This window comes from Ursus americanus, chromosome 22, assembly GCF_024610735.1.
Source record: "Ursus americanus isolate L20-20 chromosome 22, mUrsAme1.1.p, whole genome shotgun sequence".
NCBI lineage: Eukaryota > Metazoa > Chordata > Mammalia > Carnivora > Ursidae > Ursus > Ursus americanus.
Window position 1 is genome coordinate 44,982,808 of NC_142148.1, and position 72,089 is coordinate 45,054,896.

Genomic DNA, 72,089 nt, shown 5'->3' on the forward strand with positions numbered 1-72,089 from the left:
CAGACGGAGAATGGTGGGCAGAAAAGCAGGTTATTGAGTCAAAGTACAAAGCTTCCGGAGGGGCAGGGGACCCGAGAGGGTTGCCATTTTGGTGTTCAAATCTAGGGGTTTTTATAAGCTCTTTCGAGGAACTACCTTGAGCATCCTGAGAGTGGGAGCTCTGAGGATTGGCTGCTAAGGTGTGCTAGTCAAGGCTTTGATCATGCACCTATCTATTGGTTATCATTATTGTGTTGATGGTCTTTTGGACTGACATTTGGAGAATAACTGCCTCAACTTGAGATAGTGACCATTGTTTTATGGTTAATTGTTTTGTTTTAGGATGTTTTGCAAAATTACTTCTGTAGACGTTGCTCAACAGGATGCTATTGTGGTATTGTCTAAGCTGTAAAATAGAATGCTGGTGCGGTTTTGTCTTAGCTGTCCTGGCTCCCTGTTTGTTTGTTGGGGACCCTGGCCCTGACTACCTACATGTCCAATTAACTCCTAACAACTACAGTTAGGTGAGACAATAACTGAAATTTCTCAGTGAGAAAGTCTTCCAATCCAGAAACTTAAGAGAAAGAAACACAGTACTGAAAACCTGTCTAATGCAGCCCCTCTGCCTTGGTATATCCAGACTCTGGGTGCCCCCATCCCTGCCACCCTCGGGAGGCCTCCAGGTCCGGGTCCTGGGCTGAAGTTCTCACTTCCCTGCCCCCACATCGTTCTTCAGTTTGGAGAGGGATTCAGAGGGCACAGGGCCTGGGGAGACTGGGGTTTTCAGTAGGAGAATGGAATTGCATTATGGGAAGAGATGAGAAGGAGAGGGTCAGGGTCCAGAGGCAGGGCTGGGAGTCCTGGGCCCCTGCCTGAGCAGAGCAATTGGTGGAATATGAGGCTTGTAGTGCATAGTAGGGACTGTGGGAAGCAAGGCTGGTGGGTGGGATGCAAATGGGGGACTGCGCTTCAGAGGACGAGAGAGGATGACAGAGGACTGGGCTTCAGAGGGCTCCCAGGCCGGAAGTGATGACAGAACGAGGCCAACCCAACAGCAACCCCACAACTCAGGTGCTGAGAACAATTTCCTGGAACTGTCTTTGAAACCCCGATGAGATTTGAGATTCTGGTGTTCAGAGAAATGTGATAAGCAATGATCACAGCCTCATCTCCCAAGCTGGGGCATTTTGGTAAGTGAGTCTGCAGTCCTGAATTGGAGCGTAATGTGTCTTTCATTCAAAGCCAGCATTTTTAGGCAGCACAGAGCACTCCTGCCTGAGAGACACCCTACTCAGCCTCCCCCTTCCAGTTGCTGGAATGGGAAGAAAGGCATCCCTAGGTAGGAACAGATGTCCTGACATCCTGGAGCCCTTGCCTTGCCAGCTCTGTCTCCACACAAGGTGACTGGGCATGTGTGGTTTGTCAGCCATTTTAAAGGGGATGTCTGCTCAATTGGTTTCCTGTCTGCCCCCGAGCAAAAGCTTTTGGGATTTTTCTCCACCAGGCCTCTCTGTGGTCAAGTTTTCCATTGAAAAGCTGCCGGAAGTCAGATGCAACCTTCCCTCTCCTGACTTTTTCCAGTGTTATTTTCAGTGTGACTGGATCCAGGCATGTATACCTAAAACAGAGTCATATGCATGAAAATAGTATTTCTTGACAGTAATAAGGAAGATAATAAGAGCTGATTCTTTTTGACTGTGTACCACGTGCCTAAATCCTAATTTAATCCTTACAATGCCCTTATGAGGTAGATGTTATTATAAACCATTTTACAGATAAGAACACTAAGGCACAGAGACGTTAAGCGCTTTCCCCAAGGTCACACAGCTAGTAAGTGGCAGTGCAAGACTGACTGCAGACAAACTCATAAAATTGTACATATTAAATACATGCAGGTTTTTTGTTTGTTTGATGTGTGTGTGTGTGGTTTTTTTTGGGGGGGCGGCGTATCAGTCGTACCTCAATGAAACTGTAAAAAGAAAAAAAGAAAGATTGGAGCCCCTGGAGTGTGGTTCTAACATTCATGCTGTAGTCAAACATCAGTGCTGCCCCGCAACGCCACCCAGCTGTGCTCATCATTTTGATTTTGAAATCATATTGCAAAAATTAATTTCATTTGCTCACAAAGACTCCCCCACTCCACACCTTGATTAAATTAACTTCCTTTCCTGAAAACTACTTTGTTTCAAGAAGATGAGGATCATTGTCAAGACAGTACTTCACGTGTTGTTTTTCAGCAAAGACATTCCAAGACCATCACTGCCTTCTATTTCCCCAGTTACAAAATGAGCAGAAAGGCAATATTTGAAAGAATTGCCATCGCCAGAGACTTCCAATATTTATGTGTGTTTCTTGAACAAAAAGAAGGTACATCCTGGTTAGGGTTGTGGTTACATGACTGTGCATTTTGTCAAAACTCACACAACCAACTGGGTGTTTACCCCAAATATACAGACGTAGTGAAGAGAAGGGCCATATGCACCCCAATGTTCATAGCAGCAATGTCCACAATAGCTAAATCGTGGAAGGAGCTGAGATGCCCTTCAACAGATGACTGGATTAAGATGTGGTCCATATATACAATGGAATATTACTCAGCTATCAGAAAGAACGAGTTCTCAACATTTGCTGCAACATGGACGGCACTGGAGGAGATAATGCTAAGTGAAATAAGTCAAGCAGAGAAAGACAACTACCATATGATTTCTCTCATCTATGGAACATAAGAACTAGGATGATCGGTAGGGGAAGAAAGGGATAAAGAAAGGGGGGGTAATCAGAAGGGGGAATGAAACATGAGAGACTATGGACTATGAGAAACAAACTGAGGACCTCAGAGGGGAGGGGGGTGGGGGAATGGGATAGACTGGTGATGGGTAGTAAGGAGGGCACGTATTGCATGGTGCACTGGGTGTTATACACAGGTAATGAATCATTGAGCCTTACATCAGAAACCAGGGATGTACTGTATGGTGACTAACATAATATAATAAAAAATCATTAAAAAAAAAACCTCACACAACCATATACCAAGACAATGGAATTTTACCCTATGTAAGTTAGAACATTTTAAAAGTTACAATGAGAGGGTATATGTACTTATACCAGTAATTCAAAAGAAGAGGAATGTTCAGAGTCCTCTTAGAAGTGTCAGGCTACAAAATAATATGAATGTCCTCTTCAGTAGTTCATTAAAAAAAATGAAACGATGTGCAAATTCTTCTTGTATCCTAGGAGATCAATGATGACCTACTGTTCCTCACCTGCTGAAGGGGTGAGCCTCACTGAGCACATTTGATCCAGTAGCTCTGCACCTGCCAGCACTCCACACTGAACAGGGCTTTCCGTTCCCCTAGGAAAAATCAAGGAGAAATAGGACTGGAATCGTAGTAACATCATGGAGCTGTTTGGAATTCAAGTGTGAAGTGTGTTACCATGTCACATCAGATGAGTATTTTCAAGCCACCTGTACTTTGGTTTTAAAGAAAATGACATGTACAATTAACAACATGCCTCTGAGGCTTTAGAAACTGCATGGGGGGAAGAGATGCATTTATTTGTGGCCGTGATCACAAAATCTGTGGACTTGACCTTTGTCAGTGAGGGTCCTGAGTGGCCCTCAGAGCACATGTGGTATGGAATCTGTCCAAGTCACTTGCTGGCAACCCCGGCCTCAGTTTTCACTTTGAGTAGTATGAGAAATGGGATTATAAGAAGCAACTTCTGATTATGAACGGACATGCAGACATTGTCAAAGAATGTGAAGATAAGCAAATCAATTCTTTTTTTAAGCAAATCATTTCTAAAACCAATATTTAGAAATAATTCCTTTAACATTTCAGTAAGAATGTAATTAAATTAAACATATTTTAATAATTCACTATGAATATCGTTATCTGCCATCTTCCTCCTATTTTTGAATAAAAATTGTCAAGTACACAGAAAGGTTGAAAGAATTTATAGATGGTGAACACCTGTGTATCTACCACCTTTTCTATAATTAACTTTTTCCTGCATTTGTATTGTTGAATATTTATCTATCCATCACCCTACCCATCTTTCAATCTTTTTATTTTAGAGGTTCTAAATAAGTTACAGACACCAGTACACTTCACCCCTAAACATCTCAGCCTGCACATAATTAATAGAGGTCAATATTTGTTTATAGTTCTTTTAAGGGAAATTTAAATGCAGTGAAATGCACAAACCTTAGGTGAATCATTCATGGAGTTTTGACAAACACATATGCCTGTGTAATACAAACCCATATCAAGGTGTAGAGCATTACTATCAATCTCTAAAGTTCCCACATCCCCAAACCAGCACTGTTCTCATTTCTTTGTCACATATTAGTTTTCTAATATCATTTTTATTGGTTGCATATTTTTCCACTAAATGGACGTACCACAGTTTGAGCTAATGTTGTTGGACACCTGGGTTGGCACCATTCTTTCGCTGCCAGGGGCTATGCTGGACATTCTTGTAGCTAACCTAGTGGGCCCCCCCACTTATTCTGGGGGATGGTGTAAAGTCAGTGTAAGAAAATCTCCTGAGTCAAAGAGGATGCCCATTTTTAAACCTTCTGACATGCTGTCCAGTTCCTCTTCCAAAGGCTGTATCAATCTACCCTCCCACCGGCAATGTTTGTGCGCTGCCCCCCTCCTCGTTCACAGTGGCTTTATGACTTGGCCCCCATCCCAGCTGCTCAGGGAGTATTTACATTAAGTATTCACTAAGGCTGGGGATGCCTCAAGAATGGGTGGCTAATCCCTTCTCATGGATTATAAATGTTTCCAAAATGCACCTTTCAACATGGAAGGGAAATGGTGTGATGCCCTCTCAGGGACTGTATAGAATAATGCCTCCTCTGGACCCTTCTATGGCAACACAGACAAATGGACTTGTGTATGGTACCTGCTTATTGCGGGGGGGGGGGGGAAGGAAACAAGATTTATGTGTTGAGAATGAAATACTGAATTCTCAAAAGTTAAAATCACAGCAATAGAATAGAGATATCCATATTACCATCACGAAAAAGATGCTCCATTTAACGACATTTCAATCCCCTTGACTTACCTATTTTTTAAGAGTTTGAGCTTTACTCTTTAAAAAAATCCCACGTATGGGGATAGAGGTGGTAATCATTTTATAATATAAAAATGTATCAAGTCAACATGTACACCTCAACTTACACAGTTAAAATATCAAGTCTACTTCAGTAGAAGTGGGAAAAAACATTCTTTGTTCTGTCAGTAGACTAGGTCTATGATAATGATTTTAAAACCCAGTGACCTGTAAATTCCTTGCAGCCATCCTTCTGCCTCTGTGGTCACTGTGTTGCTCCCATTTTGCAGATGAAGATAGAGGCACTGGTTGTTAATGATGTGCTCAGGGAAAGCTTGGGGGTGACTGACAGGAGGGAACCTGGAATACTATAACCCCTCTCCTGGCCACCTCCCTCCCAAAGAATGTGTAGATTAAAATAAAATGAGCCTGACAGAGGTTTCACCCAGTTCCGGACCATTGCTTCTCCCTGCAGTGCTGGCTTTGAAGAGAGCCACCTCCATTGGAAAGAAATTGTCGGGGGGCGGTCAGAGGAATCTGTCCCAGTTACATGAGAAGCCAAGGTGAAGACATTTTTACATTATAATAATTTCTGCTTTCAAAACCCTCTGGACACGTTAAGTAGCCCACCCAGCAAATGCACACAAGGATGACCGTCATCTGTCCTGCAGATGAGAGAGCTGGGGAGCAGAGAGAGAGGGCTGCAGCCCATGCAGCCCAAGGGCACCGGGCCTCTCTCCTTTCTTTGAAAGTTACAGAGATGTGCATTCAGCCTGTTGAGAAGTTGCTTCTAGGGCAGCCAGCGTGAACTGCACTCACACATGCGCTTTGCTGAGGCCTGGAGCTGGGAAGGGGCTCCCCAGATGCTGATGTTTAGGAACATCCCAGGCAGCTGATGAAATGTGCTTTCTGTTTCCTCTTTCTGACGCTTCCATCTTCTTCACTCTTGGATGGACCATCCGGTTCAGACACTTGGTCTTCTGCAGCTACTCCCAAGGCAGACGCCAGGCAACACCCATCTGAAGCTGTACGTGTGCTGGGAAGGGCTGACCTGGGCCAGGATGATGTGAAAACTCAGTCTTGCTGCACAGTGCTCTCACTCCCCCAGGCAGTGACAGCCTCTTGGCCCGTTCTGCTGCCAACGGCTGCCTTGGGGTCCCACCGATTCATCATGTCTCCAAAGTGCAGTGGCTGCAGGCAACGGATCTCCTGGCACTCCACGGGGGCTGCCGCATTTGGAAGTGATTTGGGACTGAGAAAGCCTGCAGATTGAGGAAACTCAGAAGGGCTGCTCTCTTCCATTTCTGGCCACCCACTTTCTGAGCCGAGAAAGTGGGATCTGGCCAAGTTGGGGCAAAGTGAAACTGTCTGAAATCATGATGGTAGCCAACATGATGGGAGGGGGTGGGTGAGAATCCCTTCATCCTTCTCAGCTTAGTGGGCTGTCAACTCACACGCCTGGGATGGGTCTTTGCCAACTCTTCCTGCCCCTCTGTCTGCCTGGCCTGGCATCCATTTTCTGTCTGCATAGGATTGTTCATCCTGAGCCCTGGAAGGGCCCAACACATCTCCTGCTTCCACAGACATCATGATTTCTCAAGCTGGCCATCGATTCAATTTCCTTGTGGCCTTGAGACCCATCCTCTTCTCATGAGCTCATGTGTCCCTTTGCAGAATGTAAAGGCTCTTTATACAGTTGAGGTCCTTTGTGGTCCTCTTCCCCTTAAGCTACTGTCCCCCTTTCTGTTCTTATTCCCCCAATCCAAGGAGATGTTGAACTTTCCCATCATGTATTTCAACTGCATATCACCAACTGCATGTCAAATGGTGGTGCTAGAAATGACTTTCCCTAATGATCCAGAAAAAGTCCCATTTTTCATGAAGTTTTTCTCCCCAACTTGGTTTTACATATGATTATTGTTTGCTATAAAGTCCAAGTTTTCCAATCAATCATGCTTCCTTTCCGACGCCCCTCTCCCCGAGGTGGTGTCCCCCCTTCCGTGTTCATCTGCCCTCCCCCAGCCCCCACCCTCTGTGGACTGTGCCAACAGTGTAGCAGGAGGAATTTATGGAAGGAGGCCAAATTTGGCTTCAGATCATTTCTCTTCAACACACACTGGCCTCTGAAAACCAGATTCTGTTTGTCATTTGGTTTGCTCCCCCAGCATTGTGTCATTCTGATGGTAATGCTGATGGATTTCAAGCTTGCCTGGTAGAGTAACGCACAAGGTTTTCATAAGCACATTAATCTTAAAAGAAAAACTGTCAGATGCAAACAATACCCATATGACTGATGTTGTAAAGACATAAACTAACTCTTAACATCCATTCCTAAAGAATATTATCTTACAGGGGCCTTGTGTTGGCTTTAACTCCCTTCATACAACCATACCTGTATGTTGCAGGGGTTTGTGGCACCTAAAAATCTTGCTTTCCACACCAAAAGGCTGAGGATTAATGGCATGTCTGCTCATTTGCCAAGTCCAAATAATAGGCTCGGTCACGTGACTGTGTAACTAAGACCATGATTACAAGAAATATGTAATTTCATTACTTTTCACAAAATGTAATATAAGCAGTTCGTATGAAAACCAAATTGGAAAATCATTATACCACAAGCAAAGGGACTCTGGTCTCTTCGAAACACTAAAAACTCATTAGCAGATGGGACGTGCTGCCCCAACCCTCTCCCTGGTGGAAGTGTTCCTTCCTCACAAATGGATTTGTGGAAGGCATTTTCCTGTTTTGTTCCAAAGTTAGCAAAATGTGTGCTATGAATTAAATATCTGATATTGCTGTAAACGTCATTTGGAAGTGTGCCAGGCCACAATCAAGAATGAGCTAGTAGCTTGTTTTAATTTAATGGTGTTGAAGTGTTCCACTGTAATTAAGCATCTGAAAATTAAATAGAAACAGTCATTAGGCTCAGCGATACAAAGCCACCAGACCAAAGAATAGACATTTTTTCAAACAGAGAACCCTGAAGCACTATGGGGCCTAAAAGGGGGTTCTTCAACACGGGCTTGATTGATCACTGGACTTTGGGGCCACTGAAATGAATGAGCACGGGCAGTTCATCTCAGGGTTGCAGCTGTTGCCAGGGAAGCCTGAGTTTGCAAGCAGTGGCCATGTTTGGTTAATAGTTTCGGGGCAAGGTTAGGCCCAACCCAGGTACTGTGACCCCACCTTACTCCTACCTGGTCATTGTGAATCATAACCTGATTCAAGCCACTGACTCCGTAAGATGGAGGAGACCCAGCCTTTCACATGCCCTCAGCACTGAGGCTCTCCTCTCTCTGCATCACAGCTCTCAGGCCACTGGGGAGGCCAGAGTCCTTGCAACCTTGGAAGACAGTCGTGTTTCCCAACACCCAACCTAAGGAAGGACAAGTGAATCTCTTTCCAATGCCCACCTATTGTGGAAGGGAAAGATCTATGGGGTATTCAGTGAGGCAGGATGACTGCTTGTCCTTCATCACTCTCCAAAGCTTAGGACACCATTACGGACCAACTCTGAGGGACATTCGCTGAGGTCCAAGTACTCCCCAAGGCAAATTTTTTTTTTTAGCCCCACAACTGAGCCACCACAGTTGGTAGGCAAGGCAGATGTTGTTATGCTCCTTCACAGAGAAGCTGGCTGAAAATGAAGTACACCGCTATCCTTGGGACACATGCTGGTCAGTGGCTGAGCTGGCTCCATAACCAAGATCTTCTAATGCCAAGTTCAACGTGTCTTTGGAAAGGCTAAGTTGACTCCTGGTAAGAAACAATAAAACTTGCTGTGCTACCCCAAGTGATTTTTTATTTGCCACCAAGCCTATTTCACAATAAACTTTCATTTATCCACAAGTTTGAATAACAAAGAAAATAATGATTTTAGATTTTTTTTTTTAGTTAAGCTCTTTGACTATATAATGAAAACAAAGGATACTCTCCCGAGAAAATATACAGATGCAGTTTCTCAATCAGTCTTAGGGGTTTGTGAACCTGTTGGCCATGGGACCCAAGACCTCCAGTTAAAAAGTAATGGGTGTATAATTGAAATCTTCAAATTATCCCAGGTCTTCACTTTACAAATCACCTTCAAGCATGTCCTCTATCAATTAGTTCTGAAACCAGCCTTAGCCAAATTTCCCAATTGCCTACCATCACCTGGTTTCCCACCAGCCATCTCCTGGTGGAGGTGCTGGTGAGCAGTCAACAACACATCTCTGGTGGGAAGCTGGAGGGTATGCAGGAGGCATTCAGGACCTGGATAGCCCACTGGCCAGAAATCAGTCCTGGGAAATTCTGAGTGGACTGTATAATAGATCTCAGAAGAGTGTTGAAGCCTCCTGGATTGAGAACAGAGTGTCTGTTCTTCAATGTTTCCATCTGCATAGCATCGTGAATAAATGTACACCTTGGAGGCAGATGCCAGGTTCAAATCCTGGCTTAGCCACTTCCTGGTTTATGTGGCCAGGGACACATTGGCCTCTGTGTGCCTCAATGTTCTTAACTATACAATCAGAATAATCCCACATTAGTCTCTAAGGGCTGTTGTGAGACTCATATTAAGATAGTACGTACAAATGCTCAAAATAATGTCTGGCACAAAAAAGGCACATGGATAGAAGGAATGTTTCCTCTAAGCAGACTTTTAATTTAAAAGCACCTCATCTTCATTTTTTATTTTTTCATTTCTTATCAGTCTTTTTTAATGTTAATAAGCTTTTCAACTCTTGTGAAATTCAGAGTTCCAATTCTACTTTCATGACCTGAATTGTCAGTTTAATGCAATGCAGCGTATTCCTAACTGGAAATACTAAAGGGACTGTTGCAAAGCACGCTTACAGGAGCACACTTCATTCACTGGGCACAGCTGACACCCAAGACACTCAGCCTGGGTGGCTCTTTCTCAGTGGGTGCTCTTGGCTAGGGCAGTTCTGATGTGGGAGTGGTGATGACCCAGGACAACTCACATGCAGGTGAAGCAAAGCATCAAGAAGGGCTGATGACCTTGAAGGTCATGGTACACAATGGCATTGCTGTATCTGTGCTCCACACCACACCATGGTTGTTGCCTTCCTTCATTGTGGAGCAGTAGGCAGAATCTGTTTGTGGTTATCAGGAATCACGTGGTGCTCTCTGGCCTGTCCACCATGTCCCACAAAAAATTTTGTGAGCCAAGGATGAAGAAAGCACATGAAATGAGATGGCTGGTATCCCATTCCAGAGGGAAAAAATGTACTCACAGATAGAGCTGTTTTACACAAGACCATTATCAATAGAGAGAAGTCTCTCCCCGCCCCCCCCCAATATCAGGCCATCACTCTTCTTTGTCTTCCACCACATCAACACCTGACTTTGTCACCATCATACCCAGTAGGGTTTGGCTACTACTACACAAGTCAAGCTTCCTTGAAAATGCAAAATCTTGGTTTTGTTTTATGTTAGTGTACAATAGGGTTCCATATCAATAAGACCAATAAAATAACAAGGTCACAAAAGGATTATGACATAAATGCTCCAGTTGGTGGAGCATGTGACTCTTGATCTGGGGTCATGAATGCAAACCCCACATTGGGCCTAGAGCTTACTTTAAAAAAAGAAAAAGAAGGAAGGCACCTGGGTGGCTAGTTGGTTAAGCATCCGACTCTTAATTTTGGCTCAGGCCATGATCTCAGGGTTGTGAGATCGAGCCCTCCATCAGGCTCTGTGCTGAGCATGGAGCCTGCCTAAAATTCCCTCTCTCCTTCTCCCTCTGCTCCCCTAACCACCCCCCTCCAAAGGAAATAAATGCTCCAGCGATGATATCCAATATAATTGTGGTAGTTGAGCATTAAAATTTGGGGAAAACAGGATGGGTTATACAGTTCTGCATTGGAGAGAAAACAGGCCAGTTCTTTTTTTTTTTTTTTTAGATTTCATTTATTTATTTATTTATTTGAGAGACACAGAGAAAGGCAGAGGGAGGAGCAGAGGGAGAGGGACAAGTAGACTATACCCTGAGCACGTGGGGCCTGATCTCACGACCCTAAGATCATGACCTGAGTCGAAACCAAGAGTTGGACACTTAACTGACTGAGCCACCCAGGTGCCCCAAAGCAGGCCAGTTCTTTAAGAAAGACAAATGGGGAGTGGGTCTAGAAAAGATTCTGTCCTGGGATATCATGCAGAGAACATTGATGGATAAGTTCTTTAGTATCCCCCATGGTGATGTGGAGATTACATCAACACTAGAAAAGTACGCTTCATATTACATTGTGTAGACTTAAATTATAGATCAAAATTTAGATCTATAAATTATAGGTGAGCAGGGAGTAGACATTTAGAAGGAGGAGCAGAATGATTCATGGTCATTCTTTGGAGAACCATTTGAGTTCAACCATGTTTGGGAACAAAACAAAACAAGTTTTAAGAACCATTTGAAATTGACCACATGGATTTTTTTATTTTTCCTGTGCCTCAAACACTGAAGAAGGGGTTGGCGGCTCTTGTTACCACTATTTTCCAAACTCCTGTGGGGAAGGAGATTAGGTATTAAAAATAGGTTTGGCAATGTCTTCAATGAAAAACTAAGAATGTCAACTCTCATCAAACTACCTGCGTCTTGTCAGATTCATGTGATGACCTAATTTACCTAGAGGTAACCCTCATACTGAGGGTCACTTGAAAACCAAGTTATGCTCCTATGCTCCTGTGCTGGGAAAATTCAGCAAATGCCTCCTTGCAACTCAATGCTTGAGGCCCAGTGGAAAGATTGTAAAACCTGCCTCCTGACTTTGAACAGCTCCTGACGTAGTAGGCACAGGTAAGAAATATCCTAGAGTACCTGTGTACATTTGCTGGATTGTGGTAAAGGCAATCCACGAGGCCATTTTATCCGTAAATGTTTTCATATATACAACTAAGAGAGAAGGATTTTTAAAAAACAAAAACACCATTATACACCTAAACAACTAACAGTACCTTTAATATCTTTTAATATTTTTTTTGAACACATACAGCCTAGGTCCTGTGTTAAATGCTTTGTATATATGTAAAGCACTTGGAGCTGTGTCTTGGACATAACAGGATTAACTAATAAATGTTATTATTGCTGTTGTTAGTTGAACCATTTTACTCTGCTACCTCCCTAAGGCAGCACAGTGACCCCAGGAAAGGGAGGACCCCACTGCAGGGCTGTCCCCTAGGCAGAATGACTTAGTTGACTGGGACTGTGAAACAGGAACTTCTTTCTTTGGTGACATTGAGCTGGGCCATTTGTGGAAGTGAACCAGTGGTGTTAATTAGCGTAAGTGTTGCCCAGGAGGGCTGGAGGAGCACTGGATGTCTTAGACTGAAGAGCAACATGGTCAGAGAGGCATTTTAGAAGGAGACACCAGGCAATCACGTATACAGGGGGAGTGGCATGGGATGACGTTATCAGAGGCCAAGAGTGCAGATTAGGAAGCTTCGGTCATCACCAAGCCAGGAATGGTGCAGTTGTCAGCTCAAAGCGACACTTCTATGAGTGGATCCTCTTCCAGGTGGCCCTCTGAAGAAAGACAGACACACACCTCACACCACACACTCAGGTTAATGCCAATGGATCACAGATTAAATGTAAAACATGGAGCCATGAAAGTACCAGATGGAAAAAATGAAAGGCTTGTATCACGGAGGGAGGAAAGATTTTCTAATGGTGACATGAAATCCAGAACCCATAAAATTAAAGAAAAGAGGAGTAATTTAATTCCTGAAAGTCAAGAATCTCTATGTGAAAAAAAAAATCACCATAAGCAAAGTCAAAGACAAGTGAGAAACTGGGGGAAAAATCTGCATCTTATATTACAGATAAAGTGTGAATCTCCGTAATACACGAGGATTTCCAGAAACTGAGAAAAGAGCCAGCAACCTAATATAAAAATGGGCACAGACATTTCACAGAAAAAACAACTGCAAAATGCCTTCACATGTGATAAGATGTGCACATCTCGTGCACATAAAGAGAAATGCAAACTATAACCGCTACAATATACCATCCATTCCCTAACAGATTGGCTGAAAAAAAGTTGTTTTTGGGAGTGCAAAACAGAACAACCCCCATGGAGGACCATTTGGCAGTATTTATCAAGATTACAAAGCATATATCCTTTGGCACAGAAATTCCATTTCTGGAATTTATCCCACAGATGCATACCTGGGTACCCACAACACAGCAAAAGATTGGACACAATTCAAGCACTGAATAAACTCTGGTACTCAGACAGTGGAACACTATGCAGCTATTAAGAAAAGAACATGAGGTTCTTCATGTGCTGATACAGAAAGATCTCTAAGATAAGTGAAAACAGACAAGTGGCACGCTGCCTTTCATGGAAAAAAAGGGGGAAAAGACTATGTGTTCTTCTTTGGATGTATTGGCATAAAAGGACACAAAAGCAAATGATAATAAAGTGTCCCTGTACATTTCAGGGAGGGGATAGGGCAAGGATGTGGGTGAGAAAAAACTTCTCAAAGGGAAGCTTTTTATACCTTTTAGACACTTGGAATGTCTAATAATGTCTTACCTACTGACAAAAAATAAAATCAAACTTAAAATTTATTTATTTGTTTATTTATTTATTTCAAGAACACACATGGGAGCATGGGGGGAGGGGCAGAGGGAGAAAGAGAGAGAGAATCTCAAGCAGGCTCCACACACAGCACAGAGCCCCACGTGGAGCTTGATCTCAGGACCCTGAGATCATGACCTGAGCTGAAATCAAGAGTTGGCTGCTTCACTGACTGAGCCACCCAGGCATCCCTAAAATCAAATTTTGAAGAATGAGTAGTCCATGATCTCAAAGGTGTATAACTTCCTCAGGGAAGAGATTTGTGTACTGGTAAGTGTAGGTGGTCCCACCCATAGTCCTGGCCCATCAGTCTCCAGGGGGGCCCTGGACTTTTCTTCCTTCTCACCCCTCCCTGGACCTTCCAGGTTATCCCCAAAGCACCAGTTTGCTCTCCAATGGCTGCTCCCATTGTTGAGTGTTTTGGGGTGGGACTCAGGGGGAGGGGCGGTGGCAGGGGAGAACATTGTGAAAGTATACCTCAACTAAAAAGAGTTTTTAAAATGAGGTCCTGGGGGCGCCTGGGTGGCTTAGTCGTTGAGCGTCTGCCTTCGGCCCAGGGCGTGATTCCAGGGTCCTGGGATCGAGACCTGCATTGGGCTCCCTGCTCCACTGGGAGCCTGCTTCTTCCTCTCCCACTCCCCCTGCTTGTGTTCCCTCTCTTGCTGGCTGTCTCTCTCTCTGTCAAATAAATAAATAAAATCTTTAAAAATAAAATAAAATAAAATAAAATAAAATAAAATAAAATAAAATAAAATGAGGTCCTGTTTTTCCTCAAGGATAAATATATTGGAGCCCAGCAGGCTGTAGCTTGCAGAAATTCTGCCTTAGTGAATAACTAAGATTGTTTTACAATTAGCAGAGCAAAATGCCTGCCTGGGTGACTTTCCTTTCTGGCATTCCCGGCTCACGGCTCACCTGGCTTCCTCTTGATTTCTCACTCATTTGTCTTGAGAACCATCATAGCCAGTACATATTATATTAAAAGTGTTACGTATCATTATAACCATAATTGTTACTATAACCTTTATTGAGCAATTGCTATGCAGCGGGCACTTTACTAAGTGCCTTATCTTCTTCATTACCTCTTGGCATCCTCAAGAAACGGTTCTATTGTGATCCCATTTTCCAGATGGCAAAACTGTAGATTTGATGCCTTGCCCACAGGAGAAAAGTGGGGGAGCCAGGTGCCACCCTCGGTCTGCACAGTCTGGGTCCTGAAGCCAGTGCTCTTTCCCCTAGGACTCAGGCCTCAGCTCAGCAGCCTGCCCCAGTGGGGCCCCTGAATTCCGCAGCTGCCCCTTGACTGGTTTTCCAAGGCCTCTGTTGCACAACCTCCATCCCCTGTCCTGCTTTCCCTGCCACCACTTTCCGTGTGGGGTCCTGCTCCCCTCCCAAACCAAACTGTTTACTCTTCACCCCTGCTTTCCCATGACCTTCCCTTTGCTCACTTATCTTTCCTGGAAAGGCCCTTCCTGCTCCTCCTTCGCCCCCTGGGCCTCCACCTGTCAAAATCCAGTCACCCTTCAAGGTTGATCTCAGAAGCTCGTTCCCCAAACGCCCAGTGGCCCCTAGCCCTTCCTAACCTCTTCCACCTTGGAACTATGTTTTTACCTCTGACTCGCTCTGCCTGCAGTGTGGCTCAGAGGTTTCCACCACTGCACTCCTCCTGATGCCCCACAGACTCCAGGGTGACATCTATCTTGTTCTTTAAATGGGCAAAAATTTTGTATCCTCTGCTGTGAAGAATCCATGCTTGTTTTTTTTTTAAGGAAAAAAATTTGTTTTTTATGCATATTGAATTTTAATTCCAGTGTAGTTAACATACAGTGTTATATTAGTTTCAGGTGTACAATATAGTGATTTACCAATTCCATACATCACTCGGTGCTCATCATTGACAAGTGCGCTCCTTAATCCCTATCACCTATTTCCCCCATCCCCCCAACCACCTCCCCTCTAGTAATCAGCAGCTTGTTCTCTATAGTTAAGAATCTGTTTCTTGGTTTGTCTCTTTGTTTTATTTTGTTTTTTTCCCCTTCGCTCATTTGTTACTTATTTTTTCAAAGATTTTATTTATTTATTTGACAGAGAGAAAGAGAGAGCGTGTGCACATATACATGCACACGCAGGGGGAGAAGCAAGCTCCCCACTGAACAGGGAGCCCAACGCAGGGAACATGACCTGAGCCCAAAGCAGACGCTCAACCGACTGAGCCACTCAGGCATCCCTTATTTGTTACTTAAATTCCATATATGAGTGAAATCATATGGTATTTGTCTTTCTTTGACTTATTTCACTTAGCATTTTACTCTCTAGCTCCATCCATGGTGTTGAAAATGGCAAGATTTCATCCTTTTTATGGCTGAGTAATATTCCATTGTGTGTCTATCAAATCTTTTTTATCGATTTACCAATCAACGGACACTTGGGCTGCTTCCATAATTTGGCTATTGTAAATAATGCTGCTAGAAACATAGGGCCCATGCTTGTTTTGATATAAAAACAATGCTATTTTCCAAAATCATTAGGTGAGATTGACATTGCAGGAGGATGTGTTTTCCCATGGCTGGAAGCTCTCTCTATCCCATGGCCAACTACCAGCTGGAGGTGCATAACCAAGTTTAAGAAACAGGTGACCAGAACATAAAGTCTATAAGGGACAAAAACTACATCTTGATCCCAAGTGCTGAAATACCACCCATGTATTGATTGTAGAAAGAACTTCATATTTTCGCAAATGAAGTACCCATTAACAATACAACCCTTCTGAAGAGTCTGAAAGTCGTTTATTTTTCAGTAGATATAAGTTTCCCTTGTAATTGAAGCTAGTTGATTAATTTGCTCAGTGAAGCTATTTTTTAGAGTTGGTACAAGCCCACCAACACAGTTCGTATTCCCTAATTCTAATTTATGGAGACCCTAGGAGTTCTGTTGTATCTCTATTTCAGAAATTTACATACATTGGAAACAGAGCCAGACCACATTTTTAAACCGCTGCCTTTGTCCCAGAGCACCCCCCATGCCTTCATGCTCAGTGCCTTTCTCTTGCTTCTCAGATTCTAAGAGCCCTGATGTTAATCTGAGATGGCCCTGCTAGAGATTCCCCAGCTCCCTCCTAAGTAATTTCCCTTCTCTGAAAACTGCCACCTGCTTAGCACAGCTCTCTCAGTTGGGCGGGAGGATGGTGGGGCAGTTGAAGCCACCCTGGCTCCCATCTCTGTGTGATTTGGTGGCAATGATTTTCTCTCCACCCTCTCCACTCTTCGCCCTTCGTCTTTGGAGCAAACCCACACGATTGACAAAGGAGGTAATATACACCATTGGCTGTGTTCCCCATGAAGCAGACTAAGTTGGGATTTGTGGCAGGAGGTTTATTGCGGAGTGTTTTGGGGATTGACACCTCTGAGGGATGAGGCCCCACAACAGAGCTAGGGAAGAGGTTTGGTTGTGACGCTGTGGCGACAAAAGCCCTCACCACCCCGCTTGAGCTCTGGTGCTGAGAGAGCCCTTCCCTGGTGCCCTTCTTTGAAACTTCTGTACCCCCACATGAGCAGTCATTAGATGTGGGCTGCCCCCAGAAAGGGGGTGTCTGTGTGGGCATGATGGCTGTTATCAGCCCAGGGCAATGGAAAGGGGGCTCAGCTGTGACCGCTAGCATCAGCACTCTTAGCAGCAGATTTGAGTGTCTCACAGCTGCATGGCGGGGAGGGTGAGGGATCTGGGCAGCACCCAACAGTGCCCACTGCCATACATAAAGTGCCTGTCCTACAATAAACAGAGGCTGTCAGAACACTGAAGCACTCTGCCTCCATGAATAAGGTATAAACAACAAATAGACTGGTTATCTCAAGGGCATTGACCTTTTTAAGAACAGAAGATGCCACATTACCAAAATCTTGGATTTGAGGCACTTCAGGGCATGGGGAAAAGTTAAAAATGTGGGGCAACTCAAGAGAGATGTGAATTTCTGGGGGGGATGGTAATTCGTGGTAGGTAGGGGATTCAAACTTCACTCTCCTTCAGCCAGGGACATGCCGTCACAGCAGGGGTCTTCATGGGGAGGCAACCCCTTAACACCAAAGCCTTGGGTTTGGTTCATAAGACACTAGGCCTATTCCCTGAAGGAGCCCCCAGTGCTTCTTTTGGGAGAAAGAACATGTTTAAAAGGCAGACAAGCAAGGGAAAACCCTGCACTCAGGACAAAAGAGCAAGAAAGTAAACACAGAAGTAAAAGATCTTCTTATCTCTGACAAAGGAAGAGAGTGACATTACAGCTGGTAAAGCCAGAACAGGCCCGGGATCCTGTTAGCGCAGGGCCCAACATTTCCAGAAGAACTGGCTCCAATGAAAACCACAGTTCTCCAACGTTATTGGAAAACTCTGGGCCAACTATTGATTTCCTTCATCCTTACTTTCCTCAAACTGGAGAGTCTACAGCAGCCACTTGACACCTCTGTTACTTGCCTTCCTTTGGCAGCAGACCCTGTCTCCCCAGTGGGTGTCTCGACAGTGCCCTGAGCCAGTCCCGTGCCTCAGAACCACAAAAGAATGTGGCAAACAAACAGAAACTCAAGAAAATGCTTTAAGCTGTTTTCTTCTGAAGACACAATTTAATATAGCTTGATTTATAAATATTTCTATTAGCAAATCACCCACTGCATGTCTAACAGATGTCCTATAAAAGAGACAAAAATTAAAATGTATTAGTTTCTTAAAAATATGGAAAAATAACATAATGAGAACAATGGCCACTGATTAACCACCTCCTGTTGTGAAGCATTTTCCATGGTTGGAGCAGCTAATCCTTACTATGACCCTCTCTTGTAGGTGAGCCCACAGAGACTCAACGGGGTTAGGTCTCAGTAAGTGGTAAAGGCTGGATTCCAACGGGGACGTTAGCACTAATAAAAGGCCCAGACTCATCAGTACCGTGCTTTCCCGTAGCCAGGTCATTTTCTGAGTTTGAGGTGCATGCGTATTTTTGACCCAATAGATAGGCTGAAAGAGAATGTACGGACCCTCTGCGCCAACGCCACAATTAAAAACACACGATCCTGCCGTGAGTAGTAGCTCTAATCACATCTGATCATAAATTTCCCCAACCTTCCCATCAGCTTAAATATTAGAGACACAAATAAAAGCTCGAAAGGCACAGTGAGAACAGAGAGCCATCAAATTAAATCCCCATTCCCTCTGTGATGAAGGGCAGCGTGAGTACAGCCTCAAATGGCAGAAGCAGCTCAAGCCTAAGGTGCCGTTAAACCGCCATCAGACTGCACCTAAGGCTATTCATCCAAATTAAAGCTCTGCTGGTCCCCAAGCCCCAGCCAATTCCAGAGTTACCTACGCCCCCGTTTAAAGAGAGACAAAGATGAAAGTGCCAGATTCGTTCTGCCCAAATCAGTCGGCTGACATTGCAAACACGAACACATGTCCCACACATGCAAAGACCAGCTCCTCGCAAAATGACCTGGGCTGTATTTTGTGAAATGTAATTACAGAAGAGACATGAAACCAAGCAGCGTCTTGGCTCAACCAGAGGTGTTATAACAAAAAGAGAAATGGACGGCACCTCTGGCGCTGCCCCATGACAGGGGAGCAAATCTCTTGCCTGCTGGCCTGTCAAGAGGCAATATTCCAAATGCTGAGTGTTTCCCAGCCGGACGGCTATTAATTCAGTTATCCACTTTGCCAATGTCTCAATGCCTAGAAACCCTGTCAAAATTCATTTTCTCAGCATATCCGTTTGTAGGGTCTATAGTCCTATAGCTGTCCGTGCTCAGCATCTGTTACTGCCTTTTTAACATCCTGTAACCTTTAAGCTTCTGGTTGTTGCTGAGAAATGCTGGATAAATTTTAAGGGCATTTTAGTTTTTATTGTTACTATTATTATTCATTTTCACGTACCTTTAAATTATTTTAACATTATCTTAGAACACAGTATAAACAGGATAATCTTATCAAAGTAGATGAATATAAAGAATAATTTGCAAGATTGAGACTTTGTAAAATATACATTTTAAGTACTCCTCCAGAGGTGCCTGTGTAAGATTTTAAAAAATAAGCAAGACCTAAAAGCCCCACAAGAATTAGTGTATTTGTTCTCTTAGTTGTGGCCGTGGCTTAGAAACAAAAATTTATAGCTAAAAAGGCTCTTTAAAACCTGCATTTTAAAACTCAAAGACATTTAGATCCCGTAGCAACGGACTTACTCTCAGATTTTCTTGGAACTTATTTAAAAATGAAATGCAATTTATATTTTGAAATATGCATAAGCTTATAAAACAATAAAAATCAAATCAAATACAGCAGGCTAAATCTTAACGTTTATTACCAACATGAGGCTAATAAAAATGAAAAGGAGTTTTCTTTTAATTGATCTCTGAGACTTAAAAGGAAGATACATGAAGTATTTCTCCTTCTTTCTCTTACCTCCTCACTCCCTCCTTCTCCTTCTACCCTCTCCTCATTATATTGACATTTCTGTTGTTATCCCATGGCAGCAATCTTGTGGGAAAGTAACCCTGCGATCTAAAATGCAACACTGCCAGAGCCTTTGTAAAAAAGTTGTCCTACCCTGAATGCATGGCAATCGAGTAATGCTAACCATAAGAGCAATGATCATAAAAACATGAAAGGAAGATTCAGTGTTTCTTAGATGCTACCAAAAGGTTGTGGGTTTTGGCTGCTCCGATATGTTAGGTGTCTAGGGTATAGTGTTACTTAACTATGTTAAGAGTCTAGCTCAACTCCTACCTCCTTGGACAATGCAGTTATTCTGACTCCCTTAAGGCCAGTGTTTTTGATTCATTGCCACCTCTCTCAAAGTCCATCTTCTTCACCCGGCATGGTTGTCAACTGCTCCCTCCAGGGTGGCCCCCACCCCCAGCTCACTGTGCAGATGGTTACACTTAACCAGGAGGCTGTGATCACCTGTGTGGGACAGGGAGCCAGAGGGTTCTTGTTTTAAAAGACAGCAAACCTAGAACAGCAAACAGACTGAGAAGGCAGCTGTCTTCCTTTTCAGCTGCATCCAAGAGCCAGCGTGACACCGTATAAAAATGCACAGGATGGATGTTTTAGATGTGTATTTAAACATGTTTTCATGTGTCATGATCCCGGAAAACAGTGGCAAAGCAAGAAGCGTCACATTCTATAGTCCCTTCACTAAAGCAGAGATTCCAAAACTTTAATGCACGTTAGAATCACCTGGGCAGCTCTTCAAAATTCTGGTATCGAGACTGCACCCCAACAATGAACCAGAATCTCTGGGAGTGGGGCTCAGGCATCAAATGTTCTAAAGCTCCCCCCCGCCCCCCCCCCCCCCGCCTCCTGGTGATTCTAATGTGCAGCCACCTGGAGAAGCAGTGTCTTCAAGAACCCTTTTTGCATAGGCAGGACTGGCTGAAGTTGTCTTCATCTAAAGGCATAAAAACTGAACATTGATTCTAGATGGCTGTGCAGTCGGCTTATTGCAGCACCAGGGACGAGCACTCAGCTCACGACGGTGATGCGGGTCTTTTCCTGCATACAATCTGCAGACCCTGTCTAATATTTTCCATACCGGGCAATGAGATCACAAACTCCAAAACACTAAATCAAAACCGGAGGCATTACGGGTCTTCAATAAAACTCCATAGCCCATACACAAGGGGGAGGGGGGAGGAGAAAATCAAAACCATCACCAAGCTGTGGACATACTATATATATATATATATATATATATATATATATATATATATATATATATATATATATATAGCAGGCATTGGGGTATTGAAACAATTAGACTGAAAAAGTTATCAAGCAATAATTAGCTACAAGTGACCAGTAAAAAGTTACAAGTAAAAATCCAATTTGTGCCTGAAAGAAAGCTCAGCATAAAGGACACTTGATTTCTGACAAGGAAAATTGTTTAAGTGCCATCGTGCAGAGAAATTACATCAGAATACGCATACAAAAAATTAAATGAACATGGAGATCCTACTTTAAGAATATGCAGTTCCAGAGGCCTTCAAGACTTCTGAGCTTATGCTACAAAACCACAACCAGAGAACAAAGCTTTTATTCCAAAATAGCAACATTTCTAAATAGTATGGGAGATACGAAAAATAAAGTCAGTAACATCTAACTATGAATGATAATTTTTTAAGCATGCAAGAAATAGGTAAACAAAATAGGGACAGGACTCCTGCTTCAGTGTCCATCTGCCTGAGGGGAAGTTGAGAATCGCCTGACAGCAGGTTTCAGCGTTCTTTTCTCTTTTGTGCCTAGCTTATTATTACAACAATCATTCTGCAAAACCTTTTCACTACCCAGTTTCCTAGCGCTTGAATTATGCGTGCGCACACACACACACACACACATACACACACACTGAAGATTGAAGAGGACTGATCTTTTATAAGAAATCAGACAAATTCAGGTAAACTGGACTGGCTGGGCATTGTCTTTAATTCAAGAAAAAGGGCTCTCCTTTTGTCCTTCAGTTTCCACAGCCTCATTCACATCCAGGTTCTATGTCCACGGAGGATGAGAAATTTCCAAAGCATTCAAGGGCAGCTCACTTCAAGCTGGTTCCAATTAGGCTGGCCAGTATGCATGTCTTAGACGTGTCAATATTTGCAGCAGAGCATGTCTGATTTTCCGGGCATCCTCTAGGCAGCAGGAAACCCTTGCCCACTGCTGCCTATGCAAGTCATCTTGTAGGCAGACATGCCATCACCCTCTCGCTTCTCTTCAAAACTGTCACTTCTATCTTTTGTACCCATGTGGCTGCTCCTGGATCTCTCCTTTTCCAAGTACCCAGACTCTTTACAGGAGATATGCCCCATGGACATTTTAAGTTTCCCAAATATTTCCACTTTAATATTGCTGTTTAGACTTTTAGCACTGTCACATAAACATTTCTGAGAGCTCACTGCAAAGGTGGAATTTTGACCAGTGCCTGAAACCCTGTGCAGGATTTTACATTGATGGAATAAAATGAAATAGATCTAATTAAACAGTATAGGTCATTTTGTAATGGATGTTGAAGCTTATCTGACATGACCAGGGGAGTGAGGGAGATTTAAGAATCAAGGAAACCCTGGATTTGGTGCCTATGTGAACACATGCAAGAATGAACCTCCTGCAGAAGGTTCTAAGAAACCATTTCTTCCTGTAAATGGCACGGTTTTCCTATAGTTTATTTTTATCACCCAAATGTGACATTTAAAATGTTTCTACTCCAAAAGGAATGCTACGCATGTAGTAGTTAGATCCCTGCATCACAGGATAGAAAGTATCTTAGATCTTCATTTGCCACGCTCAATTTATCCGTGTTTATTTCTTGTGGAAGTTTTATGGCAGCTGTTTCAATTTTTTCCCCTACCTCTTTGAACGGAATCCGGGGACTGTTTTGTTATTCACGCGGAAAATACTCATCTATTCTTTCACTTTAGGAAAGTGACAAAAAAATTTTTCTTTGTTTCTTTCCTCTTGCATTTCCAACAGCAGCCAGTGTAGGCAGATAAGGCTCTCCACCCCCCCGCCCCCCGCCGCCGCCTTGACCTGCTTTCGATAATAAACATTTCCAGGATAGGAAAAAAAAAAAAAAAAGGCGAGGCATGGCAAAGAACTTCAAGCCCACCTTGGTCACCAGCAGGCCGAGTGGAAACAAGCGGCGGAATAATTTCTAATCTCTTCTTCTTGGGGCTCTTATTTTAATGCTACTTGGTACCATTTTCAACACCCTCCATTTGGATTTGCTGTGTGTGTATCGGAAAGTGGAACGGCAGGTGCAGTCCGCAACTCCCCCACCCCCCTTCCCTGTGAGTCCACTTGGTAGGGAGCTCGCACCAGCCCAGCCCTCGGCGGGGGACCACCCTCAAAGGAGCCAATTCATCCTTGCGTCCTCCTTCCTCTTGCCCGCTCCCCGCTCCCTCCACCAGAGAGATGTCATTTCATTGCCTTTATCTCACGTCCCGGTTCCGACGAGCAAGTTTGCTGTTCGCGCGTTCGCGGAGGGTTTGCAATTCCCTCTTCGGGGTCAGCTCTTACCATTAGTATTTTTTAAGCGTGATGCGTGGGATCTCCTTTGCAAATGGGGGGGGGGCGGAGGGAGCACAATATAACCTGGTGCATAAAGTGCATTTGTAGCCTGCGCTACTTTTTTGAAAAGGGAAAATTAAAAGATTCGGTTTGACAGAGCTTTTAAAATCACAGCAAAAACTCGGGGACTTGGCTGAACCAGGACACAGGCGGGAGCAACTGCGGGCTCGGCAGGCCCGAGGCGCGGCTGTCCGAAGGAAGACCCAGGGTTCTGACCCTGCTTACTCGCAGCGTGCGCTGGTTCTGCGTCCCTGGCGGGAGGCTGCTGCCTACAGCCGTTGGTCGTTAGGCCCAGGCTCTGCCCAGGGCCCACCTGGGATGCTGCCTGTGTTTCCCGCCCTCGGGTCCTTCCTGGCAGAAGCGAAGGCAAGCCTGGGCGCATCTGGCCCCAAGGTTGCTTCTTCAGCCCACCGGGACCCGATTTGGGCTTTCATAGGCGTTTTTTAGGATTTTCCCGAAGACTAAGAAATACATGGCTCCCGGGAACACCCTGGCCTATTGCGAGTGGCATGTTTCGTTTGCACCCAAACGGCTCCCTGAGAGAGTCCCACCAAAAATTAAAGCAACGCAGGAAATATAAAGTAGGCGTGACCGTCACTCCAGGGATGACCCTGAACGACCCTTCCTGCCGCCGCCAGCTTCCAGTCCTCCGGGGGGCAGGCACTCTCTTCCTGCCACATCTTTAACTTACGATTTGGGCACGGAGTCTGCCTCTCCTTTCTCTCTGCCTTGGGAAATCTGGGTCAGTTCCCGAGGCCAGTCAGGTACCCTCGAATCCGTCCTTCGCCCCTTAGGACGTCCAGTCCTAGCTGGACCCGTCAAATCACAGGTCCCGGCGCGCGCTCTTAGCTCGGCAGCTCCCGCGCCCCTGGGAACCGTTCTTCCCTTGGTTGTAGGCTGCGCCCGGGGCGCTCCAAACAACCAAGCCAAACCCAGCCCGGCACACACATACATACACATGGAACTGAGACTTTTTTCTTCTTCTTCTTCTTTTTTTAACCTCTGCGGGCTCAGCGCCGACCATGCTGTCGTCCCTTTGGTCGTGCAGGGGACCAAGCTGCATCCAAGGGAAGTGGAGGAGACTTTTCCTTTCCTTCCTTTTCTTCGCCAATCCCACCTTTGGACCACCTCGCCCCCAGCCCAGCCCGCCGCGGAAACCTGCAGAGTCCAGCCGGAGGCCGACAGGGGGCGACAAACTGTAAGCTTTTTCGGGGGCCGGGCTGTGAGCAGGCTGTGGCTAGCGCTGTGTGGTCCTAGCAGTAAGCAGCTGGCTGCTGGAGGGGTGGGGTGGTAGGGAGATGAGGAATGTGAAGTGAGGGCCGGCGGGCTCTGACACCATAAAGAACTCCCGGGCCCAATCCTCCAACCATTTCCCCCAGCCCCGACGGCCTTTGCCCAGGGGAATGAGCCGAAGATGCTTGCCTGGACTGCACCTCCTTGCGGCTCCTTGCCAGCCCCCAGAGCTCTGCTAGCAGAGGTGGGGTGATGGTTCCCTGATAGGGCAGTTGCGAACCAGCTCTCACTGTGGCACCTCTGACTTTATTTGCTCTTCTCTGAGCGTTGACTCCTCTCCTACAGGAGAAAAAAATGGCTTACCTGCTTCACCTGGTCTTTGGGGTGCACTGGGTTATGGATGCTGTGGTTCCCAGGTCTAGGAACCAATGTTTTTGGTTTCCAGCACTCGACTTGAAATCCAGGCAATGAAAATCTAGATCAGAGGCTAACAGGATCCAAACTACCTGGCGAGAACTAAGTGTGGGGGGGGGGGCAGTGAGCATGCCACTCCCTGCAGCCTCTGAACCCTCTGAATCCCGTGTGTGCTCAGTTCTCTGTTCCATGCCCTTGCAGAACTCCTCGCTTTGTGTGCTTGCCTTAATCCAAACCTCCCCCTTCCCCGATTCGGTAACCCGACCCTGCACAGTCGTGAACAGGCTTAGGATTCCAAGTAGTTCCACCCTACCCACCTCTCGCCAGAGTGCTGACTGTTCTCTTCCCCGTCCCTGTGGCCTGTCTGAAACTCCCAGAGCCAAAGGCGGCACTATGTTTTGTGCAGCCGGAGGGGAGAGTCCTCACCTCTTTTGAACCTGGGTTTTCCTTTTCCAGGGATAATTCTTGCCTGCGCCCCTCACTCTCTGTCCGGAGAGCCCAGGGTATATGGTGCAGACTCTCCTAATTGACACATTTCGACAGGTGGTTGATTAGGAGCTGCTGGATGCTCTTTGGTCCGGTAGTGGAGGGTAAGAGGATCGCCGCTGCTCCTTTGGCTGCGCTGGTCAGGTCCATGTGTGGCTCCGGAAGCGTCACTGCTCGGGCTCAGAACGCAGCTCTCCACCGGCTCCCAAGCTCTAGAATCTTTGGGGACGGAGGACAGGGGAATCTTCCTGTCTCCTGAGGAGAGCTGGGAATCCTGAGAACTGAATGCTCACTGACCCCAAGCTCAGAACTCCCAGGTCCCAGCTTCCTCTTGTCAGTTCGTTTCAGAACCAGGAGGTTTCTCGCTCCACAACTGCTATTTCTTGGATCTCTCTGCATGACTCCCTCTGGGACTGCCATGGTTGGCAACACAGACTGGGAAGTTCAGAACTGGGCATTGACGCAGTTAGAAATGGAGAAGAGTTGACGGGTAATGCTAAGGCCAAAGAGTTCGGGGTTGTGCAAGCCCCCCTACGAATAAGGGCGAAAGGACCATTCAGTGACTTAACGAGGACCCCTGAAGCCTCGGTTGCTGGGTGAAAGATGAGGCTAGGTCACATGGGCAGGCAAGGATGTGGGGTTCCTGGCCTAGATGAAAGGAACAATCCTTCAGGCCTAGAAGGGAAGCTATGGTGGGCAACCTCCCACAGGCCAAACTACCAGGACAAGCCTGGGGTCTGCAGACTAAAGGATCCCTGTTCCTTGGCACAGCAGTTCACAATTACTTTCCGACTTGCATCCTGTGCCACCTATCAGAAATGCGTGAGGGTGAGTGGAACTGTCCGCAGAGAGACAGAATCTAGAATGTACCCTTTTCACATCACTGAAATCACACCACTACCCTAGTGGAGTGGGTGGCAATTATATATTTTAAAGATTTCCCTGAGATCAGGTTTGGGGTGCTGTCCGGAAATGAGACACACAGGAGTCTGCTCAACCACAAATCACTCTCCCCAACAAGCACCCTGCACTACTACGCTGAACGCTCACCACAACGCACCCTTGCCCGGAGCTGGAGCACTGGCACGACTCTTCCCATGCCCTACTGGGGGAACCAGGCCGTAGAGGCAGCCATGCACTAACGACCTTGCAATGATCAACTTTTACCCTCTGCTATCTTAGTGGAAATGTTAGTGGAAGTCGTAATACTAAAACCAAAACTAGTGCTAGTACTAATAGTAGTACTAACAAATACTCATAAGTTTGGAACGCCTACCCCATCATTCTCAAAAGTGGAGGCGTAAGGGGCTTTGAGGGGAGCCAAAGAGTGGAAGGTCCCAGGTCCGACTGGGGTTAGCGTGTGTGTGTGTGTGTGTGTGTGTGTGTGTGTGTGTGTGTAGGGGGATGGGTTGCAGAGGAGGGCCGAGGGGGGAGGAGAGCTGGAGGAGGGGGTAGAGTTTCAGGCCCGGGAGGGGGGCGCCAGGGTGCAGTGACGGGAACCAATGAGCTGCCAACTCGAGCGTCTCCGGCGTGACTGCCGAGATTGACGTGGAGGACACGTCAAATTGATCTCCGCACGCTGCAGCCTCCCGGTCAGACGAATTTCTCCTAATCGGATGAAGTTCACTCTAGGTCTGGGGTCGCGGGCGTGGAGAGTGTCCTGGGAGCGCCCGGCGGCGGCGGCGCCCAGCCCGGGGGAGGGCGGCTGCGCGCTCGGCGGCGGCGCACGGCGCGTTTCCAGCCCGCGGCCCGGCCGCCGCGGCTCTCAACTCGCGCGCACCCTCCCTCTATGCCTCTTCCGCGGCGGCGGCGCCCGAGCTCTCCCGGACTCTGCCGGGCCCAGCCCCGGCCGCCTCGGCGCCAGGCAGCTGGCTGGCCCGCGCGCTATGGGTAAGGGGCGAGCGGCAAGCGGGGTGAGGGCGGGCAGACGAGACGGGTTGGGTCCCGGCGCCTCCCTTCCCTCTCGCCTGCCCTTCCTGGAAGAGCAGGTCCCGGGTCCCGGACAAGTCGCGTTCTCCGCACGCCCCAAGCCATCGGGGGTTGGGGGTGGGGGAGTTCGGCGTGTCGCAGGAGGGGATGTGCCAATTAGACGCGTCAAAAGTCCAGAAAGGGCACGCAGGGCTGAAGCGCGCGACGTCCCCCTCTTCAGTCCCTACGCGGGCGCCCAGTCCTGGAGCCCGGACCCGGTCCGTTTGTTCTTACTGCGAGATTCTGAGGACCCGCCCGCCGATCACCTTCCAAGGCGCGCCTGGTGCGGCCCCTCGCTTGCTGTGGCCACCCTTCTTGGCTAACCCGCCGGTGTTTTCTCTCCCTCCTATTTACTCTCGTCCGGCGCGTCCGCAGAGCAGACGTACGGCGAGGTGAACCAGCTGGGCGGCGTGTTCGTCAACGGCCGCCCACTGCCCAACGCCATCCGTTTGCGCATCGTGGAGCTGGCGCAGCTGGGCATCCGACCCTGTGACATCAGCCGGCAGCTTCGCGTATCCCACGGCTGTGTGAGCAAGATTCTGGCGCGCTACAACGAGACAGGCTCCATCCTGCCCGGGGCCATCGGGGGCAGCAAACCCCGCGTCACTACCCCCAACGTGGTCAAGCACATCCGGGACTATAAGCAGGGCGACCCTGGCATTTTTGCCTGGGAGATCCGCGACCGGCTGCTCGCCGACGGGGTCTGCGACAAGTACAACGTGCCCTCTGTGAGCTCCATCAGCCGAATCCTGCGCAATAAGATTGGCAGCCTGGCGCAGCCCGGGCCCTATGAGGCGAGCAAGCAGCCGCCGCCGCAGCCGGCGCTGCCCTACAACCATATCTACCAGTATCCCTACCCCAGCCCTGTGTCGCCTACGGGCGCCAAGATGGGCAGCCACCACGGGGTCCCGGGCACTGCAGGCCACGTCAGCATACCCCGTTCATGGCCCTCGGCGCACTCGGTCAGCAACATCCTGGGTATTCGGACGTTTATGGAGCAAACAGGTCAGTTTTGCGGCCCTCTGTAGCGTTCCTGGAAGGGGTTGAATTGGAGATTGGAGGTGGGGGGGGCGGGCATATGGGTAAAGGGTCACACTTGCCATCCTTCTCAGACCGAATTTGGCTCAAGGGAGGGTTCAGGGCTGGCCAGGGAGACTGAGGGTCTTGGGAGTCCTCGGACATCTTGAACTTTTTATGACAAATATGGAAAATATTTCCCAAATGGAAGAGCAATCGCCGACCACAAATTCGGAGGCCTGAAATTGCGCTTTTTCATTCTTGCAAAAAGTATGCAAAACCCTATCAGCAGATCTAAGCCAAACAAACCACAGAGTCAATCCTGAGACCCTTTCTTATGATCCAGATCTTTTGGGTTCCCTCAGCATTCCCCAGAGGATTCTGTTCCTCCCAGGCCCAAAGGCTCTTTTGAGTCAAAAGTCACAGGGGAGCTGTCTGGCGGGTCTTGTCGAGTGGTCTATATCTCCAGCAGGCCCAGCAGCCCTGCAGCTCCTAGAGCTGGGATCTCCCTTGTCAGTGCCCCAGGGCTACAGCCATCCTGGGGTGAAAAGTCACAAGGATTTGCCCTTTGCTTGCAATTTTAACCCAGCACACTGTCCTTCCTCTTTCTTGGCAGGGGTAGGGGGCAGCGAAGGGGGTTGGGAGGATGGTTTGGGGCATTGATTTGGGGCTCAGAAAGAACTTACGTGGCCTGGGACTGAGTCACCAGTCTCCTCACAGTGTCCTCTGCTCCCAACAACCAGCCAGGGAATTGCGTGCTCTTAGGTGAGCAGACTCAGGACATGCGTAAGAAGTAAAATTCACCTTATCCCAAGACAGAGGAGGGCAGGCTTGAAGGAAACTGAATGCTTAGCTCAAGTAACAGTGGGGGGCTCCTTCTCTGAGGGCATAGCTTTGTTTATCTCGGGGACTCAAAAACCCTGGGCCACTTGCTGGACCAAAGTTCCCCATGGTACAATCGGTGGACAATTGGCCAGGAGGTGACCTCATCAGGTCTTCGCTCAAATCTGGAGTCTTCTCTCAGTTACCTGTGCACACACGTGCTCCGGGAGCAGACATGTGCCTGGGACGCAGGCGGATGTCTGGGTTGTTGCCTCTTTTGGGAGACCTGGGATGTCTCTGGAAGCGGTTCTGCATAGCCTTCCAGACATTTGTTGAGACTGAGAAACCCATATAATTCTCACAAGCCTGCTGGGGATTTGAACTTGGACCTTTCCGGTCGCCCTTTTCTGGACAGCGGATAGGCACGTAGGCTGAGTGCACCCAGCTCCGACCCTACAGGCCACCTACCTCCAGAGACTTACCGTTCGCGGGAAGCGGGTCGAAGCCTGGGAGGAGCGCGGAGCAAGCCTTTCTTCCCTCTGCCCCGCTAGGAGCGAAAGCGAAACCCAGTTCCCTGCCGACCCTCCGCCTCCGATCGCTCTCTGAGCTTTTGCGTATCTCAGGTGTTGCGGAGGACCCTACGCCCCCGCCAGGATATGAGCCCAGCCGAGTGCTTGTAGGCTTGTGTGGAAATGTCTGGGCCGGAGGACCGCGTGTGTGCCCAGCGCAGATTAGGATGCCCCTTCTAATCCATCCTGTGTCCCCGCAGGGGCCCTGGCTGGGAGCGAAGGTGCCGCCTACTCCGCCAAGATGGAAGACTGGGCCAGCGTGAACCGCACGGCCTTCCCGGCCACTCCAGGAGTGAATGGCCTCGAGAAGCCTGCCTTGGAGGCGGACATTAAATACACTCAGGTAACTGAGCTGCAGGCGAAGAAGGTGTCTTTCACTGGGGGAGCGGAAGGGTTGGCGGATGAGGGGAGAGTGAAAGAGAAGAGAAATCTCCCTCGGGCTAGGAAACGTGTTGGTGTGTCTGGCTGCCCGGCCAGCCGCCGGGAGCGTCTGCGCGTTATTTCTCTCTTTTTCTCAAGTGCGCTAGTCTGGAGGAGGCTGGCTGTCCAGGGAATTGCCTTGCTTTCTGCTAAGATACTTCTGTTAAAAAAAAAAAAAAAAAAAAAAAAAAAAGCTGGAACCCGGACCACAGATGGGAGAGGGCTCCCTTCTTCTAAATCCCAGTTGGTGCACACCATGACCCTCCTCACCTCTTAGTATTATTTATAACAATTTGAGTGGAAATCACTTTGCCAGAGTCCTTACTGGGAAAATGAGAGTCCAGGCCTCTCGTGGGGATAATGGACCGCAGGGGGAAATGAGGATCCCCTCGCTCAGTAATTGCGCGTGCTGGAGAAGACGGCGGATTGCCTGCTGCTGATTGTCTGTCCTCAATCCCTACAGTCTGCCTCTGGCCTTTCTGCGGTAGGCGGCTTCCTGCCGGCCTGCGCCTACCCGGCCTCCAACCAGCACGGCGTGTACAGCGCACCGGCCGGCGGCTACCTCGCCCCGGGCCCGCCCTGGCCGCCAGCACAGGCGCCCCCGCTGGCGCCACCCGGGGCCGGCGTCACCGTGCACGGCGGGGAACTGGCCGCTGCGATGACCTTCAAGCATCCCAGCCGGGAAGGTGAGGGGAGCGGGTGGGGAGGGGTCGGATGAATGGCCCTAGGGTTAGGAAGGGTGCAAGGGAGGAGTTTAAGCATGGGACGTGGTGAGAGAGAGTCAGAGGCAGAGACGTCTCAGAGACAGACAGAAAGAGGGGGAGCTGGGGTGCTGGAGTGGAGTGGGTCCCAGGGATAAATCCTTCCTAAACCTGTAGCTTTTCGGAGCAGATTGATTTATAACAGGTGTATGCCCTGTTCTTAGAAAGGCAGGCAGAGTTTGAGAGAGTCCCCAGGAGAGTGGGGACTGATTTGTACGGAGATAGAAGGAAGAGGGTCAGGTTGGCGTACAGGACTCCTAGATTTGAGCCTAGCTTTGCGTCCTTGACCAAGTTATTGCTCCTTTTTGGGTCTTAGTTTATCCATCTGCAGAAAGATTCAGAAGCATCATCCAGGCTCACCTCTCTGTGGCTTGCAGAGCTTTGCCTTCCGTGGTGGACTACACCTGAATTCTTCTAGGCACTGCCTCTCTGTTTTGTTTCTCTCCTCTCCTCTCACTCTACTCCTCCCCTCCCCTCTCCACTCTTTTCTTTTTTCCTTCCTTCCTTCCTTCCTTCCTTCCTTCCTTCCTTCCTTCCTTCCTTTCTTCCTTCCTTTCTTCCTGGCCCTGGTCTTTGATTCGTTTTCTTAAACATATGCTTTGGGAATGGAGAGAGCATTTCAATCATGTATCCCCAAGTCTAGACTCTTGAACTCTGTGTGATTTGGGGTCCTTCTTTCTGTGGGAAATGTAGCTGGAAGTTCTCCTCCTTCTTCTCCCTCCATAAATCCACTCCCTGATAAATCTACTAACAGATTTGTGGTGTTTAATCGGTGGTCAGCAGTGTGAGGGACATCTTCTTACACTGCCCTCTGGGTTCTATCTTTTTCTTATAACTTAGGAAGCGCTCACCTGCTCTTGAGTCTCATTTTCCTCATTGGTGAACAAGGGCCGGATTTGCTAATTTCAAACCTTCCTGCATTTAGGTTCTCCTGACCAGAAATTTGCAACTTCTACAACCCTATAGAAAAGGAAGGAGTCACCTGAGGGGGTCCCAGCCCTGGCAGTGAAGGAGACAGAGCACAAACTGGGAGGGCAGTGTGGGGCAGAGGGGTGTTCTAGATTACAAAAGGATCTTTACCACCAGATCTTCCTCACACCTGCCAAGGTAGGTGGTGTTGGGTAGTCAGGGGACAGGAGGGGGCTTCCTTCTTTGTGACATCCAGGCAAAAAGCTTTATTTCCATGTGGTTTCACTGAGATGCAATAGCATGATGAGAGAGAGAGAGAGAGAGAGAGAGAGAGAGAGAGAAGCCATTAAGATGCCATCAGTATCAGTCAAGTGGAGGGAAATTTTTTTCCCCTTTTCTCTTTTTCTAGAAATTAAACGTCTTGGGATATAAATTACAAAACTGAGAATTAGAACTTTAAGCTTTACATTTCAGGACAGATGGGGGGGGGTCTTTTTCATCTGTCCAAGAGATTTTGCTCAGGGTGTTGGAGTGCTGGAGTGGGTCCCAGGCATAAATCCTTCCTTGTGCTTTTGCTCAGGGTCTTGTTCTCAGCCTCAAATCTATCTGCTTCCTCAAGAAAGGTGTTATCTGCTAAATTAGGAATAGAAATGAAACTTCTCCATTACGAAAATAAAATTATTTAACTAAGCAAGTTCATTTGAATTAGAAAAGTATATCCACAAATTGAAATGATTTCCTCCAGGGCTGATCTCAGGGAGAAAAAAGACTTAAGAAAAAAGACTCATTATCTTCAGAATAATACCATCATTTGCTAACAGAGCCACTTTGTCCTGAGGCATTTCAGACTCTACTTTAGAAACACATTATGACGTGTAGGTAGCAATACAAAGGGAAAACACGCAGTTCAGAATTTTAAACTAATTCTAGTGAGTTGAGGGGGGATCTGTCGGTGGTTGATTTTCTTTAGAAGATACTTTCTTTCTGGGCCATTCAATGGCCCTGACTCACATTCATGTTCCTTTTACCAGTGTGTTTGCTTGTTGTTATGAAACGTCTCACTCATTTTCAAAATCCATAGGAATAATTAGCTATCTTAGTTCTTAAATTAATACCTTAATTTCCTGACCCTCAAAGTTTTTTAAAGATCTAAGTAAAGGATCATCGAATAAATCAGGCGCATCGCTGAAAATGATTTATCAAGCTGGCCTACAAGTGTTACTGTTTGAACAGAAACATAAAAATCGTGAGAATTACATGCCTATTTGGACCATGGACTTTTACCCTTCTCACTGGCAGAAAAGTTGACTTCAAAGACCCTCCCCTGCCCCTTCCTTGCTCCTCCCCCACCTTTGAAAAATTACAAAGTAATAAGAATCACTGCTTTTAATTTTTCTAATCATTACTTACTTTAAATTTTCTAATCATTACTTAATTGTCTTCAAAGAAACTTATCCCATAAGACAATTTGCTATCATTAATTGTTTTTAAGAATAGTAGGAATAGCATTTACTGAATTTTTTTCAGTAACAAAAATTTTCTACTGAAAGCAATTTAATATTATGACTGCTCAGTAACAAGCAAATACTTTGATCATCTGGTGCATACACGCACAACACACATACAATATTATATCTGTCTATCTTCACATCCATCTGTTTCAATGCATCCTTCAAATCAGGTGCAAATGAACATTAACTGTTACCCTGAGGGAAGCCAAATCAAATGTCAAATTATGCATTGCTACTTATTAATTTTATCTTAGTAAAGGGTAGCAAGGCTGGGCTACTTATTTTGTAGGTGGGAAAGTATGATTTACATTTTCCATCTGTGAAAGGAAACTTTAATTCTTGGGGCCTGAGAGAAAAGGAAAGTTCCACCTCATCTACATTTGGAGGGGACCTGATATTCTTGGAATCTCAGTCCTCATCTAATTTCTTTTCCTAGCCAGGGCAGGTCCTTCTTTCTCCACACACCCCTTCCCAGCCTCTGGACAGGTGACAGACCCCACCAGAGGTTCCTGCAAGACAACTGATATTTACAATTTACAGTGTGTTTTCAGAAACCATCAAAATCTCATGGTTCTAAAATCCCTCCCAGAGGGGCTTTGGAAAGACTAAGGTTTCAAATATCAAATCTAGAAGATACTGCATATTCCTCAAAGAAAATATGTTTATATTTGTTAAACTCAACTCGAAGCTTTGTTCCACTTATCTCCGCTTGGAATTAGTTCTTGAGGGATCGGTCCTGAAAACGTTCTTTGCCAGAGAGCACTGGTTGCAGGCATTTGCCTGAGAGACCCACCAAAGCCAACCAGGTTTCATTTGACCTGGCTGGGGAGACCCCTTCCCAGACCCCACCTCTGTTGGCCCCAACCGTGGTGCCAGCAGCCCTGTAACCGCAGTCCCAATATTTTGAAAACCCTTGTCCCCATTCCTGCCTCCTAAGATTAAATGAACCCACAGGGAACCTAAGCCGCTGGCTCAAGCCTCCGAGGCCCCCAGGACACAGCTATTCACGTGGCCCCGCGGGTGGGAAAGGAGGGGAGGAGAGGTCCTATGGCGAGGGGCTGGTGTGGACAGAACTAAAAACGCAGCAACAGGAGTTGCCCCTGTACAGTGGGGTGGAATCTATCTCTGGGCCCCCCGGTGTTTATTTTTCCTAATTTATTTTCTCCCTCACGTCTAAGGCAACCGGCCCATGGCTGAGAAACTGCCTCCCCTGGTGTTTTCTAAATAGGTCCTCACCTTGAAGCGAGTGTACGGGATGGAAAGCAAGGGTCAGAAGACCTTGTTTTCTGAGCAGCCACAACTGTGTTTAGGAAAGAGAGCCGAGAGGTGGGGGAGAGCAGCGTGGTCACTGCCCCCTGAAAATCCTGTGAAACCAGATGTTGTTGCGTGTGTGTGTGTGGGGGGCGCGCAGGCTTGCTTGCTTGCTTGCTTGCTTGCTTACGTGTCCGCTCTCGAACAGGGGTATCCCGCGCAGCTCCGCGCAGCTACCACAAGTTGCGCCTGGGACTGGGGCGCGGGCAGCTGCAGGGGAAAAAAATCCAGAATTATCCCCGATCCCAAAGTGAGGTACTTCGAGCTCCCTCTTTTACAGGAGGACTTGTAGGGGAGAAGAAGAAAGCTGAAAATGGGTGCCTTTAGGTATAAACAACTTCAGCTTCCTGCAGGAGGAGCTGAGCGGCCAGGGGCTGGGAAAGGAGAAACAGGTTGCGCAATCGTGGCGTCATTTTGCTGGTTTCCAGAGGCAAAACTTGGGCCCCTTCCCAAAACCCTAAATAATAGAGCAACGCGCAGAATGCCGTCTGATCTGGCAAATTCACTGTCACTTAATCCGGAGGCCCATAGGCCCCAGGGCTTGCTGTGCCCGCAGTGGGGATAGCAGCTGCATTCCCGGGCCGCGGGGCAGAACGAAGTCGGCCACCCACGTAAAGCGCGGCCGCCTCCAGTGTCGAAGGGATCCAGGCCGCCGCGGGCCGTCCACCGGGGGCGGCTTTGGTGACCCGCTTCCCGCTGGGTTACCCCCTGCCCACCGCGGGCGTCCCGAGCCGCTCGGGGGACAGTGGACCTGATGTGCTGGCGGCTCGCCGGGACTGAGCACGCGGCTGGGATCTGGGTGGCGGTGGGAGGAGGGGCGCGGGGGTCTCAGCTCCCTGCCTCCTTTCCTGCAGTCTCGGATCTGAGAACCTCCCCTGACGGGCTGCCCTACGGACCTGTGTGTCCATCGCCTCCTTTATTGAGAGGGTGCGGGGCAAAGGCAAGTGCACTCGGGCTACGGTCAGGGAACGTTTGCAAAACGGTCAAGGCCGTGCTCGCTCGTGGCTCCTTTAAGGGGATCCAGAAGGATGGGCGCCAGTGTGCGCGTGGGGCCCTTGGAGGGCGCGGGTCCCTGCTTCCTTCTTCCAAACCCTTATAGTGTCAACCCCAGATTCTCGCGCTGTCACCCGCATTTGCGGACGTCCCAGGCCTCCAGGTCTCTCACTCTGCGCCCCGCCAGCCAGTGACCCGACGCCCCTGTGCTTCCTCCCACAGTGGCCGATCGGAAGCCGTCCAGCCCAGGCGGCAAGGCCCCGGATGGCCTCAGTAGCTTACACGGACTGCCCATCCCGGCCTCGACCTCCTAGGGCAGCGCTTCCCGGAGCCCGAGCCCGAGCCCGAGCCCGAGCCCGGAGCAAGAGGCGGACCGGAGGGCGGAGCAGGGAGTGCAGCTCGGCCTTGCAGTCTCGGTGCCGCGCGCGGGACCCAGAACAAACCGAAGAGGTTCCCGGAGCCAGCCCGCGGGGGGCCCGCCCCATCGGCCCCCAGGCCTCGCCCGGCCTTCTGGCCCGGCAGCCACACTTCCTTCATCGGCCAGGGTTTTTAGGCTTTTCTGAACTTTGGCTTTAGACTGTTGCACCCTCGTCCCGATCCTTGCTCCGATGTGGCCTCCCTCGCCCGGCCAGCCTCAAGGGTCTTTTCCTACCTCTCCCAGGGTTGTTTGGCACCTTCCCACCCTCTTCCCTTCCTCTCTCCTTTCTTTGCTTCCTCCCTCCTTTCTATCCTACCTTCCTTTCCTTCTTCATGTTCTCCTGCCTTTCTTCTGTCCTTTTAATTTTACTCCCCACAGTCTTCCCTGGTTCCCTTTCTCCTTCCCATTCTGCCCCACCCTGCTCCCTTTCCTGGAGTCCTGCTCCCCTTCTCTCTTTAGTATCTTTTACAGTAAGTGTCTCCGTTTCTCTTCATTCCTACTGCTTCCCGGACCTACACGCCTTCCCAGGAAAGCCCCAGACTGGGCTCTACCACAGCCATGTTCCGGCAGCTGGGACTCTAGTCTTCTCTTCTTGGAGCCCCCAGCCCTAATGGAGGGGTCTGGAACCTAGGAAATGGACAGAGAGGCCATGGCCTTTATTATATATTTTTATATTAATGAACCCAAGCAACCGGATAGAACCAGATGAAGTATCCTGTTCTCTCTCTCTTTTCCCAGGATATTGTCTGATAATCTGTATGTTCTCAGTGCCTACTGGCTGAGCTTCTCTTTGCTTCCTCTGAGAGATGATGTCACCCCAAAGAAGATTGGGGTAGGAGTAGGGGCCATTGGGTCATTGGTATTTTCTCTACTTAGAAAACTGCATGCCCTGGAGGTGCTCCTTCCCACCCCTCCACACCTAACAGGAGGGAATCTGACACAATGTAAATGCATCAGCACTGTTTTTGGTTTTCAGGGGTCAGCACATTTGTTACTTTAAACCACAAACTGCTTCCGGGTACAAAGGTGCAATCTGGCTTTTGGTTTGCAAGAGGATGAGGGTCAGAAAAATCCAGAAAGTGTCTTCTAGAGCTGGACACGAGAGCTGTTCACAGCTTCCAAGTTCAGGCGCACTGGTGGCGGGACCCTGGACATAAAACTGCAATTTAGTAGTCATAAAAATGTCACTGGTGAGAGTGTGACATCACCTGTTAAACATGGCTGCCTTTGAATAAAGGAAAGCATCTGGAGAACGCTTTGTAAGAGTGAGCAAGTCTGTGTCCACTCTGCAGTGTCGTGTAGGTTGACCTCACCTACTCTAGTCCCTCAGTTCCCAGCATGAACACTATTAAGATGAAATTATTTGATTGGTTTATTCACTAGCACTCACAGCCTGGGTTGGGCAGGAGGTAGAGGGGAAGGCAAAGGAGGAACACTTTCAGGGCTCTGCCCCAGGAAACTCCAGGGAAGAGAAGCACTGTGCAGAAATTACGCTAACAGGAGGCTGATTCTTAGAAGAACAAAGTGGGCAAAAGACAGTGAGCAGCAATGAGGACTTTTCTGGAGCATTACTAACGTTCTGAAACTGAAACAAAATTATCCCAGTCTACCAAACCATCTAGGGATTTCTAACTACACAGGGGTCTCTGGCTAATTGTTTTGTTTTTCCTTTCCATGTTTGGCTTTCTCAAACTGACAGAAGACATTTTTGAATTGAGGATTTTTCTTGTAAGTGGAGCTGCCTGTTCCGACTAGTGGAGGGAACCAGTGGGGAAATTATTTTTATTATACCTCGTTGTAGTCATACGCATGGAAGGAATTAATTACAAAACAATATCTGCTTTTGTTAGAATAGAAACTTTTGTTTCCAGGTTTTCAAAGGCTCTTGCCTTTAAAAAGTTCCATTTTATAGATAGGAACATTGAGGACCAGCTATTTGGTTTCTTTTCTCTGGACCATACAGCTAACTATAAATTGCAGGGTTTGGGTACAAAAACTAGGTGACAGCATCTCATCAGAGAGCCAGGATTGGGGCTTGAACTTTGAGTCTGGGGTCCTTAGCCTTCTGTGTCAGCATTCCCTGCAGAGATGTTGGTCAAAATGATAATAGGAATAAAGTATGAAAAGGAAGCATGTTTTCAAGTCACTAGTCCTCTCAGCTGTCCTCATGTACTTAAATGAGCTTTACATGTTCATGATTTTCATGAGTCCTTGCTTGCTGCCTGGAGGAAGGCATCCCCCTGCTTTCTGAAGAAACGAGAAGACTCTGGGTTTAGCCTGTCTCCAAATTGTCATCATCCCTATTTCCCTGACATTTTCCACTTTTGTATTTGTGCTCCTGGAATTAAGGGTGAAAAAGCTGGGAAAAGCTACCCAGGAAGGATGGAAGACACTTACATTGTAAATGCCACCTGCAAAGGGCAGCATGTTCCAAATCTGTCCCCAGTGGTTCCCCATATCCTGTGGCTGGAGATGGACCTTTCAGAGTTCCTTGGCCCTGGGGTGAGCTTTCATGGAGCATGGGCAGCATCTAGTCACAGAGCCTGCCAGAAGGCTTTGACATTGCATGTGGGATATGCAGGGACATCCCTTCTCCCTTGAGGTCTCGGGCCATGGGAAGTCCCAGTGAGCTTGGGTTAAATCCTTGCTCCACTGCAGTGTGACCGACGGAGGCTGTGACCTCTGAGCCTCCGTGGTCTTGTGTATGAAATGCACCATCCGGTGCAGTGACACCCACGGTGACCTGGCCTAGAGGGACTGACACTGGTGTTGCTTCATCTCTCTGGATTTTCCTGTTAATGAAGGATAGGAGAGTCATTTTAACCATTGATGGGGGACTCAGAATTTTAAACATTTTTTTTCAGAAGATCCTATTGGAATATTACAATTTTGGTGTCTGTGCCTATAGATCTGTGGAGATATTGGGGACGTAGGATAAAATAAGGTAGTACCATGTTAGGTAGAATAATTTAAGAAACAATCATTCCTTGAAAGCAATTTGTCTTTCTTCTTGCCTTTTATTTTTTTAATTTAAGAATAATATTTCTTTTTAATACAGAGAAGCACTAACGAAATAAACAAAAAAGACATAATCACTCCAGTAAGCTTTTGTTTTTTTTCCTTTTGAAAGAATGAAAGTAATGTATGTACATTGTTAGAAAATTCTAGCAGTACAGACACATTGAAATGAGAAGTGAAAGTTTCTTCCTGTCCTCATCTCTGTCCTTAAAGGTGAACACTGTTACAGTCTTTCATGAATCCTTCGCAGAAAAAAAAATGCAGGCAGCAGAATCTGTTTTTGTATGTGTGTTGTTCAACAGAGCACACCAAGGATCTGTGCTATATACACACAGATAGGGTCTGGAGATCTGATCTTCGCATACCAGCAGCTTCAGCTCAACTGCATTCACTTTATTCTCCCAAAAGGATGCCTATCAACAGGGTTTATTGAAAACAGAATATTTGTAAAGAGGGCCAGCCTTGAGCTTTAAATGAATAAAGGCAGGATTTTGTTGCCTTCATTATTGGAGGAAGTGCTTCAAATGGATTGTAATAACTTCGCTGGGAAAGGTGGCTGCTTTTCGGCAGAGGAAGGGAAGCAAACCAAAAGGAAGGAGACAGAGAGACAAGAAACACAGAGTTTTGTCCTCCTTGAAGACATTCTGACTTGTTTTCCAGATCACCAAAGGGCTCTCAAAGCTTTGGGGTTATGGGGAGCAAAGACAATTTTCCTTTCCTTTGAAGGGAGTCCATCTGTCTAGGTCAGGAAAGAGAGACAGAGGCGAAGGGGTGGAGAAAAAAATATTGGCTATGAATAAAATGAAAATATCCAGTTCTGGCACGAGCTTGCTTCTTACCTGTCCCAAATTCACTTGGAATCCCTGTGGAATTAGCCTCCTGATGGATGAACCTCGCTCATAGACAACTGTGTTTCCCCGTTTGCTTGTTTCTTGACTCCTGTTAAAGAGGATGGGATTTATTTAATTGAATGGTGGTTCGGGTTAAAGCACGCTGTAGGTTTCCTGGCATCAGCTTCCCTAGCTAGAATTACATTGGCCTGGGTTTCTTTTCAAAAGAAACCCTACCTGCTCCATGTTATGCTGGATAATATGAATTCAGAATCTTGCCAAAATGTGCCTGAGGAGCTCAGTTGAAAAGACTGTGCATCCAGACAGGCTACGTAATGAGAAACACTTGATTCTCTTCTTTTAATGGGCAGGAATTATGCGCAAAATGGTATTTGGTCTTCACCTTGACCTTGCTGTCTGAACTATAGCCTCATTCACTGAAGAAATGTCCCATGGCTGAGAGAGTTCTAGTCAAATGGTTGGGTCTCTACTTAGGAAAACAAAACAAAAAACTTCTGTTTTTGGATTCTTCTTCTTCTCTCTCTCTCTTCTAAGGCCAGAGCAAGGAGGAATCACAGTGCATCTTTTCCAAGGCATTACAACGAGAACCACACATTTAGTCAGAATCCAACTTGGGAATTCTAAACACTTGGAACAATTATACTCAATTTAGGCAAGTCTCTTCTTTGGAGTTGAAACTGGTTGAAACCCTTGTTTCACTCTAAACAGCTCTTCTCCAGGAGAAGCAGTCTGTGATCTTGGTCGGAACACACATCTGTTTCTGGGCTGGCCAAATCCAAAAGTGGAATCCCAATTACAGTTTTCATGGCTGATGGAATTTCAGCTGCACTACCCTTGAACCACCTGGGCTGCCTCCACTGTCTTTTTTTCTTCTTAAGGATGAAATAAGCTGATTGAGTGTTCATTCAGCTCTTAAATTACATTTCCATCCTGTAACATTTTATTTCCTTTTTCTCTGGTGAGATATATTGACCAATGGATTATCTCCAGTTTCTTAGACCAGTCACATAATGTTCACTTTTGGGAATTCTCCCGGTCACTGGTAGATGTGGCTTTAGCTCCCTAAGATTTTCTTTTACCCCAAACAACACACAACAGAATGAAAATTCTTTAACTTGTTGGTTTGGATTTAACAAGAAATCTCTTGGAGGAAAAAATGAGTGAGGTATTTGAGTCAATTGAAAGAAGTAGATTTTTTTTGAAGAGTTGAACTGGAACCTAGGACCCCATGAAACATTAAAACAAAAGAAAGAAAAGAAAAAGAAAAAAGAAAACGTTCCTTAGGCAAACAAGGTGTAAAAAGATTAGCTTGATGATCTAAGAAGCCAAAGGTATCATTCTGGCCACCAGGGGGAGCACACATTGTTCCGTGAAGATAAAGAGGAAAACAAAGCTAACAACCTTCAAAAAATTTCATCATTCTGGGGAACCTGTCCAGGTTGTGAACAACACCCGTTTACAAGAAGAGTGCTTTTGTTGTTGATGTTATTATTGTAATTGATGGCCAGCCGCTTTGATTCTGAACAAAGAGGACTAGTTGGGCTTGTGGTGAAAAATGGATTTTTTGGCTCATCCACATGGGAATTATCAAATAAGTTAGCTGAGAAGTCAAGAGCCCCTTATAAATAAGTTTCACTTCTGACTTTGATTCGGGTAGATACATATATCCAATTCTCTGAATCCAGAACAAGTAAATATGAATTTGAAAAAGCAATCTATTCAAAACTGACATTTTTAGGAAATACGATTTTTTATCTGTATTTGTGCAATTTTGATGTTTTTGATTAATTTGGGTTTGAATCTCAATTTTAAGCAACATACCCATTTTTAATGATTTTTGAAGTTCTTAATTGTGTAAAGTCACAATTCACATTTACAGTAATGGTCAATGTATTACAGAGAGGCAGCAAACAGCAAGGAAAAAGACTTTTATTTCCCTACTTTTCTATTTATTTTAGGATAAAATCCTAAAAAATGGGGGGGGAGCTTTCTTACAATTTTTTCCACTCTAACCATTTTTAACCTGGACTTTTACATATATTGAACTCATCCTACCAGCTCTGGATCACCCCATCTGCAGAAAGTAGTCTGGGAAGGGATGGGGTACATACGGTGGCTAAAAGTTGGCAGAGCTAGCTAGGTTCAAATCTCAGTTTACCACCTGGCAACTGTGGTGCTTTGGGAAGTTTAGACAAAACTTAATAGCCTCAGTTTCCTTGTCTGTTTAATGGGACTAAAACTCCCTTCTCCCTCCCTCACTTCTATGGATTAAATTTGATTATATGTGAAGAGTAGAGACTTGCTTTGGGTCAGTTGGTCGTGATTAGTTTTATTATTGTTTCTTTCTTCTTGTCCTTTGTGCATTCCCATCAATATTTTATAGTGAATTCATTCATGTCACAGCCCTGCAGACCATATTTTCTATATATCAGATTTGCGAAAAATACAGAGGCCGTCAAGACTGCTAATGCTAGTCTTGGAATTTCCTGAAACTTTCAACAGCATCAAGGGAGTGCCACTGTCAGCTACTAATCAAAGCTGGTAGCCCTGGTACATTCACCAAAACCTTAAGAGTACTTGATGATTTTATGGCTAAACCAGTGAGGATTAATGACTGGCCAGGTTGCCATCATTACTGCTTCGAAGTAGATTTTATGTGCCAAGTGGGCTTAGATCAATGTCATGTGACCATGCTTCCTGTCAGGTCAACAGACCAGAAACAGAGGCCTTGTCCTACTCTGTTCACCTCAAGGGGGCCAAAAAGCCTGTTGCACTTCCTGCTGACTGTAGCGTGCTGATTGTTGGCAGCCATGTTGGACTTTGGCCTTTGTCTTCCTGCTGTACACTGAATAAATGAGTTTTGTAAAGATAAAGTCACCCCCATTCCTGCAGTCTCCCTCTGGCTGCCTGCCACTGGGGACACAAAGAACACAGAAGCCTTTAGCGCAGTACCTTCAGGAAGAGTTAACATTTAGAGTCTTCCCCTTGGAAGATGCTAAGAGACTTTTCAGGACATCAGGAGAGGAAATTACTTGACCCCTCAGGTGTCCATCGTGGAGCTTGAAGTGTAGGTGAGATCTTCATATGTTGTTGAAGTTTAATTAGAGGAAATCCACGCATGCTCAAATTTGTGTGGCAAAAGAACATTTAAAGTGTAGCTCTAGAATTTACTATTTTAGTAACATTCATATGCATCCATCTAGATCTTTTTATTTAACAATGCTTCGTTGCTCCAGAGGGAGTCCATGGGTTTTTTCCAAATGTCTGTAGCCTTATCAGTTGTGTGTGAAAGGTGCCTACTGATTCAATATGGCAGTTGGGTTCTGACTCCAAATTATTTGGAATTTATTCTCACAGAATGGATGCTTTCAAAAGTAAACAAAGACATTAAAACATATATAAAAAGACTCTGTCACACATTGTGAAGTGCAAAGTGTAAATGAATTTTTTTAAGCATATGGATCTCATTTCTCTTAGGATATGCATGAATTTAAAAATTAAAAGAAAATGTGCTGGCTACAATGTGTTTTTAGTTCACATTAGACTTTAAAAACAATCAGAGGTACCTCATATATGCATAACGGAGCAGACTCCTTCATCCTATGATGTCATTTGAACCATGGGATAATGATTAATATTACCCCCAAGAGTCTTTTTTGAAAGAAGCTCCAGAGTGGCACTTGAAATTTGAATTTCTGTTTTTAAGCACATTCTACAGTTTATGGCCAGACTTCTTTCTTCCTGCACAAACTTCCATGTTGCTATGCTCAGCACACTATCACTGTCGTTTAAGTTTGGCTAGCACCATAGTGGAGTCAAATAGTTGAGGCTTCATAATATTTACATTGAAGCGGAAGAGGCGTGAGAGAGGAAAAAAAGTGCAAGGGAAGCAATGTTCAGCCCCTGTGGTCACATGGAATGGATTCTGTCAAGAATGTAAAATAACATTTGTATCTAAGTCGTGCTCAGAATCGGTAAAAGATCTATAGTCTAGTCAAGAATGTAGCCAACGTTTTTAATTTCAATTGTCATGATAACATAGCCTTAGAGAATTATTCAGGTTGAACTAGGCTCAGCATCAGAAGAAATTTTGGCTGCAAGAATTTCATTCCATTTAGTTAAATGAAAACAAATTAGCATAGACATTTTTTTCTTTCAAGCTTCACTTTCCGCTGTGATGTTAGCAATTGCTGTTAAGAGTGGTAACCATTGGTCCAGTAAGAGATCTCTTTTGAGAGTTTAATACATGTGAAAATAATAAATGGTTTAGTTGACTTCCATCTGTTTTGATCAATGTAGAGCCTTTTAACTCAGGATTCCTCGGATAAAAATAAAATTTTCATACCCTCATACATGTAAAATATTATTGTTTCCAAAAAAGTGTTATGGCTTTAAAAAAAAAGAAGTAATATAGGAGAAAAAGTTCTAGTTTTGCAAGAGCCATTCTCCCCCCACCCCATATAGATGGAAAAGTGGAATCTCATTTGTCCCAAGCTTTTCTAGCAGAGATAGAAAGACACCTTATCAATGATACCTAGTATAGAGGCTAGAGTTTTAAAGTCAGGGTGTAGGAGAACAGGGTCCATGAACATTGGTTATCACCTTACATTATTAAATTCACTCTTACAAAGTGCATAGGCTCCCGCCATCCTTGATATTAAAGGTTAATATTATACTTGTAGTAGGTGCCATGTATGTTTCAAATAGCTAATGAATATTTTCTAATTCAATACTCACAGACCTCGGGGGAGATACTGTTTCTATCCCCATTGGGAGATGAAGAAATTAAGGAACAGAGAGGTAACATGACTTGCCTGAAGTTATTCAGCTAATAATGGCAGGTCTAGTACTCTAGTCCATACACTTTGGCCTCAGAGCCTGTGCTTAACCCCTACAAAACCAAGAGATTCTGATAAGCCCTTGGTGATTTCATGCTTCCCTTTCCCTGGCCCCAAGTGGAGAGTCTCAGCCCTTTAGGTCTTACCTGTTTCTGATGCTTATATGATGTTACATTGGGAAAGTCCCTACATTTGGGATTGGTTCCAAGGCAATGCAGAATTATCATCTGTACATGACATTTACAACATTACCATAGATGTATCAACTAGCCATTGCTGTGTAACAAACCGTTCCAACACATAATGGCTTAAAATGATGATTTATTATATCTTGTGATTCTGTGGGTCAGCTGGGTGGTTCCTCAACTGGTTTCGCCTGGGCTCACTTAAGCAGCTTTATTTGGTTGAAATGTTGGCTGGGCTGGAAGGCCCAAGGTGGCCTCACTCACATGGCTGGCAGTTGGTGCTATCTGTTGCCTGGGACTCCACGAGTCTGCCCCTCATGGCCTTTTCTCATCCAGTAAGTTAGTCTAACTTCTTTACCCTGCAGTCCCTGGACAACGGTCCAACAGGGCCAGAGTGGAAGCTGCAGGGTCTTTCAAGGTATACTCTTGAAAGTTGGATGATGTCATTTCCACAGACTTCTGTTGGTCAAAGCAAGTCACAAGGCCAACCAAGACTCCAGAGATGATAAAAGACTCCAGAGTTTCCACTTCTTTGTGGGAGAACAGCAAAATGACATTGCAAAGGACCATGACTACCCAGATGGGAGGAATTTATGGTCAAGTTTTGCAGGGTTATCAGTTTTTAAATAATCACAACAAAATATAGTTTTTACAATATTTACAATGTTATCTTTAATGGCTTGGAAGTCATTGCAGCATCTTGCTTTCAGGTTCTCATTAAGACATTGACAGTCATTGTGTTAAATATGTTAACTATGTTAGATATGGAATCAAGAAGCACTTCTGGATTGTTCGTAAATCCAACATTGAATGAGAAGAGTGAATAAATGTGTTTTCTTTTTAAACTTCTGTCCAGTTGTCTGCATCCTGGAGGGAACATGGGAAGTAGGAAAAGGTATAGATGTTTGATGTTTATTTTGATATCTATATGTAAACAGTAAACTGAAAAACTGAAGTCATATGGCCCCTGATTTTGGCTTCATTTATGTAGACAGTTCAATGCAGGTTTCAGACTTTGCCCTGGGTCTGGAGGCCTCCGTGAAAAGACAGCAGACACACACAGTGCTGTGAACAGGTCATTTTAGCTTTGTTTATAGCAGGATCAAAAGTTGAGGGCTAATCAAATGCAAAAGCCTATATAACTGCCAACTTTTAAATGCTATGGGGTGAAGGCAAGGCTTAAGTAAGTAACTGGAATGCTGGGGGTATACACGGGACCTGAACACACTTGTGTTTTTGAGATTCATTTGCTGAATCCTTCATGTTCTATGCAAGAATTTAAAATTAAAAAAAAAATTTTTTTGAGGCTTGGCATTCAGCTAAGAACTAGGAAAACAACCTGCTGTTTTTACAGAGAAGGGGAGAAAAAAATCCTTGTCTTTAGCAGAAAACACAGCAGCTTCACTTCCCTTAGCCCTGAAGCCTTGGCATGCAAGTTCACATCTGTTCAGGAGCTCCTGGTCTTTCATAAGTGCGAGGCCCGTTTAAGGTATGTGAAGTGCAAGACCACCACATGGACATCCCCACGGTCTTCCCAAATCCAGAGTTTCACTTGTGTTTGTAGAAGGTAGGGACTGTGAGCACGGGGCCAGAAAACATGGAGCCAAGAGGGAGGCTGTGGATTCAGATCTGAATTTGAGCCCCTGTTCACTGCTGATGGGCTGTGTTAACTGGGGAATTTACTCTGTTTCTCTTCAAGCCCCAAGTTCCTCGTCCATGAAATGGGTCTGTATAGCGCCTGCCCCATGGGATTGCCACAAGGGCTACAACAAACCTTGTTAGTGCCCTTAGCCCAGGGTCTGGAGGATGATCGTTATTGGCAGTTATTGTTGAATTTTGGAATTCTGTCTTTGAGATCTTCAAAGATCTCACATTTCAGGTTTTCACTTCAGATATTACCCCCAAATTGCTTGTAGGACTTGCAGTCTGATAATCTCCTTGCTTTTTCCCCTGGTACCATTGCACTCAGCTAATCTGGTCAAAAAGAATTCAGTCACATCCTTTTTAGAAACTAATCAAGTGAAAACTTCATGAAACATTTTTTGACCTGCTTAACTGGTCTACCTGATCAAAATAATTGATAGGGAAGGATTGGTCTCTGGTCCTGGGCAGGTGGCTTCAAGGGTTTTTGACCTGTATATTCAGTCACACAGGGTACTGTGCTTAGAAGGAGCCCAAGCTTGGCTTAATGCTCTGTTGTTGCCCTTTGGAAATTATTAATAATTTTTGAAAAAGGAGCCCCACGTTTTCTTTTTGCACCAGACCCTAAAATTATGTAGCTGGTCCCGATGCCAGGAAAGACATTTTAAAAGGCAGTGAAGGCTGAGAGAGTCTTGGAGAAGCCTAACTAGGACATTTGCCTGTCCTGTGGAAATGACTGTGACTTCAGAGCCTGTGGGACAGAGGACACAGACATTCCTGGATGTCGTAGTGGTTGGCTTTTATTTTCTTCCTTGACAAAATAATAACTTTTAATTATTTATTTATTTTTATTTATTTTATTTTACTTTTTTAATTTTTTAATTTTTAAGTAATCTCCATACCCAACATGGGTCTCGAACTTACCAGCTGAGATCAAGAGTCACATGCTCTACCCACTGAGACAGCCAGGTGCCCCCCCAAATAATAATTTTTTAGAATACTGATACAACAAATAAGACCATAAGAGAGCTTTCCCAATTTATATGGACAATTTCATACTCTTTTAGGCAGTTCTAAATAATCTTTTCCCTTGGCAAATATAAATATAATGCTATGGTAAGGAAGGACTTTGTGATATTAAAAACACAAATCACAGTGAAGAGAAGGGCCATATGCACCCCAATGTTCATAGCAGTATTGTCCACAATAACTAAATTGTGGAAGGAGCCTAGATGCCCTTCAACAGACGAATGGATAAAGAAGATGTGGTCCATATATACAATGGAATATTACTCAGCCATCAGAAAGAAAGATTACCCAACATTTGCTGCAACATGGATGGGACTGGAGGAGATTATGCTAAGTGAAATAAGTCAAGCAGAGAAAGACAATTATCATATTGTTTCACTCATTTATGGAACACAAAAAATAGGAAGATTGGTAGGAGAAGGGAGGGAAGAATGAAGGGTGGGTAAACAGAAGGGGGACTGAACCATGAGAGACTGTGGACTCTGGGAAACAAACTGAGGGCTTCAGAGGGGAGGGGGGTGGGGATTGGGATAGGCCGGTGATGGGTATTAAGGAGGGTACGTTTTGCATGGAGCACTGGGTGTTATACATAAACAATGAACCATGGAACACTACATCAAAAACTAATGATGTACTGTATGGTGACTAACATATCATAATAAAAAATTTAAAAAAAATAAAAACACAAATTACAAAGGAGGAGACGGAGAGATCTGACTATATACAAATGGGAACAGCAGCTTATTTAAAAGTATTATAACTCTGGTTTGAAGACCAGGGATACACTTGAGAAGATACCAATCAGTAAGAGAAAGTTGATCACTGTGGTAGAAAATGGGCAACTGGAAAAAAAGATTTGTATGTTAGTCGCAAAGGGCAAGAGCAAATGCCCAGGAAGCAATGAAACAAAGCCACACTTTCGTAGTGATCAAATAAAGGCCAAATAAAGCCAGTTACCATTTTTTCTTTGTTCACTGAATATACTGAGATTCTTTTAAAACGTCGGAAGGGCTTGTCGGGGCAGTGGCCCGGTGGTCGGCAGAGGGAGGAGAATTTGGTGCTGTTGTTTCTGGAGTCCAGTCAGACAGTGTAGCAGGGCAGGGGTCCTCAGCAAGTGGACTCCATTGGAAACTGGAGTGAGTTGTGCTGTGGGATCTGCAGGAGTGGCTGGAGGACAGCAGGGCTGTGATGCTCAGGAGAGACTTCTGAAGATGAACGGCCCTCCAGGGCTGTCCCAACCTCGAGCGAGAGCGTGGGGCCTTCACATCCCTGGAGTGGGCCACTGCTGGCAAAGGGTGGCAGGTGACTTTCTGCAGCTACTTCACCCCCTAAAGGCAGCATGGACTGTGAGCTTGTGGCACTCCCAGCAGCTGTGAGGGTTCCTGCATTTCTGCACATTCCACACCACCAGCTGCAGAGAGCAGAGCATCTACTAGGTGGAGGACATTTGGGTGGAGATATGACCCCCCAGTGTCTTCCTGAGCTTCCCAAGGGCAAGTCTGGGCTTCAACAGTTGTGGTGGCCCAAGGAGTGCAGACCTGGGGCCCCCAGGTGCTTCCATCCGTGCACTGGGGAGCAGTTACATCACCCTCTACCAGGCACCTTAGGGCCAAACAGGGGCCACCCGTGCTGCCCCTTGATTTCTCTGTTTGATTTCTTGCAGCCACACCAGGCCTACCCACAAGGATCAGTTTACAGTATGCTTACATTTTTATAAAGTGACTATTTATTTTATATATGCTAAGCAAAGTTCTGGAAGGAGATAGGCCAAAGTGTTGAAAATGCTGCCCAAAGTGGTAGCTTTTTTTAAAATTTAAATTCAATTTAGTTACCATAGAGTGTGTTAGTTTCAGAGGCAGAATTTAGTGAGTCATCAGTTGCATATAACACCCAGTGTTCATTACTTCGAGTGCTCTCCTTAATGCCCATCACCCAGTTACCCCATCCCTCCACTTCCCTCCCCTCCAGCAACCCTGTTTGTTCCCTAGAGTTAAGAGTCTCTTATGGTTTGCCTCCCTCTCTGTTTTCTTCTTATTTTATTTTTCCTTCCCTTCCCTAATAATTTCACTCATATGTAGAATTTAAGAAACAAAACAGATGAACATAGGGTTTTTTAATTTTTCCTTAAAACTTTATTTGTATTTTGAAATTTTTCTAGTAAAAATCATGTTCATTTAATAAGACAAAGTATACTTTTTATTTTTTATGAAAAGTGATGTAAGAAGAATGAAGAAAAATGTCAAAACAGAATCACTTAAGTATAAGACATTAAAAAATGTGGGGCTTTGGCATTAGGGTTAAAGAAAGTTAAGAATAAAAAAGAAATTAAAAACTCAAGCATAATAGAAGAAAACAGTAAAAGAATCAAGTAGGGAGAATATTAAAAAGCAAGAAAAAAAGATTTATAGAGAGGTATGGTGAGCAAAAGGTAGAAAAATAACTATTTATGAACAAGATTTTTCTTCTGTGAAACAGGACATTATTTTAGAAGGCCAGAATTTATTGAGAAAACATTCAGAATGAGAAAAAAATGAATCCAAAAAATTTCATACATCGGGAGTAATTAAATTTTAATCAATAATGGAGTTTGAATTATTGAAAGGGTATTACTGATTTTTAAAAGAAAAGTATTTCAGAATTTTGTTAGAAAAATTGAGGCAAAATGTTCTAGCGTTCCATTACTCAAACATTTGTACCATCAGTAGAAACTTAGGACAATACCATTTTATTAGTACAGGAGCAGGAAAGCGATGAAATGGAAAATATAATTTAAAGTAGAAAATAAACTGACCAGCTTAATTTTATTAGCAAAACAGAGGGGAAAAAACTACTCCCAGTGGGAATGATGTTCAGCTGTGTTGAAAAATGTCCCAGTCATCTAAGTCATTGGTTTTTCTTTTTTCTCTCTCTTTTTTTCTAAGATTTTATTTATTTATTTGAGAGAAAGAGAGAGCACGAGCAGGGGGAGGGGCAGAGAGACAAGAAGCTTCCCCACTGAGCATGGAGCCTGATGTGGGGCTTGATGTGGGGCTCGACGTGGGACTTGACTCAGGGCTGATTCGGGGCTCGATCCCAGGACCCTGAGACCATGACCTGACCCAAAGTCAGATGCTAAATCTACTGAGACACTCAAGTGCCCCTAAGCCTTGGTTTTTCAATGTTTTAAGTTGGAAAACTCTTTTGTTTTGCAAAGGGTATCTTTGTACAGAAACCCCTGTGTACAGCAGGCAATGAATGAGGTAATGGTGGATGGCATGGCTGGTGGGGGGCAGGGGGACTGGCAGCTCCTCCCCTAGCCATTATACAATCCCCTTTCTCCTCTCGTCTCCTTCCAACATTACCCCTTTCCAGCCCAAAGCATAGGTAATCAGTACCTAGCAACAGATCTGAGCACCCTTGAGACCCCCTACTTGGCACCCCTCTCAAACAGTCCCTTTCAGTGTTATATTTAAACCTTCTCTACAGGCCCGGAAAGATGCCCTTCAAATCAGGGAGAGACTCATTTATATCATGGAAAGCAAGCCTAAGACATACCAGTGTTGCCCTTCTCCTTAAAGATTTAGATTCCCAAGGGAGATGGTCAAATTCCATCACTGAAATGTGCATGTTCTAGGTTGAATTGTGTCACCCAAAAAGATGAATTGAAATCTTAACCACTGGTACCTGTGAATGTGATCTTATTTGGACATAGGATCTTTGCAGAAGTGATGGAGTTCAGATGATGGCATTGGGTTGGACTCCAATCCAATGTGACTGGTGTCCTTACAAGAAGAGGAAAACACTGTGTGAGGACAGAGACACACAGGAATGACAGAGGCAGAGATCGCAGTGATGCAGCGACAAGCCACAGAATTGACTGTCACCCTCAGAAACTGGAAACAAGGAAGGATGCTCTCTAGACATTCATGGGAAACTTGGTCCTGCTGATATCTCGATTTTGGATTTCTAGACTCCAGAGCTATGAGCTATTTAATTTCTGGTGTTTTGAACCACTGAGTTTGTGGTAATTTCTTATCACAAGCAATACTCAAGACTTCAATCCTGAAGAATTTCTATTTCTTTTAAATATTTTCTACACCCAATGTGGGGCTCGAACTCACTACCCCGAGATCAAGCATGGTGTGCTTTACTGACTGAGCCAACCAGGGACCCTAAAATTTCTATTTTTAATAATAATTTTAAAAAAGAAGGGAAAACATTTATTCTCAGCATCTGAGGGTGAGCTCCTGAAAGACAAGTACTATGCCTTATTTGTCTTTCCATTCATGCAGCTTGTGACCCTGTGCCTGGCACTCAATAATTGCTGGATGAATAAGTAATGGATGAACCTAATGGATGATTCTAGAGATGAGCCCTGATTGAGCCCAGGGTCTTATCTTTGATCTGCACAGTGTCAAAATCATCATCTTAGAAGGAGAGATTTCTGTCAGTTGTCTATATTTTGGGGCTTGTGTGACAGTAACTGTGCTTTCAGAGATGAAACGAGGAAAAACTGTCATGGAAACCTTATCTTTATACTGGGACTTTGGTTAATAAAAGTTAAATCTATGTGGCATCAGCAACATTTTAATAAGGGTTTACACTACTTAGCATTTGATTTTAACCAGAATTTGGGCCCAAGCTATGGTATCAGTTGAAGAACCCCAGATTCCACCTACTTATTTTTAATCTGATTTCTAGAAGGTACAAGTTCATGCATATTTGCATTTGGCTTCAACTTATTCCTTTATTCATTCCTATTCTTTTAAAAATGCATGAATGAAAAAACAAAAACAAACAAACAAAAAAGATAAAAAAATAAAAATGCATGAATGAGCAAATGGAGTGAGCACCTTTAGTTTCCTCAGGCACTTTGATGGGTACTAGTAGTGTTCACATACATTTATTGTGTATCTTTTCCAATTGCAGGCTCTTTAAAATTGTTTTCCTTTTCTTCTGTTAATTTTTAAATTTCAAAATAATTCTAGACTTACAAAAACGTTGAAGAAGTGAAACAAGGAATTTCTATAAATCTTCAAGATACCTGAGATTTGTGTCCAAATACTTCAGTGTGTATTTCCTAAAATCAAGGGCATTTTCCTCTGAAACCATACCACCATCAGTAAAATCAGGAAGTTAATATTATTCTGTTATCTAACTGATGGATTTCATTCAAATTTTGCTGATTATTCTCTTTGGCCCAGGAGCCAAACTAGTTGTGCATTTGTTTAGCTTCCCTTAATTTGCAACAGTTCTTTGGTCTTTGTCTTTTATAACCTTGAGACTTTTGAGTACAATTCAGTTATTCTAGTGGGTGTGTGGTGATATCTCATGGTGGTTTCATCTGTATCTTCCTGATGACCAATGATGTCAAATACCTTTCATATATTGGACATTTATATATTTTCTTTTGAAAAGCACTGTGCAGCTTTTTTGGCCCATATTTTAATGGGGTTGTTTGTCTTCTCCTTTTTGAATTGTGAGAATTATTTGTATTTCCTAGTTACATTTCTTTTATGTAAATTTTTTGTGGTTGCTTGATGGCTAATAATACACACTCTTCCATTATCAATACTTTATCAATTCCCAGTTTGTACTTCACATCTGGCCTGGTATAGCTTCCTTCCCATTTTACAAACACAGCCACCTTGCAGCAGTCAAATCCCTTTAACCTCTTCTATGCCATTTGTGCCATTATTGTAATAGTTTTATTTCTACATACATTATAAACCTTACCATGTTATATTTTTCTTTGTTAGTTGTGTTTTAAGGAAATTATGACAAAAAACACTCCAATTTATTTTATATTTACCTACCCATTTACCATGTTTCATGCTCTTCATGCTTTCCTGTAGATCAAAGTTTCTATCTGGTATCAGTTTCCTTCAGCTTGCAAAACATTCTTTTTTTTTTTTTTTAAAGATTTTATTTATGTATTTGAGAGGGAGAGAGAGAGCAAGCAAGCAAGAGCACAAGATCAGGGGAAGGGAGAAGCAGACCCCCCTGCTGAGCAGGGAGCTTACTTCAGGGCTTGATCCCAGGACCCCGAGATCCTAACCTGAGCCAAAGGCTGATGCTGAACTGACTGAGCCACCCAGGCGTCCCTGGCCATTATTTCTATAAGTAAGGTTTCTCTCTACTTTTGAGGTTTATCAAAAGATATGTTGTACTGCTTCCCTGTGTGCCATATTTCTTTTGTTCTTTCTGTGCTTTCCATCTTTTTCCTCTCTGTGTCTCAGTTTAATTTTTACTGGTCTCTCTTCCAAGTCACCAATTCTCATCTGTTTCTCAACTCATTTCTTATCAGTTCCTTTATTTTTCAGTGTAGAATCTGCATTTAATTCTTCATTAAATTGATTTTAATTATATGCTGGAATTCTTCCTCTCCTGTTTTCTAGAGCATATTTGTTACAGTTTTTTTTAAAGTCTTTTTCTGGCAACTCTGTTACCTGGACTTTCTAGGGGACTGTTTTTTAAAACTTGTGTATTGTAATGTTTTCTTGTCTCTTGGTATGCTACGTAATTTTTATTATAGCCTGACAGAATATCCAATGGAAAAAAGACAGTCTCTTCAATAAATGGTGCTAGAAAAATTGGACAGCCACATGCAGAAGGAAACAGGACCATTCTTACACCATACACAAAGATAAACTCAAAATGGATGAAAGACCTCGATGTGAGACAGGATTCTATCAAAATCCTAGAGGAAAACACAGGCAGTAACCTGTTTGACCTCAGCTGCAGCAACTTCTTGCAAGACACATCTCTAAAGGCAAAGGAAACAATAGCAAAAATGAACTATCGGGACTTCATCAAGATAAAAAGCTTCTGCATGGCAAAGGAAACAGTCAACAAAACTAAAAGGCAACCTACAGAATGGGAGAAGATATTTGCAAATGACATAACAGATAAAGGGCTAGTATCCAAGATCTATAAAGAACTCATCAAACTCAACACCAAAAAAAAAAAAAAAAAGGAAAAAAGAAAAAAAATCCAGTCAAGAAATGGGCAGACTTAGGAAAAAAAAAAAAAAGAAATGGGCAGAAGACATGAACAGACACTTCTCCAAAGAAGACCTACAAATGGCCAACAGATACATGAAAAAATACTCCATGTCACTTGCCATCAGGAAAATGCAAATAAAAACCACAATAAGATACCACCTTACACCAGTTAGAATGGCTAAAATTAAAAAGACAGGGTACAACGAATGTTGATGAGAATGTGGAGAAAGGGAAGCCCACTTACACTGTTGGTGGGAAGGCAAGTTGGTACAGCCATTCTGGAAAACAGTATGAAGGTTCCTCAAGAAGTTAAAAATAGAGCTACCCTATGACCCCGCAATTGCACTACTGGGTATTTACCCCAAAGATACATATGTAGTGAAAAGAAGGGGCACCTGCACCTCAATGTTCATAGCAGCAATGTCCACAGTAACCAAACTGTGGAAGGAGCCAAGATGCCCTTCAACAGATGAATGGATAAAGAAGATGTGGTCCATATATACAATGGAATATTATTCAGCCATCAGGAAGAATGATTACCCAACATTTGCAACAACATGGACGGGTCTGGAAGAGATTATGCTAAGTGAAATAAGTCAAGCAGAGAAAGACAATTATATGGTTTCACTCATTTGTGGAACATAAGGAATAGCAGGGAGATTGGTACGAGAAGGAAGAGGAGAATGAAGGGCGGGTAAACGGAAGGGGGAATGAACTGCAAGAGACTATGGACTCTGGGAAACAAACTGAAGGTTTCAGAGGGAAGGGGCTGGGGGATTGGGTTAGGCCAGTGATGGGTATTAAGGAGGGCATGTATTGCATGGAGCATTGGGTGTTATACGCAAACAATGAATCGTGCAACACTACATCAAAAACTAATGAGGTACTGTATGCTGAATAACATACCATAATAAAAAATTAAAAAAAAGAAGATGTGGTTCATATATATGCAATGGAATATTACTCAGCCATCGGAAAGGATAAATACCTACCATTTATATTGACATTGATGGAACTGGAGGGTATTATGCTAAGTGAAATAAGTCAATCAAAGAAAGAAAATTATCATATGGTTTCACTCATATGTGGAATATAAGAAACAGTGCAGAGGATCATAGGGGAAGGAAGGGAAAATTGAATGGGAAGAAATCAGAGAGGGAGACAAACCATTAGAGACTCTTGATTCTGGGAAACAAACTGAGGGTAGCTGGAGAGAAGGTGGATGAGGGGATGGGGTTACTGGATGGTGGGCATTAGGGAGGGCATGTGATGTGATGAACACTGGGTGTTATATGCAATTAATGAATCATTGAACACTACATTAAAAACTAATGATGTACTATATGTTGGCTATTGAATTTAAATGAAAAAAGAATAAATGTCTGACATTGTATTTCATAAATGTTGGAAAGAACTTGAAACTCTGGACCAGTCTTCTCTTCCTAGGCTTCACTTGTGCTTTGTGCAGGCTGCTAAATCCTATTCTGGTCAGGAGCTGAGCCCAGCCTTTGTCCTAGCTGGTCTGTCTCTGGTTTGCCTTTACGCCTAGGGTGTATCCCTGCAACAGTCCTTCCCAAAGCCAGTGGTGTTGTCCAGGGCTTCTCTTCATTGGTCAGCTGTGACGTTTAATTTTTGTTCCTTTCACCTAGCTTTGTGAGAGCACTTAAAACTACACCTACCATATCTCAGACTTCTGGCCACCACTTTCTCCTGGTTTTGTCTATTGTTTTGCCACTCATTGTTTAGGCCCTTAGATTGCTGCTTTGGAATCTAGAAATCTGTCAAGGAGAAAGGTTGGACCAAACATAGGTTCATCTCTGTTTTTCTTCTGCCTTGGATCATGGCCCTTTAAATTCTTGTTACCTTCTCAACTCTCTGCTGCCTCCAAACAGGTACTTTAATATTCTATCTAAATTTTTAGTTGTTCAATGTGGGAGGTTTGGTTTATTATGTTTATAATAATAATTATTATATATAATAATAATCTAATAATTCCACCATAGCTGGAATCATGTATACGTTTTTTAGAAAAAATTCTCACTTATCCTCATCTTGTAGGTCATGAGTCTCAGACTCAGAGGATTGAATGATTTTCTGGAGTTGACATGTCTAGTTACATGCAGAACCAGAATCCGGGCCAGGTCTTCATCCAGGACTCCACAGCTCCCTGTGGCAGCCGCATCTAAGGACTGACACCTCTGCCAAGGCAATGAGGATTGTGTTTGGATGTGTCAGCATGGAGAGGAGGAGCCAGCTGAGTAGTGGCTGCAGTGCTGGCAGGGGTCAGCTGCCTTGTCTGGTCACCTAAGCCTCTGTTCTCATCCTGAGCTTGGTTGAAGCCACATTTCTGATGAAGGCAGTCACATTCATCATTCATTTGTGGACACAACCTAAGACTCGGGGCCTCACATGTGACCATGCTGCACACTTGCCACCCCCCCGCCCCCCCATGAAGAGGTACATGCAGCAGGAAAATTTTCAGGTGATATTGGTCTCTAGCAGTCAGTTGATTTAGAAAACTGGGTTAAGATATTTATTGCCTTTGGGACATGCATGTAGTGAGGCAAATTGTACCTTAAGCCTGAAAGACAATTGGCTTGGCCTAAAAGGAACTAAGCACATAAGTGCTTTACTCATAACAACAGGAAGTACAAGCCACAAAACTCCTCAGTTACCATTTTCCTTCTGTAGGAAATGAACCAACAGACATCACCAACGTGGCTAGAAGTTTGACCTTAGTTTGAGGCTGAATAGAGAATGCGGTCTCAGGGCTGGGTGTGGAAGGGGAGGCGGTGAGAAGAATGAAGGGAGAAGCCAGTCTGTTATTTGGTGGAGGAGGTCAAACCATAAGATTACTTTTTAGTGGCCACCAAACAGCTTATGACAACACGGTAATGGTTATTTTCCTCATCTCTGCTCCAAATGTCATGGTGGCTGACTAATGGTTATTATCAAGATGGAAGCTGAAGTAATGTTCTTGCCCACATTCCTCCCCTCTATATCCTTAAGAATGTCCATAATTAAAACAGTCTCTTCAATGACCCCATCTTTTGTCAAATGCATGTGAAATGGGCAATGTTTCCCTTCTCACACGGTATCTTGCTTTTCAGGAGGATCAATCACAGAATGGAAACTGTCAGCCTTTCCCTTGCTCACTCTTCCCCAAAGGAAAGAGCTAATATGATTGGTGATAGCTTGCTGTTTTTTTTTTTTTTTTTTTTTTTAGGTCTGCACTGCCCTAGGCTGGGGATATTGGGCCTCAACAGCAAAAACAAACTGAACAACAAAACCCCAAATCCAGGCCCCTTCTTCTCCTTTCTTGTGCCACATCTCTCATAATCAATAGACTGTGACAGGACCCCCTCACTCCCATGCTATAAACAGCCCAGGATGTGCTCCTCCTCCTTCCACTCTCTGAAGCCCTGGGCAGGGAGATCTAGCTGCCCCTGGACCTGGATGCAGGAGCCATGAAGGTGTGGGTTTTCCTGCTTTGGGGCAGGCCTAGGACTCCTGTCCTGGCTTCAAATCCGATCTACATCTTCGTGTTCAACTACTGCCAAATCACCTACCAAAGCTATTATCTTGATCCCCATTGGGTCACATGTCATTCTCTGAACAGTCCCTCATAGGAAGAACACCTGTCCCTACTTTTCAGGCATTTTTTGCTTCCAGTGGCTGGATGTACGTTTACTGGCACTTTGACATAAACAAGACATGCTGTTAGTATTTCTTCTTGTGCTCATACATTTATTCAATATGTAATATATAAAAGACTGAATCACCAGGTTGCAATCATACAAAATATTCTTTTTTAAGCATGCTATCTTGGTATTCTAGATTCCTAAAACATAAGTCTCGAGTCACTTTAGTAAATGGATATACCAGAACATTATAAGTGCAAGTAGCAACAGCCGAAGGACAGGAAAAAAAGAAACCACAGCGGAAACAACTGAATAATTCAACCAAACACATGAGAACAGAAGCACCATATATAATGCTGACTAGTGTTCATGCAGCTTTCTGAGCTCCTTGGAGAAAGGTGCTACCTGAAATATAAATAAAATAGATATTTTCTCCACATTCCTCATATCCTTTTTCCGGTATTGGGCACAAAATATATAGAGCATCAGCTTACTGTTTAACCAAAATTATATTATGGGAGGCTTCAAAACAGTTCCTCTAGAGAACTTGGGGGCTGATCCACTGGTATCTCCTAAGACCACCTTGTTTTTCCATCACTTCTGATGCCTGAGACCTCAGGGAATGAGATCTATGGATTTTTGGAAGAGGAACTTGAAAACTATGTGCCAGATTGCATCTTTGTCAAATGGCCTCATTCAGGGAAGTGACTTGAAACATTACTTACCTTGTTCCAGGACACAGGTCTATAGTCATGGAAATGGAAATGACTTACTGTTGGACAATTGGACCATAATCCTCTAACTTAAAATGTAGATGTCCACAGGAATTCTACATTGCTGAGTTTAAAATATTTTGGAACTCTGCCCATGTACCTCACCTGTTACCTGTTTTCCTGAGCACATGTGTATGTTTCAGCCCTGAGTTTCTAGAACCTGGCAGGGAGGTCTGGCAGATAACCAGCACTCAATTTCTATCTGCTGAATGATGGTACTAACAATTAACCCACCCAATGCAACTTATGCTGAGTTGGAAAGAAATATATGAGAAAGGTGAGGAATTTACAGTCTGAAAGAGATAAAGAGGCCATGGGCCAAAGGAGTGCTCCTCCGTAGGATCTGCCTTTATCTGAGGACACCAAAAACTTGCCATCTTGTCTCCGGACTCTACACATATACATATGTGCTTGTTGGCTCAGAAACCACTAGGTTCCCAGCATCCTTAAGCAAGAAAAGAATTTGTTATTTAGTCTTTGAAGAAATGACTCCCAGGATGATGTGGAGAGATTCAGCAACCAAAAATCTGACAGAAAATATTCAAAACATTGGCTTGGTTTGTGGTTTTCCAGTGAAACCCCCTCTCCCTTCTTGAAGATGCCCTTGATGGCCAGCCTCCAAGACAGCCCCCACTGATTCTCTCCTCCAGGTGCTTATGCACTTCTGTAGCCCCTCCTCCACTGAAAAGTGCTGATCTGTGTTACTAACAGGATTCTATAGAAATGACAGCATGTGACTTCTGAGGTTAGGTCATAAAAGATGTTGTGACTCTGCCTTGCTTCTTTTGGATCACATGCTCTGGGGGGAAAGTCAGTTGCCATGGCATGAGGACACCCAAGCAACATTATGAAGAGGTCCATGTGGTTAGGAACTGAGACTTCCTGCCAACAACAATGTTGAGCCTCAGTTTCCTTGTTTGTAAGATATGAGTGTTCCCCCAAACCACGTCTCTACTCTTTCTACCTTCCTTGATGTGCTTCTTCTCTCCCTCTAGTAGAGAAGTTTGTTCTGTCAGTCCTTAGTAGATTTCTTGGGTATTCAGAATGATTTGATAGTTATCTAGCTGTGTTCAAGGGATGAGGCAAGTCTAGGGTCCTCCTACTACACAGCCATCTTAGCTCTCTCCCTCATCTAACACAAAGCTTATTTTGAAATACAGTTTTGACTGTCTCATGCAATTTTTTGAATGCTGTACTGAAAGTGACAAACAGAATGGCCTATATGGGGACAGAATGGTTCTAAGTCCATCAGTTGTTGACCCTTGTGATTCTGTGGCTGACTGGGAGCTGCAGCTGTTGCCACTGCCCAGCAACATGAGAAATGATCAAACTGCATTTTGCTAGCCTAGGACAAGACCAAAATTCAAAATTCCAAGTACAATTTCTACTAAATGTGTATCTCTTTTGCATTACCATGAAGTTGAAAAATCCTAAGTCAAACCATAGTAATTTGGGGACCATCTGTATTAAATTAAATTAAAGATCCTTGTTTCTGGGTTGTCTTTTAGCCTGCCTGTGTAGTTTTGTATGATTACCATACTGATTGGATTTTTGTGCTTTTCTAGTATGTTTTGATTTATGATCAATAATGCCGGTTGCCTCTACCTTACTTTTTTTTGGAGGGGGGTGGGAGTCCAAAATTTCTAGCTGTTTTTCCAATTTATTCTTCTTGATTAGAAAATAGAAGATTAGGGGTACCTGGGTGGCTCAATTGGCTAGGCATGCAACTCTTGGTTTCAGCTTAGGTCATGATTTCAGGGTTGTGAGATGGAGCCCTGCATTGGGCTCTGTGCTCAGCGGGGAATCTGCTTGAGCTTCTCTCCCTCTCTTTCTGCCTCTCTCACTCCACCATCCCCCTCTCCCTCTCTCTCTAAAATAAATAAATAAAATCTTTAAAAAAAGATAACAGGAGATTAAAAGCTAAGTGTGAAGAAATTGTAGGTTGCATGGGATTCTGTGAAGGTAAATCACGTAGCTAATTCTTCCTATCTTTCACTCACAGTTAATGTTTTCCTTTCCTGCTTCTACTCTTTTTTTCTTCTTTCCTCTGTTTTCCTCTGTCCTCCACTTATATTCCCAAGTTTGTACTCCCCATTTATTGATTTGCTGGTGTCCTGTTGGACCTTTTCTACAGTTACTAGCTTTTATTTTATAATTATTTACAATCTCTTTATTTTTTATTTTCAGGATTTAAAAAATTGTGGATTAGCATAGATACAGTAAAGTACATATGGCACACTAGTCTTAATCATACAGCTTGATGAATTGTTTTAAAGATTTTATTTATTTATTTGACAGAGAGAGAGGCAGCAAGAGAGGGAACACAGGCAGGGGGAGTGTGAGAGGGTGAAGCCAGTTTCCCTCTGAGCAGGGAGCCCAATGCGGAGCTGGATCCCAGAACGCTGGGATCATGACCTGAGCCGAAGGCAGACGCTTAATGACTGAGCCACCCAGGTGCTCAACTCGATGAATTTTTATGAATGTATATAGACCCATGTAATTACCACCAAGGTGGAGAATCCAGAAGATTCTCCTATGTTCCTTCCCACTCTAATCCCATGTCCACCGAGAATTAACCACAATCTGGATTTCCATCACCACAAGGTATTCTGCCTGTTCTTCAACTTCACATAAATGGAATCATACTGTTAGTACTCCTGTGTCTGCTGCTTCTGCTCAAGATTATATCTGTGAGATATCATGTATGTTTTATGGATACCAGTGGTTTGTCCTTTTTTATTGTGTGTCATATTATAATGTAAAAACAAGCCACAATTTATTTATCCATTCTCTTGTTGATGGGACAGTCATATTCTCAAAATAACATTTTAAGTAAACTTTACTATCCACAAATAATGTCCTATAATTAGAACAGAAATCTTCACACAGTATTACAAAAAAAAAAAAAAAGTCTAGATTCTCTCATCATTTTCCAGAGCTAACTAACTCAGCAAATTTGGTCTATCTTTAGTAGTCAGCAGTCACAGAATTTGACCTAAGTATTTATTTTCTCACTTGTGAGACAAGTATCCTTTTTTTTTTTTTTTTTTAAATTCTGGTGACCTTGAGATACTGAGCCTTAAATATCCTTTCCTCAAAGTTCCACAGACTACCAGGGAGGAACTGTGATCAGCAAAGATAGAGGAGATTGTCAAAAGCTGGTTGAATGTCTTCAACATTTATTTCTTAATTATATTTCAGGAAACACTCTCCTCACATGTAGAGTTTAAGGTGGCATGAAATATTTGCAATGAAGGGGTCTGTGTAAATTTGAAGACAGTAAGCAATTCACAATCATTTCCCATGATCACTTGAGACAGATAGAAAGGAGGCCAAAGGTTTGACAGCCTGCAAAACAGGTTCTCTGAAGGCAGGGATGGGCAGATGCTGCCTCGTTTTCTTTGGAAGCCATTTGTCACTGTCAAACATACACAGTGGCCTCTCTCTTAGCTCTGTTCAAACAAGAGTATAGTTTGCATCCTGACATTTCCTTGAAAACGGCAAGTTTCATTTATCACCAGGATAGTTTTCAAGCTTTGTGTTCACTGTCGTAAAGGGGAGTTGAGTTTTTTTTTTTTTTATTTAAATTCAGTTAGCCAGAAGTTGAGTTTTTTAAGAGGGATTTTGTTGAACAATATTATTTCCTCATGAAGACCCATAATTTGACATTTCAAACATATATACCTTCACATTCTCTTGCTGTCTCAATAAAACTTGACAAGTATTTCTTTTTGTATTATACACTAATTGAACTCAACTTCACTATTCAAATAATTACATTATATTCATGTATATGATTGTGGGTCACTGATTCTTAAACTATTACTATTCATGCATATCTATTCTTCTAAAAGAACCTAATAATTTAAATATATGAGTCAAAGATGAAATTAAAACTGTTTTATTAAACAATGATCTAAAACTCAGCTTTGAATAGAAATTACTGTTTAACAATCACAGAACTGTAAACAACAGAATTGTTGTCTGGGAATAAAACAAGTTGCTTTTCACAGGAGCTAGGAAAGTATAAAATAGAGACTTTTGTCTTAGAAGAATGTTAAGGACTTGGTTAATATATAATTATGTGTGTATACCTCATCCAGCCTCTCTTCCCTTAGAATGACTTCTAAAGTAATCAAAGATTTGTAAAATTAAAATATTCTTTTTCTTATTATAAAGGAAATGCAGCCAGATTGTAGAAACAGCAGAAAATATACACAGTTCCACAACAGAAAAAAAATTCCAAAGGAATATATATAAAAATAGTTAACAATGAACACTCTATCTGAATCTTAGCATTCAAGAGGTTGATGATACCTAAGCAATATTTTAGTTCAGGAGTTGGCAAACTGTGGCCCATGTGCTGAAACTAGCCAGGTGCCTGTTTTGTAAATAAGGCTTGTTTGGAACACAGCCACACCCACGTGTTTACAGTCTGTGGCTGCTGTGGCACTACATAGCAGAGTGTGTAGTGACAGAGATCATATAGCTTGCAAAGCCTAAAATATTTGCTATCTGGCCTTTTACAGAAAATGTTTCTTTTTCTTCCTTTCTTTCTCTTTCTTTCTTTCTTTCTTTCTTTCTTTCTTTCTTTCTTTCTTTCTCTTTCTTTCTTTCTTTCTTTCTTTCTTTCTTTCTTTCTTTCTTTCTTTCTTTCTTTCTTTCTTTCTTTCTTTCTTTCTTCCTTCCTTCCTTCCTTCCTTCCTTCCTTCCTTCCTTCCTTCCTTCTTTCTTTCTTTCTTTCTTTCTTTCTTTCTTTCTTTCTTTCTCTTTCTTTCTTTCTCTTTTTTTTAAGATTCTATTTATTTATCTGACAGAGAGAGACACAGCCAGTGAGAGAGGGAACACAAGCAGGGGGAGTGGGAGAGGAAGAAGCAGGCTCCCAGCAGAGCAGGGAGCCTGATGCGGAGCTCCATCCCAGGACCCTGGGATCACGCCCTGGGCCAAAGGCAGACGCTTAACCACTGAGCCACCCAGGAGCTCCTACAGAAAACATTTCTTGACCTCTGGTCTAGTTCATCAAGTAAGATTAGGTTATTTGGGAAGCATTCTTGAATATATTATGATATGCCCAGTCCTTACTTCAAGGAAATTATAGTCTCACTGGGAAAGATAAGATATGGACATTAATAAAACTTGAAGTAAAAAAAAAGTGTACAAAGTGCTTTAGGATTTAAGTGGGGGCATTATGGGAAGGCATCATGGAAAGGGTGAAGTTTGAGTTCCGTTTGATGGATGGGTAGGATGTGACTTTGCCAAAATCTGTAGAATATTCCTATTCAAAGAACAGTGGTAAGAAAGGCTCAGAGGTTGGGGAGCAGCATGCAAGTGTGATGACCAGCAGATGGATCAACTGGGTTAGTGTGGGGGATTATGAAAGAGTGGCAGGGGATATGTTTGGAATGACAAGGCTGAGGGACTTGAATGCAGTCTGAGAATGAGTGTTTTATGTGGTTGGCTTCAAGGGGTTTGGAGGGAAACATGGTCATTATGGTGGTTTATGGTATATTCACAAATTCTTTGACATTCCCTTCAAAAGATGGAGCTGAATTTCTCTCTCTCTGCGTGTGGACTAGTTTGGACTTGGTGAGTCACTTCTAAATAGAGGAAGGTGGGAATGGTGGTGTATGAGTTCCAAAATTAGGGCACAAAAGGCACTGTGGATTCCTTCCTGTTCTCTCTTGGATTGCTTGCTCTGGGGGAAGTCAGGTGCCGCATCTTGAGGATACTCAAGCAGCCCTATGGAGGGTCCATTGTGTTGAAAACCCAAGTCTCCCTGCTAACAGTGAGCAAGGAACTGAGGTCTCTCAACAATGGCCATAACAAGGAGCCATTCTAAATGCAGATCCTCTAGCCCCTTTTAAGCCTTCAAATGATGGTGGCTGCAGGAGACAGCTTGACAGCACCCGCATGAGACACCCTGAGCCAGAACCATCCAGTTAAGCTGTTCTTGGATTCCTGACTCTCAGAAACTCTGTGACATATAATTAATGTTTGTTGTTCTAAGGCACTAAGTTTTGGGGGCAATTTCTTATGCAGCAATAGATAATAAATATGGATCTCATCTTTATAGTGTTGCTTTGGACATAATTGTTTTCATTCATCCATCCGTTCATCCATCCATCCATCCATCCATCCATCCATCCATCCATCCATCCATTCACTGACTGCATTCATTGGAGTGTGCTGTAATGCACTGTAGGAACCCTTGGTCCCTTGGCTTCAGATGTAGCAGTGGATAGGATGGACCTTACTGAAGAGAGATGAGATGAGCAGATAGTTCCATAGTAGTCTAGATGGAAAATAATTGTAAGAAACACTGTTGGCCTTCTAATACAGTTCCTACACATGGATAAATTCCGACCTCTCTGTACTGAAGGGTGTTCTCTGGCTACAGGAGCATGCTCAGCCTGAGTGTGCGGCAAATTAAAAGTGGCAAAGAGTTAATGTCCAAGGAGAAATTCTCAAACAGTTGGGGAAAGGAGTTGGTCGATAAATTACCCAGCTTCTCATCTGTGAATGGGTGTACTCTGAAGTGTTTTCCCCACTGTCTTTCGGAGAGTTCTGGTGGATTGAGTCCCAGGTGCCCATAGCAGCTACCTGTTCATCCCCACAATCTTTTTTTTTTTTTAAGATTTTATTTATTTATTTGAGAAAGAGAGAGAGAGAGAGAGAGAGAGAGAGAGAGAGAGAGAGAGAGAGAGAGAGGAGCACCCAAGTAGGGGGCAGGAGACGGAGAAACAGACTCCCAGATGAGCAGGGAGCCTGAAGTGGGGCTTGATTCCAAGACCCTGAGATCACAACCTGACCTGAATGTAGACCTTAACTGACCGAGCCACCCAGGTACCCCTCATCCTCATACTCTCTATTGATTGACTGTCTTCTTTCTCTTGTCCTTCTCGGTGCTTCCTGGAATAATTTCCTACATTAATAGACTTGCATCCAAATCCTTGTGCCATGTTCTGTTTTCGGGAGAATCCAAACTGGCTGAGTAATGAAGGTCTGAACTAGACTGGTGTCTTGGAGAATGTGAGAGATGTTAGATGGAAAGAGAAGCAACAAGTTTTTGCAACTCTTGCTATGAGGAATCTGTCTTAATGACTTTCAAGATAAGGACATCTTTTAACTGCTCTAAACATCTAGGCTTACAATATGAGGTCTTGAGGGGTAGTGTGACTAGTTCAGGGTCTGGCAGCGAATTTGTGGCAAGTGTAAATCTGGCAACTGGGTTTCCAGGATGGTTTTCCATGCTCCACATTGTAGAGTTTACATCTACAGCCCTCCCGAGTTGCAGAGGGAAAACTAATACATGGAGGCTGAGAAGTCCAAGGACCTACAGCTCATACATAGGTCAAGAGCCCAACTGGGCAGTTGAGTGCAGGCCAAAGTTGTCATTGGCTCTTTTTGAGAATTTAAATATGCATTTGTTTACATGTTTAAAGGAAAGTGATTCAAAAACTTTAAAGATTTGTTCCTTCAAATATCTTGATTTTAGGATTCAAAAGGAGAAGTGATGTGGGTGAAAACGGTGTATTCATAAGAGAATGAGTTCCAAAATAGAAAGCACATTTATCCATTGGTTAATTTACTTATTAAATATTATTTTATTATTTTATTTTTTTAATAATAATTTTTTATTATGTTATGTCACCATACAGTATATCCTTAGTTTTTGATGTAATGTTCCATGATTCATTATTTGTGTATAACACACAGTGTACCAAGCAATATGTGCCCTCCTTAATACCCATTACCGGCCTATCCCAATCCCCCACCCCATTCCCTGCTGAAGCCCTCAATTTGTTTCCCAGAGTCCACAGTCTCTCATGGTTCATTCCCCCTTCTGTTTACCCGCCCTTCATTCTTCCCTTTCTTCTCCTACCGATCTTCCTATTTCTTGTGTTCCATAAATGAGTGAAACAATATGATAATTGTCTTTCTCTGCTTGACTTATTTCACTTAGCATAATCTCCTCCAGTCCCATCCATGTTGCTGCAAATGTTGTGTAATCATTCTTTCTGATGGCTGAGTAATATTCCATTGTATATATAGACCACATCTTCTTAATCCAGTCATCTCTTGAAGGGCATGTCGGCTCCTTCCACAATTTAGCTATTGTGGACAATGATGCTATTAACAGTGGGGTGCATACGGCCCTTCTCTTCACTAGTCCCACAAGTTCATTTTTTCTTTTGTTTCTCTTGCCTTTGGAGATGTGTCATGAAAAAGGTTGCTTTGGCCAATGTCGTAGAGGTTGCTGCCTATGTTCTCCTCTAGGATTTTGATGGATTCCTGTCTAACACCAAGGTCTTTTGTCCATTTGGAGTTTATCTTTGTGTATGGTGTGAGAGAGTGGTCAAGTTTCATTCTTTTGCATGTAGCTGTCCAATTTTCCCAGCACCATTTATTGAAGAGACTGTCTTTTTCACACTGGATGTTTTTCCCTGCTTTATCAAAAATTAGTTGCCCAAAGAGCCGAGGGTCCATTTCTGGGTTCTCTATTCTGTTCCATTGGTCTATGTGTCTGTTTCTGTGCCAGTACCACGCTGTCTTTCTGATCACAGCTTTGTAGTACAGCTCGAAATCCAGCATTGTGATGCCCCCAGCTTTGTTTTTCCTTTTCAACAGTTCCTTGGTGATTCGGGGCCTTTTCTGGTTCCATACAAATTTAAGAACTATTTGTTCCAGTTCTTTGAAAAATGTCATCGGTATTTTGATCGGGATAGCATTGAATGTGTAGATTGCTCTGTGTAGCATGGACATTTTAACTATGTTAATTCTTCTGATCCATGAGCATGAAATATTTTTCCATCTTTTTGTGTCTTCCTCAAAGTCTTTCAAGAGTGATTTATAGTTTCTATAATATAGGTCCTTTACGTCTCTGGTTAAGTTAATTCCAAGGTAACATATGGTTTTTGGTGCTATTGTAAATGGGATGGATTCCCTAATTTCTCTTTCTTCAGTCTCATTATTTGTGTATAGAAATGCAGCTGATTTCTGAGCATTGATTTTGTATCCCACCACATTACTATTGCTCTATAACTTCTAATAGTTTGGGAGTGGATTCTTTTGGGTTTTCCATATAGAGTATCATGTCATCTGCGAAGAGAGTTTGACTTCTTCTTTGCTGATTTGGATACATTTTATCCCTTTTTGTTGTCCGATTGCTGTTGCAAGGACTTCTAGTACTATGTTGAATAATAATGGTGAGAGTGGGCATCCTTGTTGTGTTCCTGATCTTAAGGGAAAGGCTTCCAGCTTTTCCCCATTGAGAATGATATTTGCTGTAGGCTTTTCATAGATGGTTTTTATGAGATTGAGGAATGAACCCTCTATCCCTACACTCTGAAGGGTTTTAATCAGGAAAGGATGCTATATTTTGTCAAATGCTTTTTCTGCATCAATTGAGAGGCTCATATGGTTCTTGACTCTTTTCTTGTTGATACGATCTATCACACTGATCGATTTGTGAATGTTGAACCACCCTTGCATCCCAGGGATGAATCCCACTTGGTCATGATTGATAATCTTTTTAATGTACTGTTGGATCCTATTAGCTAGGATCTTGTTGAGAATTTTGGCTTCCATATCCATCAGGGATATCGGTCTATAATTATCCTTTTTGATGGGGTCTTTTCCTGGTTTGGGGATCAAGGTAATACTGGCCTCATAGAATGAGTTTGGTAGTTTTCCTTCTGTTTCTATTTTTTGAAAGAGCTTCAGGAGAATAGGTATTATTTCTTCTTTGAATGTTTGGTAGAATTCCCCAGGGAATCCATCAGGCCCTGGACTCTTGTTTTTGGGAAGGTTTTTGATCACTGCTTCAATCTCTTCGTAATTAATCGGTCTGTTTAAATAATCAATTTCTTCCAGTTTCAGTCTGGGTAGTTTATAGGTTTCCAGTAAGGCATCCATTTCTTCCAGGTTGTTTAATTTATTGGCATGAAGCTGTGGATAAAAGTTTCTAATGATCCTTCCTATTTCATTGGTGTTGGTTGTGATCTCTCCAATTTCATTCATAATTTTATTAATTTTGGTCCTTTCTCTATTCGTTGGATTATCTGGCCAGTGGCTTATTGATCTCATTTATTCTTTCAAAGAATGAGCTTCTAGTTCTGTTGATCTGCTCTACTGTGCTCCTGGTTTCTAATTCATTGATCTCTGCTCTAATCTTGATCACCTGCCTTCTCGTGTGTGGGTTAGGCCTGTTCTTCTGTTGTAGCTCCAGCTTCTTGAGGTGAGAATATAAAAACTGCATTTTAGATTTTTCTATTCTTTTGAGTGAGGCTTGGATGGCTATGTATTTTCCCCTTAGGACTGCCTTTGCAGTGTCCCACAGGTTTTGGACTGATGTAGTTTCATTCTCCTTGGTCTCCATAAATTGTTTAATCTGATTTTTAATTTCCTGGTTTAACCAATCATTCTTGAGCAGGATGGTTCTTAGTTTCCAAGTGTTTGAGTTTCTTCCAAATTTTTCCTTGTGATTGAGTTCCAGTTTCAAAGCATTGTGGTCTGAGGTTATGCAAGGAATATCTCAGTCTTTTGGTATCGGTTGACACCCGTTTTGTTACCCAGTATATGGTCTATTCTGGAGAAAGTTCCATGTGCATTAGAAAAGAATGAGTATTCTATCATTCTGGGGTGTAGTGTTCTGTATATAACTATGAGGTCCATCTGGTCCAGTATGCCATTCAAAGCTCTTGTTTCTTTGTTGATTTTCTGCTTAGGTGATCTGTCTATTGCTGATAGTGGAGTGTTGAGGTCCCCTACTATTAATGTATTATTATCTATATGTCTCTTTTTCTGGTTAAGTTGGCCTGTGTATCTAGCTGCTCCCCTGTTGGGGGCATAGATATTTATAATTATCATATCCACTTGTTGGATACATCCTTTAAGAGTAATATAGTGTCCTTCTGTATCTATGACTACAGTCTTTAGTTTAAAATCTAATCTGTCTGATATGAGAATTGCTACCCCAGCTTTCTTTTGAGGTCCATTGGCATGAAAAATGGTTTTCCATCCCTTCACTTTCAGTCTGGATGTATATTTATGTTCAAAATGAGTCTCTTGTAGACAGGAAATGGATGGGTCATGTCTTTTTATCCAATCTGCATTCCTGTGGCGTTTTATGGGAGCATTTAGGCCATTCACAGCGAGAGTGATTGTTGAGAGAGATGATTTTAATGGTGTCATGTTGCCTGTGAAGTCTTTGTTTCTATGGATTGTAAATTTCTGTTCTGTATCATTCTTGGGGCCTTTTTACTTTTATAGAACCCCCCCTTAATATCTCATGTAGGACTGGTTTGGTGGGTACAAATTCCTTCGGTTTCTGCTGATCTTGGAAGGTCCTTATTTCTCCATCAATTCCGAATGACAGCCTTGCTGGATAAAGGATCCTTGGCTGCATGTTCTTCTCAGATAGAGCTTTGAAAATACCCTGACAACCTTTCCTGGCCTGCCAGGTCTCTGTAGACAGGTCTGACGTAATTCTGATATTTTTACCTCTGTACATAAGGATTTTCTTCCCCCTGGCTTCTTTCAATACTGTATCCTTGGATCTAATATTTGCAAATTGCACTATGACGTGACGTGGTGTAGGTCGGCTCTCACTGAGCTTGGGATGGGTCCTCTCTGCCTCCTGGACACAAATGCTTGTTTCCTTTGCCAGATTAGGGAAATTCTCAACTACAATTTGTTCAAATATCTCTTCTAGACTTCTCTTTTTCTCTACCCTCTCGGGGATGCCAATGATTCTGATATTGGAACGTTTCATTGAGTCAGTAATCTCCTGTAATCTACATTCTTGAGATTGGATTTTTTTGAGCCAAGTTTCTGTTTTAACTTTCTCTTCTACCATCCCATCCTCCAATTCACTAATTCATTCTTTTGCCTCATTTACCCTGGCCATCAGAGCGTCTAGTTTAGACTGCAATTGATTCATAGCATTTTTAATTTCTGCCAGATATGTTCTCATTTCCACCCATAGAGATTCTATATTCTCGTTAATATTTTCATTAATATTTTTTTTAAGCCTGCACATCATCTTGACCATTGTTACTCTGAACTCCATTTCTGACAATTTGGTTATATCCATATCCATCAGTTCTGTGGCAGAGGCCACAGACTCATTATCTTTTCTTTGTTGGGGGGGATTTCTCCTCCTCGTCATTCTGATGAGGAGAGGTTGCGGGGATGCCCAGAGCCCAAATTATTGATCAGGACCCAGGCAGTGTGCACTTGTTTTATATGGACCTTAGGGATGTGGGCTTCTTGATTTTTCAGACTGCCTTCTGGAAGAGGGGCCTGCCATGCTGATATTCAGGCAAAACTGTTTGGGTAGAGTCACCCAGTCCATCCCCTGGAGGGGGATGGGGATGGGCACAATGTGAGCTGGTATTTCCGGGCTTTCGTTCTCTGGCAGCTTTCCCTGGTGGTTTTCTGTGACTCTTCTGAGAGTCAGAGCAGCAGTGGCGTTATCCTAGCCTCTGTCTCAGAACAGAGAGATCACAGTCCACTCTCCACTGAGCTCTCTTGGCCACTTTAACTCTATTTCTGTCAGTGCTGCTAAAAACTCTGCAACGTCC

At 44.0% G+C, this 72,089-nt stretch overlaps 1 protein-coding gene across 1 annotated transcript; it reads left to right on the forward strand.

Moving 5' to 3' along the window:
- Nucleotides 1–27,463: 27,463 nt before the first annotated feature.
- PAX1 (paired box 1) lies at nt 27,464–36,554 on the forward strand. Its single transcript, XM_045776806.2, has 5 exons — nt 27,464–27,737; nt 28,191–28,820; nt 30,424–30,566; nt 31,107–31,329; nt 36,351–36,554. The coding sequence occupies exons 1-5, from the start codon at nt 27,464–27,466 to the stop codon at nt 36,440–36,442; spliced, it is 1,362 nt and encodes a 453-aa protein (XP_045632762.2). The 3' UTR covers nt 36,443–36,554.
- The last annotated feature ends 35,535 nt before the right edge of the window (nt 36,555–72,089 follow it).

Coding starts and splice junctions, on each gene's coding strand:
- PAX1 (XM_045776806.2), top strand. CDS start 27,464: ATGAAGTTCACTCTAGGTCTGGGGTCGCGGGCGTGGAGAGTGTCCTGG. Junction 27,738..28,190: donor GGCTGGCCCGCGCGCTATGG/GTAAGGGGCGAG, acceptor GCGCGTCCGCAG/AGCAGACGTACGGCGAGGTG. Junction 28,821..30,423: donor GACGTTTATGGAGCAAACAG/GTCAGTTTTGCG, acceptor GTGTCCCCGCAG/GGGCCCTGGCTGGGAGCGAA.